This window comes from Leptodactylus fuscus, chromosome 5, assembly GCF_031893055.1.
Source record: "Leptodactylus fuscus isolate aLepFus1 chromosome 5, aLepFus1.hap2, whole genome shotgun sequence".
Lineage (NCBI taxonomy): Eukaryota > Metazoa > Chordata > Amphibia > Anura > Leptodactylidae > Leptodactylus > Leptodactylus fuscus.
In genome coordinates, this window is record NC_134269.1 from 32,565,396 (window position 1) to 32,637,484 (window position 72,089).

The following is a 72,089-nucleotide window of genomic DNA, read 5'->3' on the forward strand; positions in this document are numbered from 1 at the left end:
AATTAGAGGCTCCCTCCACCATGAATTGGTCCAAACTGGGTTTTTTAGAGGCTCCCTCCACCATGAATTTGCCCAAACTGGGCTGTTTAGAGGCTCCCTCCACCATGAATTGGTCCAAACTGGGCTGGTTAGAGGCTCCCTCCACCATGAATTTCCCAAAACTTGGCTGTTTAGAGGCTCCCTCCACCATTAATTGGTCCAAACTGGGCTGGTTAGAGGCTCCCTCCACCATTAATTGGTCCAAACTGGGCTGGTTAGAGGCTCCCTCCACCATTAATTGGTCCAAACTGGGCTGGTTAGAGGCTCCCTCCACCATGAATTTCCCAAAACTTGGCTGTTTAGAGGCTCCCTCCACCATTAATTGGTCCAAACTGGGCTGGTTAGAGGCTCCCTCCACCATGAATTTGCCCAAACTGGGCTGTTTAGAGGCTCCCTCCACCATGAATTGGTCCAAACTGGGTTTTTTAGAGGCTCCCTCCACCATTAATTGGTCCAAACTGGGCTGGTTAGAGGCTCCCTCCACAATTAATTGGTCCAAACTGGGCTAATTAGAGGCTCCCTCCACCATGAATTGGTCCAAACTGGGCTGGTTAGAGGCTCCCTCCACCATGAATTGGTCCAAACTGGGGTGGTTAGAGGCTCCCTCCACCATTAATTGGTCCAAACTGGGCTGGTTAGAGGCTCCCTCCACCATGAATTGGTCCAAACTGGGGTGGTTAGAGGCTCCCTCCACCATTAATTGGTCCAAACTGGGCTGGTTAGAGGCTCCCTCCACCATTAATTGGTCCAAACTGGGCTGGTTAGAGGCTCCCTCCACCATGAATTTGCCCAAACTGGGGTGGTTAGAGGCTCCCTCCACCATTAATTGGTCCAAACTGGGCTGGTTAGAGGCTCCCTCCACAATTAATTGGTCCAAACTGGGCTAATTAGAGGCTCCCTCCACCATGAATTGGTCCAAACTGGGTTTTTTAGAGGCTCCCTCCACCATGAATTTGCCCAAACTGGGCTGTTTAGAGGCTCCCTCCACCATGAATTGGTCCAAACTGGGCTGGTTAGAGGCTCCCTCCACCATGAATTTCCCAAAACTTGGCTGTTTAGAGGCTCCCTCCACCATGAATTTGCCCAAACTGGGCTGTTTAGAGGCTCCCTCCACCATTAATTGGTCCAAACTGGGCTGGTTAGAGGCTCCCTCCACCATGAATTTGCCCAAACTGGGGTGGTTAGAGGCTCCCTCCACCATTAATTGGTCCAAACTGGGCTGGTTAGAGGCTCCCTCCACCATGAATTTCCCAAAACTTGGCTGTTTAGAGGCTCCCTCCACCATTAATTGGTCCAAACTGGGCTGGTTAGAGGCTCCCTCCACCATGAATTTGCCCAAACTGGGCTGTTTAGAGGCTCCCTCCACCATTAATTGGTCCAAACTGGGCTGGTTAGAGGCTCCCTCCACCATGAATTTGCCCAAACTGGGCTGTTTAGAGGCTCCCTCCACCATGAATTGGTCCAAACTGGGGTGGTTAGAGGCTCCCTCCACCATGAATTGGTCCAAACTGGGGTGGTTAGAGGCTCCCTCCACCATTAATTGGTCCAAACTGGGCTGGTTAGAGGCTCCCTCCACAATTAATTGGTCCAAACTGGGCTAATTAGAGGCTCCCTCCACCATGAATTGGTCCAAACTGGGTTTTTTAGAGGCTCCCTCCACCATTAATTGGTCCAAACTGGGCTGGTTAGAGGCTCCCTCCACAATTAATTGGTCCAAACTGGGCTAATTAGAGGCTCCCTCCACCATGAATTGGTCCAAACTGGGTTTTTTAGAGGCTCCCTCCACCATGAATTTGCCCAAACTGGGCTGTTTAGAGGCTCCCTCCACCATTAATTGGTCCAAACTTGGCTGTTTAGAGGCTCCCTCCACCATGAATTTGCCCAAACTGGGCTGTTTAGAGGCTCCCTCCACCATTAATTGGTCCAAACTGGGCTGGTTAGAGGCTCCCTCCACCATGAATTTGCCCAAACTGGGGTGGTTAGAGGCTCCCTCCACCATTAATTGGTCCAAACTGGGCTGGTTAGAGGCTCCCTCCACCATTAATTGGTCCAAACTGGGCTGGTTAGAGGCTCCCTCCACCATGAATTTGCCCAAACTGGGCTGTTTAGAGGCTCCCTCCACCATGAATTGGTCCAAACTGGGCTGGTTAGAGGCTCCCTCCACCATGAATTTCCCAAAACTTGGCTGTTTAGAGGCTCCCTCCACCATTAATTGGTCCAAACTGGGCTGGTTAGAGGCTCCCTCCACCATGAATTGGTCCAAACTGGGGTTTTTAGAGGCTCCCTCCACCATGAATTGGTCCAAACTGGGGTTTTTAGAGTCTCCCTCCACCATGAATTGGTCCAAACTGGGGTTTTTAGAGTCTCCCTCCACCATGAATTGGTCCAAACTGGGGTTTTTAGAGGCTCCCTCCACCATGAATTTGCCCAAACTCTGCTGGTTAGAGGCTCAATCCACCCTGATTTTCAAAACAAATGTTGGTGCCAACCTCAACTTACTACAAGGGCCAAATTCACTGCTGGTGACAAGCTCTCCTCACTGCAAGTGCCAAATACACATGTTTCAAGGTGTTTTCCTACTGTCAGAGAGGTGGTATTGAGTGTGTAAAGTGTGTAGTTATTAGGCTGTGATGTTGGGGTAATAGAGGGTCTTTGGTGTGTTAGATGCCCCCAGACATGCTTCCCCTGCTGTCCCAGTGTCATTCCAGAGGTGTTGGCATCATTTCCTGGGGTGTCATAGTGGACTTGGTGACCCTCCAGACACGGATTTGGGTTTCCCCCTTAACGAGTATCTGTTCCCCATAGACTATAATGGGGTTCGAAACCCGTTCGAACACACGAACATTGAGCGGCTGTTCGAATCGAATTTCGAACCTCGAACATTTTAGTGTTCGCTCATCTCTATTCTCTAACTGTGTGGTCAGTGTGCTAGTGTAAGGGAGGGGCAAGACAAGACAGTGAGCCCTAAACTGTGCAGGTGCAAGACGGCCATGAATAATGGACGCATTTCATGTCCGCTTGGGTGCCTCAGTAGTCTGAATGTAGCCTTACTCATGGTTCACAGTTCTATACATCGTGACCTAGGTTGACAGATTACTGGGGGGAAAAGAGGGCTGGACAGGACCAGATCAAGGTCCAATACTGTGATCAATACCCAATTCTCAAGCAAAGGCTCTAGGGACAGTCAAAGAAGTGGAAACCATTAAAACCCTGTGTCTAGGAAACATTTCACCACTAGGAGCGCTATGGAGCGTCCATAAAAAGTGGAAAATTGGTAAAGAAGGGGAAGAAGCTGGAGGTCGTGTTTGTTTCATGCACTTCTTAACTATCCCATTGAAAATTCTGAGGTATAAGATTGTTTAATACACTTGGTATTAGGTTGAGAAGAACATTTTACAGGCCTGCTTGATGTCTTTCCAGGATGCCTTGAAAATCTATCTTGAAGATGACCGGTACTGGATTGGATTGAGGCGTGATAAAGACCCTGACAAGTGGACCTGGTTGGATGGATCACCAATGTCCTTCAGGTAGATATGACTCCTACTTCATTCTTCAGAGATAGATATGATATACCCGCATGTCCTGGGAGTGTTAAGCAGCTCCACAAAATTGTACAGTTGTTGAAGTGGGGAGCCGAATGTTACTACAGCTGCCCCTCCTTTCCCAAATGCTGTATATACCGCTATGGGAGCTGATATGGCGCCGCTCTGACCCGGTGGTCATTTTGTGTATTTTCATTAAAAAAAAGAAGCTGTGGGTATATGGGCACTTTATACCTTTTTTATAGAGCCCTATGGCAGTTTAGTCCCCCATTAATAAAGAAGTGCTCCATCCATAATATTTTTGCCTATGCATTGCAGCAAAAGCCATTATTAAGGGGAGTCTGTCAGCAGGAAAATTGGTATTAAATAGAGATGAGCAAATAGTATTCAAAACTATAGTTTCGAATACCTCCCTCCCATAGGAATGCATGGAAGCGGCCGAACACCCAGGGTTTAAGGGCCAGCCGCCGGCACCGGCCGCTAACATGCATTCCTATGGAGCGAGGTATTCGAATCTAGCATTCAAGTCAACTCTAGTATTAAACTAATGACAGAACTTTGTAGAATGGATTCTACACTTTTCCAAGATGTCTGTCTTATTTTGCATTGCAGCTCCATTTTCAGGAAAAATCAGTGTTTTATTCTTATGTAAATTATCTAAAAAGGGGCATTTCTTCTCCAGGGCTCTAGATAACCCCCAACTGCAGACAAAGTGTGTGGCAAGTTGTTCCACCTCCCATTCAGTTCAATGGGAGTTCTCATGGAAAAACCGCTATAGGAAAAAAAAATCTGAATCTGCGGTGGTATCCCAGTGGACGGAGGTGTTATAGCAGGACCTAATATGGGGGTAATAGTCCCTCTGAGAGCTGAGCCATTGGACTGGTAACGGCTGAGGCTGACACAACTTTCTTCAGTTTTTGTAGTCTAGAAAAGCCACCAAAGGGGTAATGGAGGGGGTTCATGCCAGTAAAGAGGGTAAGGAGCTAGACAGGTCAGTGGGAGTTTAAAGGGTCAGTAAGGGGACAGGAGGTCGGACAGTGCTACATCTGTACACACTGCATTGAGTATGGGCCTATGGGACAAAAACAATATAACAGATGTAAGTAATAAGCTGTAACTTAATTCATCTTTGAAATATATTAGTTTTTCATTATTTTACTATACTTCTCCAGCAAGTGGAAACCAGAAGAGCCAAATAACCCGGACACCGAGCACTGTGCTGAATCCGGAGGTGGATCCTGGAATAACCTACCCTGCACTGCTAAGCTAAAGTACGCTTGTCAGAAAAATAATGCTGCTGTAATTTTATAGCATCCAAACCAAAGTTATTGCATTTCAAGGAAACTAAGGCTACTGCTCTCCGTCCATCATCTTATCCCAGACAAAAGGCTTCATTGTGTCATTGCAAAGTAAAATAAATTACACCAGTCTTTTGCAAAGTTGTCATTTTTTGTGCAAGGTGATTTTGCGCCACATATAAGCGTGGGCAGGGCCTAATGTGAGGGGTGGGGTGTGTGTCTCGTGAGAAATTAGATGCATCTCCAGTGAATCAAGACTAGCATATGAACCATCAGTGTAACATCTCTGCCTTTTCGGGTCTCTGCGCCATCCTCCGCTCACACGCAGCGGTGCAGGAGGCGAGTTCAGTTTGATTCTTTGCTTAGAGTTCTTTGTTGCACTGTGTGAACACTGCTCTATTACCTCTCCTCTATAATTGAATTTCCACCATCTCCTGCATTGTGTTTCCCCTTCTGATCAAATAGTTAATCTTAGCCTTGCCTTTGTGATTGAGAGCCTGTCTACCAGTAAAGTCTGGGGCAGGTCCTGGACTTCGTGTATATATAGGTCATTAGCCCACACAGGTTTGCTGGCTATTGTGACTCAGTCCTTAGACTTTGTCCTCGCTAGCTTCCTACTTCTCTTACTATTGGATTACTGACCTCTGACTTTTGGCTTCCCTTGTAACCACTCTTTTGGTTTACGACTTTGTAATGCTTTGTCTCTCTGGTTTTGACCCTTGGCTTGCTGACTTCACTTCTGTGGGTTTTTTTTCTTGTAGATTGTGAGCCCCACATAGAGCTCACAATGTATTTTTTTCCCCCCTATCAGTATGTCTTTTTTGGAATATGGGATGGAAATCCATGCAAACACAGGGAGAACATACAAACTCCTTGCAGGTGGTTTTTTGCCCTTGGCGGGATTTGAACACTAGGACTCCAGCGCTGCAAGGCTGCAGTGCTAACCACTGAGCCACCGTGTGGCCCCTTCTGTGTTGTTTTGTCCTGTTCTGTCTGACACTTATTTCAGAGAAGGGATCGCCACCCAGTTGCTCTTGTCATTAGGACAGTGTGGCAAGCAGATAGGGACAGGGGCTGGGTCAAGTTTAAGACTCATATCTCTGTCTTCCCTTCTTCCTGGTTTTAGCAGCAGCGCTAGGGAATTGCACAACCAGCAATTCCCTTACAATCAGTCTTGATAAATTCCCTCCAATGCCATACTACGAAGTCCTTCACTCCGTTGTCCAAGCCACTGCACCCTGGGCCTCCGTGTTGGTCTTTGGTTCCAACAGTTGATATCCGTCTCCATACATGTGACCACTGCAGCCTCCAGCCTTTCCCTGGCCACAATGGGAATATGTGGTAGCTGAATAAGTAATATTTGCAGAGGTTCTTATTCCTGGAATGACGGAGCTGAATTTTATTTGAAGTCTGGAAAAGACGGAACGGTTTTGCAGAGAATGAAAATTTATGGAAGAAGACCAACTACAGTTTACAAAGATGACCCTGCCGGCTTTGTGATAAAGTTAAAAGGCCCTTGGATATTGTTCCCATAAAGGATGTTGTTGTCATATCCCATGGACATCTTTGAGAGAAGTGCATAGTTTGTCCTGACTGGTCACAATTTCACCTCCCATAAAAATTTGGATAAAAAGTGATCAAATCAATAGACATTCCCCCAAAAGGTATAGCTAAAATGTACACCTGACCCCACAGAAAGACATCCTATACCATCCTCCAAGGAATATTCCAGATATGGTCAATGGTACAAAAAAGTTATCTATGTTGTGATTAACCGTATATCAGTCATTTATTTCCTGTCCTTATATAATGAGTTTATATTTGGCAGTGCGGTATTGTCCCATCAGTCCCCGTCACTACCTGCAGTCACCACTAGGGAATGTATGAATTACTAGAACTTCCCATGATCCCTCACAGTGGAGCGCAAATGGCTTAATAAGTCTCCACACACCTATATGGTGGTCTCTCCCTAAGGAGTGACAATATCCCCTTAACCTAGAACTACTATAGAACTTGTTGTAACAATCTCATTGCAGTGATCGCCCTCTAGTGGTGACTGCAGGAACATAATATATGCCGCTATCATCCACCTGCTGAAATGGTGCGCATATGTGGGCCAGCGCATATGTGGCCAGCCACCAAAAAAATGGCCGCCCGCATGTGAAGTCGACTCTGCTCGCAGCCCGCAGGTAGAGACGACTTGCGCATGCGTTTCACTCTCACCCAGCCAGAAGAAGATGGTGAAGACGATGTTCCTGACGAAGATGGAGCGGTGCTGGAGCGAGTTCTCTCGCAGCATTGGGGCCGCCCCCAATGTTGTCTGAGCACGGAGGACCGCCCCCAATGCTGCGAGAAAACTAATTTGCATACCGACAAGAACTGGGATGTAGACGAACGGGGGCGCGGAGAAGACGACGAAAGGTAGGAGACGAATAGCCTTTCTTAAGGCTATTCCTACGTGGTACTCAGAAAAAAATGACTTTCAGTGATAGGATCCCTTTAAGCTTTTTTTTGTGTTAATTTTCTCAGAATCTACAACCCACATACTGATGAGCTATACGCTTCTGACACCCATACTATACATATCACAGGGCCAAAGGCAGTTGGCTCCAGTCCCTGTGAAGTGGCTGACAATGGTACTGCAGTTTAGTTTCCATTGACTTCAGTAGGAGCTAAGCTGCAGTAATGGCACCCAGCCACCACACAAGACATGGAGACTACTGCTTACTGCCCTGTGTTGTGTATAGTCCCGGAGTCAGAAGCATCTCTGCACAGCTGATCAGTATGTCGCTAAGCCACAGAACCCAGAGCAAACTAGGTGCCCTCCAACCGAGTGCCAGTCGCCTGCCCACAATAAATAACTCCAAGAGACTCACCGTGTACTAGTCACTGCAAAGGGACTACAGCATGGCCACCTACCTGGAGAAGATAGATATGGGGAGGATAGTAACAGGAAATGACTGCGCTCCTTCTGCTTCAATAAGATCATTTTGGTCGGCTCTCCCTTGATTCTCCTCAAACCCCGGGAAGGCCCTGAGTTAGGTTATGGAGCTTGGATTCTTAAAAAAGCTTGTGAGCATGGGTCACATCCATCTGGGGGACAGGTCATCTGACCACGTGACAAGTAGATAGGAAAATGGAGCCAAAGGCTCTCCAATCTCAGAGATACGATGTGCTCAACCTCAATAATGCAATGGAACGCCTTGGATAGATTAAACCAGGCGTTTATTACAGTAAGATAATGCATTTCGGGGTAAATTGTATCCAACAGAGATATACCCCTTCATCTTTCTTTTTTGTGTTTATTATCGTGTAGATGTGATGAAGGGGTGTATCTCTGTTGGATACAATTTACCCCGAAACGCGTGATCTTACTGTAATAAAAGCCTGGTTTAATCTATCCAGGGCGTTCCATTGCATTATTGAGGTTGAGCACATTGTATGTCTGGGATTGGAGAGCCTTTGGTTCCATTTGCCTAGATACCTGGAGAAGATACCCCACCCCAAACACAGGTAGACCCTGAGCCTGTACAGACTGAGCGCCCACAACCTGGAGATGGAGACAGGGTGGCACAGGCAGACGTACAAGCCAAGAGAAAACAGACTTTGAAAGCACTCTGCCCAGGGAACCCTAGAAGACAAGGCCCACTTCCTGCTACACTGCACCAAATATTCAGCTGTGAGGGCCGTCTACTTCCAAAGACTCTCTGCCCACATCCCAGACTTCACCTTTGTAAACGAGAAGAGGAAAATCTACATCCTACTGAGAGAAGAGGAGGCCACTGTGGAGATCACTGCCCAATATGTGTCTACCTGCCACCAACTGAGGGGTAGATGAAACCCTATGGACTGTTATACCCCATTAATGCCCCTTCTAATCACCCATCCACCTTCGTAGGTCCCAACCCCGCCACCATACCCATCCATCTTCGTACGTCCCAACCCAACTCCCCCCCTCCATACCCCCACTCTCTTTGCTTTGGCAATACCAAATGTATATTCGGACGTGCCAGTAAAGCTTTATTGATTTGATTTGATTTGCCACCTGTTGGCCCCCCTACCTATCAGATATTTATGGCCAAAGAATAGGCCATAAATTCCAAATGCATGGACTACCCATTATAAAGAAGCCAATGCCAACATATCATTGCTAATATCTGGTATTGGGGTCAATTCCAACATCATTCAATAGGAGATAAATGTTAGTTTGGGTTCCAAAGCTGAAGCCATTCATTACTAATTTCTTCCCCAATTTTTCACCTCCACTGCTCCTTACCAACCATTCCTCATCATACATTTCAGAACAGATATGTTTATGGTCTCTTATTGAAGTATTAGACACCTACTTGTCCACTGGATAGATGGTAAAAACAGCTCGGAGAACCTTCTAGTGTCCCTACTATCTTTGTATAGTAATTTTGTAGACATCGTTTTCCCTGGAGTCCAAACTGGAGTCCCTTTCTATTAATTCTAGCAAAACTACTATCGCATCAGCAGAAATCTTAAGTTGCCTCTGCCCTTGGACAGGCACTCACTTCCCTTTTCTTTGTGGTTCCACCATGTTACTAAGAAATCGAAACTTCTTAGTGTCACTTGGTGTTGACCAGGACGTAGAAGAACATTGTTAAAAGGACACAAAACAGAACTGGACACCTGATAACTACGCAATGAACAATAAGAGAATGAAGAATCCTCAAGATCATCCATCAGGTAGGAACGGTAACTTATACTAACCTTCCCGGGCAGCACGGTGGCTCAGTGGTTAGCACTGCAGCCTTGCAGTGCTGGAGTCCTAGGTTCAAATCCTGCCAAGGACAACATCTGCAAGGAGTTTGTATGTTCTCCCCATACTGAAAAAAATTTTTTCTTCAATAAAATGGATCCGCACTCCTGAAGTCTCGTATTTTTCTTAAAACTTAACTTTTAATCATCCATAAAAAGGTATACAGTCCAAGACAAACATAGACAGTGAAAAGAGTGGAAAAAACTAAGTGTCCATAAAAAACGCCAACGCGTTTCGGGGAAGAGGAAACCCCTTATTCATGGCATGTATGCCATGAATAAGGGGTTTCCTCTTCCCCGAAACGCGTTGGCGTTTTTTATGGACACTTAGTTTTTTCCACTCTTTTCACTGTCTATGTTTGTCTTGGACTGTATACCTTTTTATGGATGATTAAAAGTTAAGTTTTAAGAAAAATACGAGACTTCAGGAGTGCGGATCCATTTTATTGAAGAAAAAAATTTTTTCAGTTTGGAGTTTATCCTTGAGACCCAGGATATGTGATCGTGCACCACTTTTGGACTCGGAAAATGTATTGGTGAGTTTTAGAGCTTTACATTTTTCTCTATATTATAGTATGTTCTCCCCATGTTTGCGTGGGTTTCCTCTCACACACCAAAGACATACTGATAGGGAATGTAGATTGTAAGCCCTATATGGGACAGTGACTGACAATATCTGTAAAGCGCTGCGGAATATGATGGCGCTATATAAGTAAGCATAAAAAATAATAATAATAACCTCCTAGTAGTAGGACTATAGTCTACTCAAGATTCTGTAAATTTATTTTAACCCTTATCACCAGTCAGACAGTAGAAAGGTTGGTTATACCACGTCACTGATTTTATGTTATGGTATCTAAATAATTGAGTCATTTTATATAACTCAGAGCTGAACTCTTAATTCTGCTAGTTCAGCCCCATTTTATCTATATTAGATGACTATGGCGTGCATGCTGTAAGGTCAGAAATCTCCAGAATGCAAGTAAAAAGCAAGGAATGAGATTTCACTGCAAAGCTTCAGAATTGTGAATACAGCTCTGGAGTATAATACAAACTGTAACACAGGATCGGTACAAGATGATCAAACTATTATATGTACGAAGTTACTTAGGTCGATAGATATGAAAGAAGTATTACTGTCTTAACAAGTTATCTCCTATCTATAGGATAGATCATAGCTTGAAGATCAGTGGGTTCTGATCACTTTGACCCCCACCAATTAGAAGATTGGAATGAAATATATCATATTCTCATCTGTTTGATTTTCTGTACATGATTTTGGGGGGCTTCCATCTTGTCTGAGAGTCTCCTCTACTCTGTTAAAAGGTGTTACTGCACCTTCATGACCATCAGCCACAATAGAGAGGTGGAGACTCATTGAGATCTATGGGTGAGCTTTGTATATATACTTTATACTGTGACATCCCCTATTGTCACTAGTGGATGCAATGATGGGTCAGTGGTTTTATCTGTAAAGGCGTTATTTTTTTATTGCAACCCTATCTGTGATGTAAATGAAGAAACTGCTGCAAAGAAAACCACCATAGAATTGACAGGCATCAGTCTATTTTTAGGTTTAGTGGCTAGAGTGGAAATTGCAGGAAATTTAAATTAAAAATGGGGGCTGTCAATATATTTTAGAGATATGCTTTACAGGTCCATAGGACACAGCAGTCTGGAGATGTTTATTGACATCTATGGAAGGGTTTTGTAGACGTGTTCTGTGACCTGTACGGAGGCCATTGTGCAGTGTGTGCATAGAGATGAGCCCTATGTATTTCAATGAAGGCGAGAGCAGAGTTATTGTCAGATGGATTCCACATTGAAACCAGGAGGAGATTATTTTGATTAAGTCCACTGCCAATATCTTTTAGTAAAAGTTGCTCAGATAAAGTTTCACGTGAACAATCTGTAAGTTTCATCGCTGTCTAAGAGGAAATCTCTTGTGGTCACTGTCTCAGAAACAAAACTGAGGATTCTCTCTCTTCCCGTTCACCACAGTAGTAAATAGAGGATGTTCACGTCTTCCTCAGACAAAATGAGATGTACACAAGATGAAAAGGAGACGGCTCTGATAATGGATTCTTTCTTTTCTCACACAATCCTAGCAGGACTGACATCCAATCTGACATTGTGAGGTTGATGTCATCCCTTTCCTCTACATGTTCATTGACACCATGACAATGCAACCCAATCTACTGCCACCTAGTTATAGAGCAGGAGGAACTGAGAAGACTGATATATAACTTTATGGAGAAATATTTAGTAGAACCTGTCACTTATTGCCTAAAATCTCTATTCCTTCTATGCTTAGGAGTCCAGTGGGCGGTGTCACTGATTAGGACCGCCAATGCATAGGGTAAGCCCAGAAAGAGCAAGAATTGTAGGCAATAAATTACAGGATCTTCTGAATCTTTTGCCACAAAATTATACATCAATCTGCTCGGCTCCTCCGGCTCTATAACATGGTGCTGGTACATTGGATTGCATTAACCCCTCTATTCAGCCTGTTGTCACTTCCACAGTGGGTTTACACTGTCTTTATCCTATTAACTAATAAATTAAGTGATTGACATATAAAAAGAAGTGAAACAGCCTTATGAAGCATGATGTCACTTCAGTCACAATTTTTTAAGTTTCTTTTACAAAAAAGGGGAATTAAACAGATTTCCTGCACTGATACCTAACAAATATGGACGAGGATTTCCATCCAAAACTGACCATTTACAGAATTAATCATGTGCTTGACCTATATACACGCATCCTGCACCCAGCCCTTGGGCCCTAGTCCAAGAATTTGTCTTTGGTCCCTCTTCTGTCCCTACTCCCTGTTGCACAACCAGGATCTCACCCTGTATAGGTCATATGTATAAGGGCTTATACTTAGACATATTAGGACCCTATTTACCTTCATGTTGGTAGACATTGTAATATGGCTACTACTATGGCCCTTCTATACTTCTGTTTCTTCTGATTTCATCTGGAGACATGGATGGAATTATTGATGAATCCATCAGTCAAAAAACTATTAGGGATGAGCGAACAGTGTTCTATCGAACTCATGTTCGATCGGATATTAGGCTGTTCGGCATGTTCGAATCGAATCGAACACCGCGTGGTAAAGTGCGCCATTACTCGATTCCCCTCCCACCTTCCCTGGCGCCTTTTTTGCTCCAATAACAGCGCAGGGTAGGTGGGACAGGAACTACGACACCGGTGACGTTGAGAAAAGTAGGCAAAACCCATTGGCTGCCGAAAACATGTGACCTCTAATTTAAAAGAACAGCGCCGCCCAGGTTCGCGTCATTCTGAGCTTGCAATTCACCGAGGACGGAGGTTTCCGTCCAGCTAGCTAGGGCTTAGATTCTGGGTAGGCAGGGACAGGCTAGGATAGGAAGGAGAAGACAACCAACAGCTCTTGTAAGAGCTAAATTCCAGGGAGAAGCTTGTCAGTGTAACGTGGCACTGACGGGCTCAATCGCCGCAACCCAGCTTTCCCAGGATCCTGAATGGAATACACTGTCAGTGTATTCCCGTATACCCGATATATACCCCCGATACCCGTTCCAACGGTGTGCCCCCCCACCTTCACCCCAGAAATACCCTGCAAGTCCCCTAGCAATAGAATTGGGGCTATATACACCCACTATTTTTGCTACTGCCATATAGTGCCATTGTCTCACTGGGAATTCAAAGAATATATTGGGGTTACGTGCACCCACAATTTTTACTACTGGTATACAGTGCCAGTTTCTGACTGGGAATTCAAAGAATATATTGGGGTTACAAATACCCTCATTTCTTGCTACTGCCATATAGTGCCAGTTTCTGACTGGTAATTCAAAGAATATATTGGGGTTATAAATACCCTCATTTCTTGCTACTGGTATATAGTGCCATTGTCTGACTGGGAATTCAAAGAATATATTGGGGTTACGTGCACCCACAATTTTTACTACTGGTATACAGTGCCATTGTCTGACTGGGAATTCAAAGAATATATTGGGGTTATAAATACCCTCATTTCTTGCTACTGCCATATAGTGCCAGTTTCTGACTGGGAATTCAAAGAATATATTGGGGTTATAAATACCCTCATTTCTTGCTACTGGTATATAGTGCCATTGTCTGACTGGGAATTCAAAGAATATATTGGGGTTACGTGCACCCACAATTTTTACTACTGGTATACAGTGCCAGTTTCTGACTGGGAATTCAAAGAATATATTGGGGTTACAAATACCCTCATTTCTTGCTACTGCCATATAGTGCCAGTTTCTGACTGGGAATTCAAAGAATATATTGGGGTTACGTGCACCCACAATTTTTACTACTGGTATACAGTGCCATTGTCTGACTGGGAATTCAAAGAATATATTGGGGTTATAAATACCCTCATTTCTTGCTACTGGTATATAGTGCCATTGTCTGACTGGGAATTCAAAGAATATATTGGGGTTACGTGCACCCACAATTTTTGCTACTGGTATATAGTGCCAATTTCTAACTGGGAATTCAAAATGCGCAAGGCTACCGGAAAGGGACGTGGACGAGGCCGTGGGCGAGGTCGGGGGAATGGTTCTGGGGAGCAAGGTAGCAGTGAAGCCACAGGGCGTCCCGTGCCTACTCCTGTGGGGCAGCAAGCATTGCGCCACTCCACAGTGCCAGGGTTGCTTGCCACATTAACTAAACTGCAGGGTACAAACCTTAGTAGGCCCGAGAACCAGGAACAGGTCTTGCAATGGCTGTCAGAGAACGCTTACAGCACATTGTCCAGCAGCCAGTCAGACTCTGCCTCCTCTCCTCCTATTACCCAACAGTCTTGTCCTCCTTCCTCCCAAAATTCCCAAGCTTCACAGAACAATAACCCAAACTGTCCCTGCTCCCCAGAGCTGTTCTCCGCTCCTTTCATTGTCCCTCAACCTGCCTCTCCACGTCACGATTCCACGAACCTAACAGAGGAGCATCTGTGTCCAGATGCTCAAACACTAGAGTCTCCTCCATCTCCGTTCGATTTGGTGGTGGATGACCAGCAACCCACCCTCATCGACGATGATGTGACGCAGTTGCCGTCAGGGCATCCAGTTGACCGGCGCATTGTGCGGGAGGAGGAGATGAGACAGGAGTTGGAAGAGGAAGTGGTGGATGATGAGGACACTGACCCGACCTGGACAGGGGGGATGTCAAGCGGGGAAAGTAGTGTGGATGTTGAGGCAAGTGCAGCACCAAAAAGGGTAGCTAGAGGCAGAGGCAGAGGTCAGCAGCTTAGGCGAAGCCAGGCCACACCCGGAATCTCCCAAGATGTTCCAGTTCGTACCCAGCCCCGAAAAACTCCCACCTCGAGGGCACGTTTCTCGAAGGTGTGGAGTTTTTTCAAGGAATGCGCCGAGGACAGATATAGTGTTGTCTGCACAATTTGCCTCTCGAAATTGATTAGGGGCTCTGAGAAGAGCAACCTGTCCACCACTTCAATGCGCCGTCATTTGGAATCCAAGCACTGGAATCAGTGGCAGGCAGCAACGGCAGGACAAAGGCCGCCTGCCGTTCACGCCACTGCCACTGCCTCTGCCACTGCCTCTGCCTCTGCCACTGCTGACTGTGCTGGCGATGCACTCCAGAGGACGAGCCAGGACACCACTTCATCTGCCTCCGCCACTTTGTTGACTTCTCCCTCATCCTCCCCTGTTCCTGTCTTATCTCCTTCTCCTGCACCATCAAAGGCACCATCAGGCGCTTCTTTACAACAACCCACCATCTCTCAGACATTGGAGCGGCGGCAGAAATACACTGCTAACCACCCACACGCGCAAGCCTTGAACGCCAACATCGCTAAACTGCTGGCCCAGGAGATGTTGGCGTTCCGGCTTGTTGAAACTCCCGCCTTCCTGGACCTGATGGCAACTGCGGCACCTCGCTATGCCGTCCCTAGCCGTCACTACTTCTCCCGGTGTGCCGTCCCCGCCTTGCACCAGCAAGTGTCACTCAACATCAGGCGGGCCCTTAGTTCCGCGCTTTGCACAAAGGTCCACTTGACCACCGACGCGTGGACAAGTGCATGCGGACAGGGACGCTACATTTCACTGACGGCACACTGGGTGAATGTAGTTGAGGCTGGGACTGCTTCCCAAACTGGCCCGGTGTACCTCGTCTCCCCGCCTAACATTCCTGGCAGGGACACGAGAAGAACACCCCCCTCCTCCTCCTCCTCTACCGCCTCCTCCTCCGCCACCGCCTCCTCCTCCGCTGTTAGATTGACCCCAGCTACGAGTTGGAAACGTTGCAGCACTGGCGTTGGTAGACGTCAGCAGGCTGTGCTGAAGCTGATCAGCTTGGGGGACAGACAGCACACTGCCTCCGAGGTGAGGGATGCCCTCCTCGATGAGACGGCAATATGGTTTGAGCCGCTGCACCTGGGCCCAGGCATGGTCGTTTGTGATAACGGCCGGAACCTGGTAGCAGCTCTGGAGCTTGCCGGACTCCAACATGTTCCATGCCTGGCCCACGTCTTCAACCTAGTGGTGCAACGTTTCCTAAAGAGCTACCCCAATGTTCCAGAGCTACTGGTGAAAGTGCGGCGCATGTGCGCCCACTTTCGCAAGTCGACAGTAGCCGCTGCTAGCTTAAAATCTCTCCAGCAACGCCTGCATGTGCCACAACACCGGCTTTTGTGCGACGTCCCCACACGCTGGAACTCAACGTTTCAGATGTTGAATAGAGTGGTTGAGCAGCAGAGACCTTTGATGGAATACCAGCTACAAAACCCTAGGGTGCCACAAAGTCAGCTGCCTCAGTTTCTCATCCATGAGTGGCCATGGATGAGAGACCTTTGTGACATCCTACGGGTGTTTGAGGAGTCCACAAGGAGGGTGAGCTCTGAGGATGCGATGGTGAGCCTTACAATCCCGCTCTTGTGTGTTCTGAGAGAATCCCTGATTGACATCAGGGATAACTCAGATCACACAGAGGAGTCAGGGATAGCATCCGATCCGTCACAGCTGGAGAGTAGGTCCACACATCTGTCCGCTTCATCGCGTTTAATGGAGGAGGAGGAGGAGGAGGAGGAGGAGGAGGAGGAGGAAGAAGAGTTGTCCGATGATGTGATGGTGATACAGGAGGCTTCCGGGCAACTTCGAATCGTCCCATTGTTGCAGCGCGGATGGGTAGACATGGAGGATGAGGAGGAAATGGAGATTGAACTTTCCGGTGGGGCCAGAGGAGTCATGCCAACTAACACTGTGGCAGACATGGCTGAGTTCATGTTGGGGTGCTTTACAACCGACAAGCGTATTGTCAAAATCATGGAGGACAACCAGTACTGGATCTTTGCTATCCTTGACCCCCGGTATAAAAACAACATCTCGTCTTTTATTCCGGTAGAGGGGAGGGCCAATCGCATCAATGCTTGCCACAGGCAATTGGTGCAGAATATGATGGAGATGTTTCCAGCATGTGACGTTGGCGGCAGGGAGGACAGTTCCTCCAGTAGGCGACCAAGTTCTCACCGGTCCACACAAACGAGGGGCACACTGTCTAAGGTCTGGGACACCTTGATGGCACCCCCTCGCCAAAGTGCCGCCACAGAGGGTCCTAGTGTCACCAGGCGTGAGAAGTATAGGCGCATGTTGCGGGAATACCTTTCCGACCACAGCCCTGTCCTCTCCGACCCCTCTGCGCCCTACACGTATTGGGTGTCGAAGTTGGACCTGTGGCTTGAACTTGCCCTATATGCCTTGGAGGTGCTGTCCTGTCCTGCCGCCAGCGTCCTATCTGAGAGGGTGTTCAGTGCAGCCGGTGGCATCATCACTGACAAGCGCACCCGTCTGTCAGCTGAGAGTGCCGACCGGCTCACTTTGATAAAAATGAACCACCACTGGATAGAGCCTTCATTTTTGTGCCCACCTGTGTAAAGCACCCCAACATGAAACTCCATGTCTGTACTCAACCTCTCCAATTCCTCCGCATCCTCATACTCATCCACCATAAGCGTTGCACAATTCTGCTAATACTAGGCTCCCTCCAACATGATTTCCCCCAACTCTGCTGGTTAGAGGCTCCCTCCACCCTGATTTCCACCAACTCTGCTGGTTAGAGGCTCCCTCCACCCTGCTTTCCCACAACTCTGCTGGTTAGAGGCTCCCTCCACCATGAATTTGCCCAAACTGGGCTGGTTAGAGGCTCCCTCCACCATGAATTGGTCCAAACTGGGGTTTTTAGAGGCTCCCTCCACCATGAATTTGCCAAAACTGGGCTGTTTAGAGGCTCCCTCCACCATGAATTGGTCCAAATTGGGGTTTTTAGAGGCTCCCTCCACCATGAATTTGCCCAAACTGGGCTGGTTAGAGGCTCCCTCCACCATGAATTGGTCCAAACTGGGCTGGTTAGAGGCTCCCTCCACCATGAATTGGTCCAAATTGGGGTTTTTAGAGGCTCCCTCCACCATGAATTGGTCCAAACTGGGCTGTTTAGAGGCTCCCTCTACCATGAATTGGTCCAAACTGGGGTTTTTAGAGGCTCCCTCCACCATGAATTGGTCCAAACTGGGCTGGTTAGAGGCTCCCTCCACCATGAATTGGTCCAAACTGGGTTTTTTAGAGGCTCCCTCCACCATGAATTGGTCCAAACTGGGGTTTTTAGAGGCTCCATCCACCATGAATTGGTCCAAACTGGGGTTTTTAGAGGCTCCCTCCACCATGAATTGGTCCAAACTGGGGTTTTTAGAGGCTCCCTCCACCATGAATTTGCCCAAACTGGGCTGTTTAGAGGCTCCCTCCACCATGAATTGGTCCAAACTGGGTTTTTTAGAGGCTCCCTCCACCATGAATTGGTCCAAACTGGGGTTTTTAGAGGCTCCCTCCACCATGAATTGGTCCAAACTGGGGTTTTTAGAGGCTCCCTCCACCATGAATTTGCCCAAACTGGGCTGTTTAGAGGCTCCCTCCACCATGAATTGGTCCAAATTGGGGTTTTTAGAGGCTCCCTCCACCATGAATTTGCCCAAACTGGGCTGGTTAGAGGCTCCCTCCACCATGAATTGGTCCAAACTGGGGTTTTTAGAGGCTCCCTCCACCATGAATTGGTCCAAACTGGGCTGGTTAGAGGCTCCCTCCACCATGAATTGGTCCAAACTGGGTTTTTTAGAGGCTCCCTCCACCATGAATTGGTCCAAACTGGGGTTTTTAGAGGCTCCCTCCACCATGAATTGGTCCAAACTGGGGTTTTTAGAGGCTCCCTCCACCATGAATTGGTCCAAACTGGGGTTTTTAGAGGCTCCCTCCACCATGAATTTGCCCAAACTGGGCTGTTTAGAGGCTCCCTCCACCATGAATTGGTCCAAACTGGGTTTTTTAGAGGCTCCCTCCACCATGAATTGGTCCAAACTGGGGTTTTTAGAGGCTCCCTCCACCATGAATTGGTCCAAACTGGGGTTTTTAGAGGCTCCCTCCACCATGAATTTGCCAAAACTGGGCTGTTTAGAGGCTCCCTCCACCATGAATTGGTCCAAATTGGGGTTTTTAGAGGCTCCCTCCACCATGAATTGGTCCAAACTGGGGTTTTTAGAGGCTCCCTCCACCATGAATTTGCCCAAACTGGGCTGTTTAGAGGCTCCCTCCAGCATGAATTGGTCCAAACTGGGGTTTTTAGAGGCTCCCTCCACCATGAATTGGTCCAAACTGGGTTTTTTAGAGGCTCCCTCCACCATGAATTGGTCCAAACTGGGGTTTTTAGAGGCTCCCTCCACCATGAATTGGTCCAAACTGGGCTGGTTAGAGGCTCCCTCCACCATGAATTTGCCCAAACTGGGCTGTTTAGAGGCTCCATCCACCATGAATTGGTCCAAACGGGGGTTTTTAGAGGCTCCCTCCACCATGAATTTGCCCAAACTGGGCTGGTTAGAGGCTCCCTCCACCATGAATTTGCCCAAACTGGGCTGTTTAGAGGCTCCCTCCACCATGAATTGGTCCAAACTGGGCTGTTTAGAGGCTCCCTCCACCATGAATTGGTCCAAACTGGGTTTTTTAGAGGCTCCCTCCACCATGAATTGGTCCAAACTGGGGTTTTTAGAGGCTCCCTCCACCATGAATTTGCCCAAACTCTGCTGGTTAGAGGCTCAATCCACCCTGATTTTCAAAACAAATGTTGGTGCCAACCTCAACTTACTACAAGGGCCAAATTCACTGCTGGTGACAAGCTCTCCTCACTGCAAGTGCCAAATACACATGTTTCAAGGTGTTTTCCTACTGTCAGAGAGGTGGTATTGAGTGTGTAAAGTGTGTAGTTGTTAGGCTGTGATGTTGGGGTAATAGAGGGTCTTTGGTGTGTTAGATGCCCCCAGACATGCTTCCCCTGCTGTCCCAGTGTCATTCCAGAGGTGTTGGCATCATTTCCTGGGGTGTCATAGTGGACTTGGTGACCCTCCAGACACGGATTTGGGTTTCCCCCTTAACGAGTATATGTTCCCCATAGACTATAATGGGGTTCGAAACCCGTTCGAACACACGAACAGTGAGCGGCTGTTCGATTCGAATTTCGAACCTCGAACATTTTAGTGTTCGCTCATCTCTAAAAACTATATTTGCTCCACCACTAAAATTATAATGGAGGTATATGGAGAGAAATAACCTTAAAAGGGTTTTCCAGTGAACAAAACCGTATTCACATATGTAGACAATTAAAATGTAAACATTTCTGTAAATATAAATAATTAGAAGTGAGGATTAATAGATGATCATTAGGGGACACAGAAGACTCAAGTACAATTGTCATCTTTTGACCCAGTTACAGAAGAGGAAGTCTCCCAGCTGTTCTCTTCTTCTCGTCCTATGACCTGCAGTAGTGACCCTTTCCCCTCACACCTTCTCCAGTCTGTGCCCTGGTTGTCATTACTCACCTTACTAAATTCTTTAACCTCTGTCTTTCTTTGGAAATGTTTCTCTCCTCTTTCAGACAAGCTGATATAATCCCACTACTGCAGAAATCCACTCTTGACCCGTCCTGTACTGCTACCAACCCATTTCTAACCTCCCCTTCTTCTCCAAAAGTTCTCCTTCTATTTTCACTCTAAACAGCCCCCATTGGACAAACCATCAGCAGATTTGGCTTCCGGTACCATCTTTATGCTCCCACTCCAATCTACAAGACTTCTCCCGAGTTGCCCCACTTCTCTCGAATGCTCTAATCAGACTTACTCACAACTTCTACATCTTCAAGCACATCCTAAAGACACATCTCTTCAGGCAGGCCTATCACATTTCCTAATCTAAACCCTCAGTTAGAATTCCTAAAACTTATGACTATATTACTCTGTAATGTCTCATCTTGTCTGTACTTTAAACCTACTGTTTGTAAAGTGCTGTGGAATATGTTGGTGTTATATAAGTATAATGTATTATTATAGTGATTTTTATAATATGCTCTTCCTCTATTTGTTTAGCACTATGATAAAGGTGTCTCTAACTTTCCTTAGAACACAACTCCTCAGACACTGTGTATGGAAATGCGGTTGAACCAAACAAGGAATATTTTTTTTTTACTATTGCACCTATAGCTTCCATTTGAACTTGCTGTATCTCAGGTTCGATTGCAGGCACATTGCCCTCTGTCTGAAACAGGAATGGTTGTAGAAAGTAGTTGTTACAAGAAGACTTTATTTTCTAGAATTCTGGAACAAAAAAAGCATTAACACCTGATGGATGTAAGAGACCCCAGAGAATAATAATAGCACTTTCTCTTGACATAACTGCAGCTGTGTTTGTCTTAGAGAGCTACAAATGGAATAGATAGGTTCCAAGGAACCCCTAGAATGTTCTACACTATGTTTTTAGCAACTTTAAGGTGTGGGTAGGGTTGAGCGAAAAGATCAGATCCCGATCAGCGATCGAGTAAATTTCACGATCGCGATCGGGTTCCGATCCTGCCTAAAAAAGATTGGGAACGGAATTCCGATCGCTCAACTTACCTGCACAGAATCGCTGCTGATGCCGCTCCCCGTTCTTTTTGCTCCTCTTCTCTCTCATTCACAGGCCTTCAGAGCGCCGTGCGCGCCTCCGCCTCCCAGGCTAGTGTTAGAGATGCTTTGAGAAGGCGGGGCTTTTGGCTTAGGAGAGTGTGGGCGGGTACTGGAAGGGGAGACGTGAGTGATGCACTCACGTTTCCCTGCCCTGTACCCGCCCACACTCTCCTAAGCTACAACAAGCCCTGCCTACTGCCAGCATCAGTAACACTACCCTAGGCAGGCGGGGGCACGCACGGCGCTCTGAAGGCATGTGAATTAGAGAGAAGAGGAGCGAGAAGAACGGGGTGTGGCAGCGGCAGCGATTCTGTGCAGGTAAGTAAAGGGGACTAAGTAGCCATGGGATTTTTTAATCACTACACAACGTGGAGTCCAAAAATTGAAGCGTTCAATTTTTGGACTCCATGCTGTGTAGTGAATAGGATTGTTTTTAAAATCCGACCTTCAAGCATTAAAAAATCCCATTGATTTGTATTAGGATCGGAATTGGGATCGAGATTGGGTTCAGATGAAAAATTATCAGAAATCGAATTTTAAAAATGATCCTGAAATCTCAAGATCGGCTAAACCCTAGGTGTGGGTCATTCCAACCTTGTTCGACCTGAAACAAATCTGGGACCCGAGCCACCAAACCTGAAATCAATCCTGAAAGGTTAGCCCATCTGTAATAGACATATATAGAATAGATATCTCACAACAGAGCACTAAGAAATCAGGTTCTCTTGAAAAGCTGGTTATCTCGTGAGACAGATATCTGGACATGTCCAGCCAAGAAGAAAGATAAAGACACATTTTGAATCTTTCACAGATTTTGTTTCTGGAACATAAAGGCCAAAGTGATATCATTAATAATGTTTCTCATTTCCAGACAGCTGTATCATGAATGATGAGTACGCGAATATGGATGAACTAAACAGAGAAGCAGAAATGATAAGACCTGAAGAGAAGGGTAAATCACCAACAACCAACAGAAAGGCCTATTAACTATTCTATTTTATATTATACTAGCTATAACCCGCAACTTCGTCTGTGGCCCCCTGACGCTTGCGTAAACCATGTGCAGCTCGGCCCATGGGCCCCAACGCCCCTCTACTTGCAGGCAGCGTGGGCCCCTCCCACAGCATCGTGGGCCCCCCCCCTACTTACCTTCTGCCCTCTGGTTGTAGTCCCCCCTCCCCCTAACCCCGAACACCTCCTCCAATTACAAAACAATTAAGTTCTGTCATTTTAAATCTTTCCCAGATTTTGTTTCTGGAACATAAAGGACAAAGTGATGTATCATTAATAATGTCTCTTATTTATAGACAGTTATAACGTGTATATGAATATGGAAGAACTAAACGGGGAAGCCACAATGATAAGATCTGTGGAGAAGGATAAATCACCAACAACCAACAGTAAGGCCTATTAACTATTCTCTTATATATAGAATTTTATAGATAAGATGAGTATAAATTATAAGTTACTAACTAAGAAGGAGATAAGTTAGCACTGATATGGGCGAACCTTGCGAGAATGGGTTCGTGAAGTTCAGATAAAATGCATTGTTATACTTTGGCGTTCTTCACATCCCATTGTATAATAATCAGAGGTCAGACTGGTGGCATCCCTTGGTATTCTCCAGCAATCCTGTCTCCTTCACAGACCATCTTCCATATAGTGTCATCGCTCATTGATGCTCCTCATGATGTTAGCATGCCCCATGTGACCGATGAGAGGTTCCAAAGTGACCTGGAGTCCAGAGGTCATGGAAGATGACACAGGAAGAAGATTAGAACACTAAAGGATGTCACGGTGAAGACTAGGGAAAGTGAGAAGTATTTTTTGTTATTTTTATACATCCTCCCTGCCCTCCGATTATAACACTCTGGGGCTCGATAAGTCCCCCAAGTATAATAATCAACTTTGGTGGTTTTGTCTGTCGTGAGCCCTAATATTTCAGGTTCGGGTGAATCTAAAACATATGGAAAATTCGTAATGAACCCAGTTTGGTATGATTTGGTTTGCCTATCTCTAGTTATCACAATGGGCTGGGCCAAAGGAAACACCCAACTCTGCCACATCTCTACATAAAACTAGAATAATCCTATGTGTACTCCTTAGACATTACTATTGTGCTGATATTCTTTATATTTCTTTTAGAAGAGTCATCTATCAATGTCAGAAAAATTCGCTTAATTCTAGGAATGTTGATCCTTCTCACAATCAAGTTCCTTATTTTGGTGGCCATCACGGGTCTTTTGTTAAAATACTGTAAGTTTTGGTTGTTCCATCATTATTATAGGTTGGGTATAAGAAAGCTGTAAGCTAGAATCTATTTCCACCTTAAATTTTATCTGAGGCCCCATGTTGCAAAGATGTAGCTTTATTTGTTGCAGATTTTGCTGCAGTTTTTGGAGCCAATGCCAAGAATGGCTACAAAAGGAAGGGGAAATATATAGGAAGAACATATACTTCTACCTTCTGCTCAACCCACTGTTGACTTGGGTTCAAAAACTGCGGTAAAATCTGCAACAAAAAAATCTGTTTTTCTGCTACGTGGGGCCTCAGCCTTAGTGAGCAAATCAGCTTGTTGAAATCATGGCCATGACTGGTCTGCAGCCCCGTTGTATCTGTAGCATGACTGATAATAACTAGAGGTGAGCGAGTAGTACTCGATCCAGTAGGTATTCGATCGAATACTACGGTATTCGAAATACTCGTACTCGATCAAGTACTACTCGCTAATCGAATGTAAAAGTTTGATGCAGAACCAGCATTGATTGGCCGAATGCTATACAGTTGGCCAATCAACGCTGGTTCTTCTCCTACCTTTAGAAGTCTTCTCCGTGCAGCTTCCCCGTGGCGTCTTCCGGCTCTTCATTCACTCTGCCCAGGCCCGATGCCTGGCAGAGTGAATTCAGAGCCGGAAGATGCCGCGGGGACGCTGCAAGGTGAAGACTGCACGGAGGATCCAGCCCGACCCTCACTCGTGGACTTGGTAAGTATAATTTGATTGAATGTTGCCTACCCCTGAAACAAGCATTTTCCCCCCATAGACTATAATAGGGTTTGATATTCGATTCAAGTAGTCGAATATTGAGGGGCTACTCGAAACGAATATCGAACCTCGAACATTTTACTGTTCGCTCATCTCTAATAACATCTAAAGAACAGGTGAAATATTACACGAGTATCTAAGAATACTATGGCATTGTTATTTTTGCTTGGAGGTAATCCCTTCTAAATTCTTAAAAATGCAGACTCTTAGAAAAGAGAAGATAAAGTGCAGATCAGGCGTCAGAGAACCCTTGGGATCAGTTGTCATTGTTGGTGAAGTTGGAAGGGTTGGAAAAGAAATATGGTGGTGCCTGTTAAAATAGAAATGATCAAGCTGAGATCTCTAAGATGGGAACCCCATATTAGCTGTGTCTTTCCCTCTGTCCAATAAAGGGCTCACTGTTCCCATATTTATAGCTCCAGCAAATGATTTAGAAGAGGGGGCACCAAGTTAAGTTTCATCTATTTTATGGTACAAACAACAAAGTGGATGCTAAGAATAAGCTGGAACTTCCTTACTTATTTACGCTTTTCTCTACAGATTTGGATATGAGTAAAGAGATGTCACATCTCAAGAATCATGGTAATTGTAACCATCAACCATAGCAACAGCAGTATATTTCTTAATATCGTGTATACAATATACAGGGAAGCCGATTAACATTTTGTAACTAAGGCAGAGAAATATATATGTAACACTCAGGAGGGCCAGGGCTGGTATCACGGGTAATATATCAGATGTGGCCGGATTTCAGGGGTCCCTGGGTCCCAAATGTGCACAAAATCTCCTTTTTGATGTCCCCGACTACCCACCCCCACGTGATATCTGACAATGACAACAGACAACCAGGTCTCGGGGGTAGTCGTTGCTCTTTTACTAGCAGGACAAAGTAATACAAATGTACATATGGAGTAATTCTTCACATACAATACAGCAATCTTTGTAGGTAGTGTCCAATTAAGCAGGTGATAGAACTTGGAGCAGGGATGCTTTGGATAGTTTAATTAGTAGTTGTTTGGGTAGTTAAACTTGTATATACTTGTAAAGATGGCCTGTATCCAGGGGGTTAGTCCTCAACAAACTGGGTACACGTATGTAGGAGAGCAACTAGAAGTGCCAGCAATGGGAGACCCTCGAATTCTGCCAGACTAGCTATGGGCTTCTTAAATATAGATTTGTCCCAAAGACTTACTTGAATAGAGAGATACGTGTAGAAGTCCCAGATGTATGGATAAAACAGGTCCGTCAACTTTAGTGCTTGTAGGCTTGGAGTTTCAGAGGAAAACGCTCTCTGAGGAGAATCTTGAGTACAGAGGAAAAGCCATCTCTGTTTGGAGTGCTCTGAGGCTTGGCTGCCATTTTCAGCTTCCCATGTGTTCGATGGCTCCACACAAAGACCAGACAAAAGGTCCCAACCCCCCTAGAGGGGCTGTAACTCCTCCTCCTCCAGGCCAGTCAAGGGAGCTTGATTGGTCCTGAAGGTCACCTGATCATAATAGACACACCTTCACATTGGCAACTCAAATTACAATGGCAAGTATAGGCAGGTGTAGTTCATAAAAACATGCACAAGATGGCGCATTAATAGACCCCCTGTGTGCTGGCTCTGGTAATATATAGAAGGAATGAAGGGGGAGGAAACTCTTTACCTTATATGCAAATGTCCATACCATCTCGGTCTGCAAGGACTATTAAAGGGAATGGGACGAGCAGTACCAGGACATTACATATACAATAGACATAAATGAAGGGCTAGTTCACACGGGGCGTGGTATGGCATATTTTGGTCCTGATTGTGACGTGGGAAGCCGCGTCAGAATAGGGACAAAATGCGCCTGCCACAACTGTCGCGGCTTCTGTCACGGTTTGCCGCTCCGGACTAGGCCCAAATGAATGGGCCTAGTCCGGAGGGTGCTGCCGCGAGGTGGACGCCGGGGCTGAATCTGCCTGAAGAAAGGGCAGCTCGCTTCTTTTTTCTTTGAACTTCCGGGATCATGCCGCTCACGGAAAATAGGAAGCTAGCGGTCTACATAGTTCGCTATTGTGAGGGGGCAGATTCTGATGTGGATTCAGCGCCAAAATCCGCTCCCTCCTGCCCCATGTGAACGAGCCCCAAAGGGGTTTTCTGGGAGTTTGTTGACCTATCCTTAGATGGTTTTTCTACTGATGACTTGTGCTCAGGATAGGTCATCAGTATCAGATTGGTGGTGGTCCAACATTCAGCCCCCGCACTGATCAGCTATTCCAGGCAGCTGCCGGTACCTGAACCTATACAGGGAATGGAAACAGATGCAGAAGGCTCTGTCTACTATATAGCAGCCATGCTCTTATCCGCTCTTTACACAACTGTCTCGAAGATTTCTCCCGTACATCCCCCATACTCTAGAACTCCTTACCAAGACACATAAGACTGACCCCCACAATCACAGGCTTCAAGAAGGCCCTGAAGACTCACCTATTCAGGAAGACCTACGACCTTCAGTAACACTATCACCGCACCGCCATCTGTACAGTCTCCCCCCATTGTTTTTTGTATTTATTGAGTAATTGAGATGCTTCTTTTTTTTATTGTGTCTTAAGAAAATGTACTCTTGAAGGATGACCTCATTGACCTGAAGAATAGAAGTAAGTTGGCGACTTTTTAGCAGCAGATTTATATGTTATACATATGTAGCCACTTCAAATAAGCAAAAGACTTGGAAATGTAGCTCTCAAGCTTAGAAACTACTATAGAATGGATGGGGCTCCTTCTGTCCCCAGGACAAAACTTACCTCCCATTTGACACAGCTGGACGTTGCTAAGGAGTTGTCGTAATAGAAAATAGGCTATAACACAGAAGTATTGCAGTTTATTGGACAAGGAATCAAGTGATCGCAGGATAAAGTCCCCTAGAAGGGTTGCAAAAAAAAGTTAAAATAAAAAAGTTATAATATTTTATAAGATTAACGATTTTTAAAAAATGTTTTTCAAATGTTTTTTTTTTAAATATAAAAAAATAATAGTTCAACTTTTCTCCTTTCCTCATTTATCATAAAAAAATCCCTATTAATACAATAAAATGAATACAAAATTTTGTCGCCAAGTAGTCACTTTAGCAACCCCTATACTATATGGTCACTAGTGATATTGTGGAAAACTGTGCCCAATAGAGATGAGCGAGTAGTATTCGATCGAGTAGGGATTCGAAATAACCTTAACTATTGTAAGTCTAAATGCTTAAAAAAACTAAAGGATCTCTGAATGTATATCCAGCAGGTGACCAGCAACAGATGATCCTTAAATATGCTGAAACTTTCCAAAAGGACTTAGGTAAGTCAAAAAAGATTCTTACCAATTTATCTTATACAATAACATTGAGCATCAAGGTCTCTCATCTCTTGCCTATATATATAATGTGTGTGCTGGTGTAATATTCAGGTGACAGGGTGATGACCACTAGTGGTAGCCATGGTTGTGCTCAATAGGATTGACTCCGATCTTTCAAGAGACCATAATAATTAAATTCTCTACTTTCCCTTCCCTGTTATCTGTGGAAATAAACAAATTTATTAGGAGACTTCCTTGTCGTGTCTACGTCTAATCTACAAAAATGATAAGAATCTGTTTAGACTAGGAGGACATTCAATCTATGGAGGACCTCACGGCGTCTCTTCGAGACACTCACCAGGTTTTCCTAAAGGCCTGGACCCCCTGGATTTTGTTCCAGGGATCCCAGTCATATAGAGATATCGTAGGCTAAGGTCCGATCTGGACCCAGGGTCTTGTTAGTGGTCCGTTTCCGGGGTTCCCCCCCTCTCTCCCGCCCCCTCCTTCCTCCTTCTTCTGTTTCCCCCTACTTTCCTCTCCCTCCTACTCTCTTTTTTCTTCCCTTGTTCCCTTTGTTCCCCTTCGTCGTCTCCCCTTTTCCCTTACCGTTGTTTGGCGGCGTTGACTCCTCTCTCGGTCTGTTAGTTCTTGAGAGGTCACGTCTCCGCTTTTTGTGCTATTTGTTTAGTTTTTGGGCCTTTGTTATTGTTTTCGGCCCTCCCTGTTTTGATACATTTTGATTGTTGTTGCAATGCGTTCTTTCTTTTGTAATTTTGTGTTTATAAATAAAGAATTTATAATAAAAAAAAAAAAAAAGAATTTGTTTACACTTTTTCTGTACCACCAAAAAACAATCATGGATGACTATTGGTGGCCTCCAAAAATTTCATCACAATGTCTCCCCATACATTTCTTGTTACCCATCATGACTAGCAGTTGGACACATGGATTGGATAATTTCATATGTAACATAACCCTACAACATAAGATTAGACTCCATGACACTAGAGAATCACTATTTTGCTAGTAAGGGAAAGTAGAAGATGACTTCCAGATTTCCTGTCTAAATCCAATGTCAAGTAACTTCCTCTATCTTAGTTTCCTGGAGCTTTATGAGTGTGATGGAGGAAGAATCCTAATATTTGGCCCCACCCAAAGTTCTAGGTTTTGAGTGGAATTAGGCTATGATTTAGTTGGGAATTACTTTATCCTGACATGGTTCCTAAACCTTCACCTCATTTTCCTGTTAATTGTTTACACGGAGTTATTTTTCTACAACTAAAGACAATTACTCTTTATTACAGAAAATGTGAAACAAAATTTCCTCCAGAATATCAATGCTATTAACAAGACCTTGGGTAAGTGATATATGAATGAGAGTGGAATTGCTGTGGAATTGCGCAAGGCCCTCAAGTGGGCCCAGACACTGACTCAGTAATAAGTCACAAAGGTCTACCAACAACCTTCATACCCACTCAAAAGTGACTTTAGAGACATTGGGGTAATTTGGGGTTACAGGAAGGGACAGTATAAAGACCTTTCTAATGATCTACACCGAGGCCTGTAACAGTGACAAGTATACATCCACCACTACAGCATCATAGATTGGGATTCAGTGAGTCTATAGAAATCTCTTCCACAGAAAGCTATAATGGTGGGTTCATTGTGCAAGTTCAAAAAGGGCCTGGGTGACTTTCTTTAATGGTAAAATATTAGACTTGACTAAAACCTTAAGACAAGTTCATCCAGGATTTTATGCTGATACCTTAGTGTGGAGTTGGGAAGGACTTTTTCCTCTGACATGGGGCAATAGGAATCAGCCTCATGAGATTTTTTGCCTTCCTCTGGATCAACACTTTAGGTCTATAAGTTGGACCTGTGTCTCCATCCAACCTCATCTACTATTAATGTTACTCTATGCTACATTCAATCACAACTATGATCTATTTCGCATGGTACTAAAGAAAAAAGAGCTCCCCACTCCAGGTTATCACTCTTAGGGCCCCTTCACACGGCGTAAGCGCTCGGCTTATTCTGAGCTGTACACGTGAGCGCTTCTGAACACTTCCCATTCACTTCAATGGGAGCGCTCGTAAAGCCGGCTGGGAACCTACCATCACCCACCTACCCCAGGAGTTATGGAAGCTTGGCAAGAGAGCAGCACCATGTATACCTGGATGGTCTCTGACTTCCTTGGAGCAGTAGAACACTGTGGTAAGGAGGAGGAGGAGGGCTTGTGATGAAGGACATTTGGGGCATTTTTTGTGGTTAAAAGGACAATAGTGCTGATGCAAGATACCGAACTATCAGCTGTGAGCAGGAGATCTCACCACCTACCAAAGGAACTACCACATGTTATCATGATAGCTGCTTATGTCCCCCACCTCTGCAAAAAATTTCTGCTTGTTATATCCACATGCTGTGACCCCCCTCCTCGTGTCCTACAACCAAGTCGGCTGTATTATTATTATAATTATTATTATTAACATCAATCTGCACAGAGAACTAAATGATCCTGCAGTATGTCTGTGTTTCTTTCTTTTTTAGTTGCTATGATTCCTAGGATTTCTCTATCTGCCATGAGCTTCTATGTGTTTCTCTCTTGTTATATACTACTGTACCATCTATGAAACTGTATTACTGAAATTTCCCCATTGTGGGACTATTAAAGGAATATCTTATCTTATCTTATCTCTCTTACGCGCGCTCCCATTAAAGTGAATGGGAAGTGTTTAGAAGCGCTCGCATGTACGGCTCGGAATGAGCCGAGCGTTTTCGCCATGTGAAGGGGCCCTTAAGTATTTAAGTTGTACACAAATAGTCAAACGGATAATATTTTGATCAATAGAGATGTAAGTGTCCCCCTTGTGCTTGAGCTCGGGGTTTCTAGAAGGTTGGTGGAGCTTAGTGTTGTTGTTGAGAGCCACCAGTCTTTAGCCTTGAGAAAACTTCCTGTGCACCTCAGAGAGTAGGTAACTAGTGTTGAAAGAGGGTTGTCTCATAGAGCTCCTTCAGCTCAATAGGAAAGTTCGCGGCAGTTGGGGATATCAGGCAATCCCATGTCAATATACCCCAACTTCGTAGAAACAAGACATTGTAACCTTGCTGATTATTGAATACCTCCACTCTTGAACAGAGCAGAAACATAGGTAGCTATGGCCAAGACATGTCTTGCATTTGCACAAAAGTGGTTGGAGAGGTTGGCTAGCTACCAAGGGTCATTCCAGATTACTACAGTGGGAAGTGTCAGAAGACCGAGGAAGGAGAGAAGACCATAGCCACTGCTGTTAGTGTGTGTAAAGTGCCATATGTTTTAATGATGCCAAAGTTTTTCCAAAAACAGTATTCAAAGGGTTGTCCAACATATTTTTCTAACAATTAACAGTGCTATTGAAGGGGCCAAGAACATAAAAAAACTTTTACTCACCTCCCTCCGTTCCTTCATTTCCAGTGGCAGCAGGTCTTTGATCTTCCATTTACAGGTCGCTCCGCTGATGTTAGCAGTGGCATTCCATTTGTGTTAGGGGATTGCTTCAGCCAATCACAGGCCTCAGTGGTGACCTCTTCACTGCTGTGACTTGTCCTTTGTGAAGAGGCCACCACTGAGGTCTCTGATTGGCTGCAGCAGTTCCCTGTTACAGATAACCAATTGGCCTGTAAACAGAAGACCAAACTTGCCAACACTGGAGCACAGGATCGGGCAGAGGTGAGTAAAGTTTTTGTATGTTCTAGGCCCTTCAGGAGAACTGTTAAATATAAAAAGAAATGTTGGACAACCCCATTAAATCCATTTAATAATAATAATAATAATAATAATAATTTTATTTATATAGCACCAATGTATTCCACTGAACTTTACAAAGCATTAGTTGTCTTCTGCTACGTGGGTTATTCTTCATCCTTGGTTCTTTTTTACTTCTCTCACAGAGACTATCTGCAGAACTTGCCCCTCGGGATGGGAGCCAATAGGTCTTTTCTGCTACTACTTCTCTACAGATACATTATCCTGGGACAATTCTAGAGATGAGTGCATCAGAAAAGGGTCAACTCTTGTGTCTCTCACAAATAAGGAACAGATGGTAAGTAGAGATGAGAGAACAGTAAAATGTTCGAGGTTCGATATTCGTTTTGAGTAGCCCCTCAATATTCGACTACTCGAATCGAATATCAAACCCTATTATAGTCTAATAGTCTATACCAAGCCCACGAGTGAGGGTCTGGCTGGCTCCTCTGAGCAGTCTTCTCCTTGCAGCGTCTCCGCGGCATCTTCCGGCTCTGAATTCACTCTGCCAGGCATCGGGGCTGGGCAGAGCCGACTGCACATGCCCGCACTACAAGCGGACATGCGCAGTTGGCTCTGCCCAGGCCCGATGCCTGGCAGAGTGAATGAAGAGCCGGAAGACGCCGCGGGGAAGCTGCACGGAGAAGACTTCTAAAGGTAGGAGAAGAACCAGTGTTGATTGGCCGACTGTATAGCATTCGGCCAATCAATGCTGGTTCTGCATCGAACTTTTACATTCGAACAGCGAGTGGTACTCGATCGAGTACGAGTACTTTTAATACCATAGTATTCGATCGAATACCTACTCGATTGAGTACTACTCGCTCATCTCTAATGGTAAGAGGTTGCGAGGATGGCATGATCAGGGGCATAACTGGAAAGTCCTAGGCCCCATATACAAAAATTTTGAATGCCCCTCCTCCTTCTAAAAGAAAGTCAGGGTGAGGGCACACAGAGCCATAGCTAAATATATAAGCCTTCAATATTATCTGATAAATAATCAGAGCATGTAGGGTTAATAGTCACCCACAAGCTATCCACCACATAAGTAGAAAATGTAAGGTGGGATGTGGGCAACATCGACCCCATCTCATATCCCTAAATTCACTTAAACCCCAAGATCCCTAAACAAAGTTTCTTTCATTCTGCAGTTACAAAATGAAAAACCATGATAGACACAATTCAGAGTGATTACCCCCAGTAATTTTTTGCAGTGCAAAAAATGTGCCGAATAGATCACAGTGACTCACGCTGATAGATATTTTAGACACATTTCTCTTCCTTATGCCACTTCTTGGTTAGACCATTATTTTTCAAGATTGTGCTGCAATTTGGCCCAATTTCAGCCACTCTCCTTCTTCTTTTGAAAACTGTCTAGTAGCTGACGACAAATTCCTCTTAATTTTCCCCACCATATTCATCCGCGGTATTGCTACTATGGAATGCCAAGGTATCACTGGCCATTACCATCCTACAACATCATAAAACCAGAGTGGTTGTTCAGAAATGACCCCAGTTCGAATGATGTGAAACCATTCCAACCCTTCATCTTGGAAGTATTTAACCACTAGGAACAGAAGTGAATCTCCTGGACCCAAATGCAAAATATGTAAAGGGGCTTCCAATTGCCATCCACTATCTATAATTCTGATGTCTTCTTATGTTGTAGAGAGGCCTTTGGGCCCCTGATGGGACATGGTAGCAATGGTTAAATCTGCACCCTTTATAGCACCTGACTAGGAGATCTCCTGATCTTTCTTAGAAACCTGCAAAATCCCATAGATGGAGAAGTAACAGGAGGCCATGTTTGCTTCACTAGTTTCTAAAGTATTAGTTTTTGTTAGGGTGTTCAAATAAACATTTACAGGTCTGTCTTATATTTGCAGGATGTAAAGTGGAGTAACTGATATATAAAGGTTATGCACCAGGGTAGTTCAAAACAAAAAATGAAAAAGTGCACTAAAATATAACTTTTATTAATAAAGCTAAAAGCCTAAATAACCAAACAATAAAAATGGTCAATTCAATAAGGGCTACTTGGGATCTGCAGTTCTCACACACAGCAAGTGGATTGGGTTAGCTTACACGCAGATCCCAAGTAGCCCTTATTGAATTGACCATTTTTATCGTGTGGTTATTTAGGCTTTTAGCTTTATTAATAAAAGTTATATTTTAGTGCACTTTTTCATTTTTTGTTTTATATTTGCAGGATGCCTTGAAATCCACCCTTGCTAAAGGCCACTACTGGATTGGATTGAGGCGGGCTAAAGAACCTGAGAAATGGATATGGCTGGATGGATCACCATTGTCCTACAGGTAGATCTGAACTCCAATTTCAATTTTGTGCATAGACATGGAGCTAAATTGTGACTGACCGTTGTTAACACAAGGTGTAGATTGGGGCTCCTTAACTGAGTACCCCTGTCAATCCAGACATGGCAAGTTATATGAAGCGATGGCCTTTGCTCCATACACCATGTGGTCTATAGGAATAGGAAGTGTGAAGTCACCATCAGTTGTACCACTGTCAATCTGATACTGTATATTGCCTCAGTTTTAGCCACTATTGCCCACAGTGTCTCAGCTATGAAGAGGCGCTTTGGCCATTTTGGCCTGCTTTGGCGCTACATTCTAATGGATCACAGAAGAACCACTACCGCTATTGAATTTAATAATGGCAAGGCTCTTCTGTGACCATACTATTACTGGTGGTGGTCCTGGCATGATTTATTTCTCCGCTGTCACAGTAATAATAATAATAATAATAATACATTTTATTTATATAGCGCCAACATATTCCGCAGCGCTGTACAATTTGTAGGGTTCAAATACAGACAGAAAGATACATTACAAAGAAAATCATTTCACACAATGGGACTGAGGGCCCTGCTCGCAAGAGCTTACAATCTATGAGGTAGAGGGGGTGACACAAGAGGTAGCAGGGGCGGCATTGCTTATACAGAGGTCAGACACTTTTGTAATAGAGGTGACTGTCATTACACAAACATAAGACTTTATGAGCCGTCACCAGTCGTGTCCTGTAACATGTGGATGGAGCTTGGACCTATAAAGTTATCCTGAGATGACATCATATCATGTGGGGAAATGTGGGAGCGGGGACAGAGGAGGTTTAAGGGTTTACGTTAGACATTGTGATAGGCTTGTCTGAAAAGATGCGTCTTTAGTTTGCGTTTGAAACTGTAGAAGTTGGGAGTTAATCTGATTGTCCGGGGTAGAGCATTCCAGAGAAGTGGTGCAGCTTGGGAGAAGTCTTGTATACGAGCGTGGGAGGTTCTGATAATAGAGGATGTAAGTGTTAGGCCATTGAGTGAGCGGAGAGCACGGCTTGGGCTGTAGACAGAGATGAGGGAGGAGATGTATGGAGGTGCAGCATTATGGAGAGCCTTGTGGATGAGAGTAATAACTTTATATTTTATTCTATAATGAATAGGCAGCCAATGTAGTGACTGGCACAGACCCGAGGCATCGCTGTAGCGTCTAGACTGATAGATGAGCCTGGCTGCTGCATTCAGAATAGATTGTAGAGGGGAGAGTTTAGTGAGGGGAAGACCGATTAGTAAGGAGTTACAGTAGTCAAGGCGAGAATGAATCAGAGAGACAATAAGTGTCTTTAGTGTATCTCTGGTAAGGAAAGGGCGTATTCTGGAGATGTTTTTGAGGTGGAGGTGACATGAACGTGCGAGTGATTCAACATGAGGGGTGAAGGAAAGGTCTGCGTCAAACATGACCCCAAGGCAGCGGGCCTGCTGCCTAGGAGTTATAGTAAGGCCTGATACTACAATGGATATATCAGGGACAGATTTATTAGATGGTGGAAACAGTAGTAGTTCAGTCTTGGAGAGATTTAGTTTCAGATAGAGCGAGGACATGATATTTGAGACAGTAGAGAGACAGTTGCTGGTGTTCTGTATGAGTGCAGGGGTGATGTCATGGGAAGATGTGTATAATTGGGTGTCATCAGCATAAAGATGGTACCTGAAGCCAAATCTGTCAATGGTTTGTCCAATGGGGGCTGTGTAGAGAGAAAAGAGCAGGGGGCCTAGGACCGAGCCCTGAGGAACCCCAACAGCAAGGGAAAGAGGGGAAGAAACAGAGCCTGCAAATGATACACTGAAAGTGCGGTCTGAGAGATAAGAGGAGAACCAGGAGAGCGCAGTGTCATTGAGGCCGACTAAGCGGAGCATAGTGAGGAGGAGTTGATGGTCAACAGTGTCAAAAGCTGCAGAGAGGTCCAGAAGAATAAGAAGAGAGAAGTCGCCATTGGATTTAGCCATTAGGAGATCATTGGAGACTTTTGTGAGAGCCGTTTCAGTAGAGTGCAGAGCGCGGAAGCCAGATTGTAAGGGGTCAAGCAGAGAGTTAGCAGAGAGATAGCGGATTAAATGAGAATAGACCAGGCGTTCCAAGAGTTTAGAGATGAAGGGGAGGTTAGAGACAGGTCGATAGTTAGCAGCACAGGACGGGTCCAGGGAGGGTTTTTTCAATAGCAGGGTTATAACAGCATGCTTGAAAGAGGATGGGAAGATTCCAGAAGAGAGAGAGAGGTTAAATATTTTAGTAAGGTAAGTAGTGACAGCAGGCGACAGAGATTGGAGAAGGTGTGAGGGGAAAGGGTCACTGCTGCAGGTTGTAAGGCGAGATGAAGAAAGTAGTTGGGAGACTTCCTCTTCTGTAACAGGTTCAAAAGATGAGAATGGACAGTCTGAAGTGCGGTTGCTGAGGGGATCATTGCTATGGTAGGTGGTGGGATCAATGCCACCTGGGGCTTGGGCAGTAATTTCCTGACGGATCTTATCAATTTTAGCATGGAAATACATGGCCAGGTCATCAGCAATAAGGTCTGTGAATGGCGTCTGCACCTTGGGTGTGAGTAAGAAGTGAAAAGTTTCAAAAAGCCTTTTAGGGTTGCTGGAGAGAGAAGAGATGAGGGCGGTGAAATAGTCTTGCTTGGCGAGGTAAAGGGCAGAACTATATGTTTTAAGCATAAATTTGAAGTGGAGGAAATCTGCAGGTGAGCGTGATTTTCTCCAGAGACGTTCGGCAGACCTAGAGCACCGCTGAAGAAATCGTGTCTGTGGCGTGTGCCAGGGCTGCTGCCTCCTACGTGGGACTTTACGAGTGGAGGGGGGAGCCACCTCATCCAATGCATTTTTAAGGGTTTCATTATAGTGACTGGTGGCCAGATTGGGACAGGAGATTGAGGAGATGGGGGACAGAGAGGACTGTAGAGTGTCTAAGAGGTGCTGGGTGTCGATAGCACGCAAGTTCCTATATGTGTGTTGGGTAGGTGTATCTTGTGAAGGGGAGAGGGCACTGATGGTGAGAGACAGAAGGTTATGATCAGAGAGGGGCAGAGCAGAGTTAGTAAATTTAGAAACTGTGAGGAGTCAATGGAAGACCAGATCAATCGTGTTTCCACCTACATGTGTGGCAGAAGAAGAACATTGTGAAAGACCAAGAGAAGTGGTTAATGAGAGAAACTGTGAGGCAGCTGGGGAGTGAGGGGTGTCAATAGGGATGTTAAAGTCACCCATGATGAGGGTAGGAATGTCACTGGATAAAAAGTGGGGAAGCCAAGAAGCAAAGTGATCCAAAAATTGGTAGAGTGAGCTAGGTGGACGGTAGATCACAGCTACCTGTAAGGAGAGTGGGCGAAAAAGTCTGATAGCATGGACTAGCATGGAGGAGAATGTGAGTGAGGGTACTGGTGGAATGGCATGAAAAATGCACTGTGGTGACAGAAGTAAGCCTACCCCACCACCCTGCCTGTTGTCAGGCCTAGAGGTATGTGAGAATTGTAGGCCACCATGACAGAGAGCAGCAGGGGAGGCCGTATCTGACTGCTGGATCCAAGTCTCAGTAAGGGCGAGCAGGCTGAGGGATTTACTAAGGAATAAGTCATTAATATATTCTAGTTTGTAACACACTGAGCGGGCATTCCAGAGAGAGCAGTTAAAAGAGACAGGGGAGAGATGAGGGGAAGGAACACGGTAAATATTGATGAGGTTTGTAGGCCTTCTATGTCTGCAGGAAGAAGAGTTAGTGAAGGAAGGAGGGCCGGGGTTAGGAGAGATGTCCCCAGCAGCTAGGAGGAGCAGAATGGACAGAGACAGAAGGTGGGTCAGTGATTTATGTGAGCACTTATATTTGGTATCACTGGTAAAAGAAGTAAAGGGGCGATTAAAGAGACTGAAAAGTGTGTGAGAGCTGTACATGGGAGAGGGAAGAAGAGAGGGACTGATATAGATGGAGTGTACTGGTGGTAGAGATGGAGGAGAGGTCTGCAGGAAGACAATGGCTAAGATAGTAAGAGACAGTGTAGCTATAGGATACCATGTGGTAAAACTTGTTGTTAGGTTGTAAGTTACCTGGTGTTCTGCCATGGTTAGCCTGTTCTGTGCCCTGTTTAAGTGCCATGTATAAGTGCACTTTGGTTAATCAGTACATGGATAATGTAAAACATTAGCAGCAGGCCATGGTTAAATACATAAGAAACGTCAGAGCAGACCTGGTGCGGCTACAGCCAGCAGCCGGACAGCCAGGAATTGGCCCTTTGGTCAAATGAATTTAGTCCTAGAGCTCCTGTTTTGGCGCTAAATTCATCTACTTATAGCGGGGCCATCGATGGCAATGGTGGTGGCCGCTCCATGATATGACACAGCACAGGGATAGATAGCGGGGCCCCGGTGACGGCTCACTATAGTTTTATGCAGTTTCTCATGCCGCCTCCAATAATTGTTCTTAGTGTAGACCGCCAGGAGGGACCAGAGAAGGAACTCCCTGATAATTTATTTGACTTGATGGGATGTAAAAAATGTTAACAAGTCTCTGTAGCAAAATATTACACCAGCAATGCTACAAATCCTCCAAAATGATGTTGATTTTTAACTCTTATTCTTCTCCAGCAATTGGAATAAAGGAGAGCCAAATAACCTGCCCAATGAGGACTGTTGTGAATCCACTTACGGAAACTGGAATGATCTACCTTGCTCAGCTACAATGAAATATATTTGTAAGAAAGGCTGCTGCTGCTGAGACCCAAGTAGTGGTATTGTACAGGATCTGAAGAAGAACTCATCCTACTTCAAAGAAGCCAGTAGTGGGAGGGAGTCAGTGTTTTTTTTTACTATTTTTTGGAAGGAAATATTGTCATAATTTACAATCACTTAAAGAACTACATAAATATTCACAAAACCAGCGCTATCGATGACATTTCTATTTAATGCAATACCAAATCCAGACTAGTGCTTGGTGGGTAGGTGGTAGACAGTACAGTAGCCCATAAAGAGAGTCTGTCAGATGGAAAATCAGTATCACACTGATGGCACTACCTTGTAGGGCGGCTTCTATCATTTCCAAAGATGCCTTTTTTATTCTGCATTGCGGCTCCATCTTCATAAGAATCAGTATTTTAGTCTTATTCAAATTGCTTCTTCTGCTGGATCTTCACTTTCTCTTCTAGATAACCGCCGAAATTAACTGAGCTTGATTTTGACAAAAAGTAGGTTTTTTTTAATGAAAGATCAATCCAGCACCTAACCATCTCTAACAGTTACTACAACCAGGCCAGAGGACACTCAGCAACCCCTCAGCCAGGGAAACTCTGCCTCCTCTATGAGGCCTTACCAGGGGTGAACCTGCCTTTTTTTTTTTTTAATGTAGATTGTGAGCCCCACATAGAGCTCACAATGTACTTTTTTTTTTCCCTATCAGTATGTCTTTTGGAATATGGGATGGAAATCCATGCAAACACGGGGAGAACATACAAACTCCTTGCAGATGGTTTTTTGCCCTTGGTGGGATTTAAACACCAGGACTCCAGCGCTGCAAGGCTGCAGTGCTAACCACTGAGCCACCGTGTGGCCCCTAAACCTGCCTTTTTTGACACCCGAGGCGGACGACAGAAAGCCACCCCCCCCCCCCGGGAGGAGGGGCGGAGCGGAAGGGGGGCGGAGTGAAGGGGGCGGAGCAAAGGTGGCGTGGCGGAGCGGTGTTAGCAGGCAGAGAGCAGGCACGGAGAGGACCTACTCTCTGCCTGAGCGTGAGGGGAGGCCGCTGGAGCAGCGCTGCTCCAGCGGCCTCCCCAATCCACTGCTTGGTGACGCTAAGGACAGATTGTCCTGGACTGCTTTAAGTAAGCAAAAATGCCGCCCCTCCCCGGGGCCCTGGCATAGCACCGCCTGAAGCGGTCGCTTCAGGTCGCCTCATGGGAGGTGCGGCACTGGGTCTTACCCAGAACAGTATATTGCTATACTATTGGGGGAGGTTTTGAGAAACTAGACAGGGACACACAGGATTAACCCCTTAATCTATAGCACCAGTCATTTTTAAAATCTAAGTTTAAGAAAGAGCATCGTACATAAAGATCTACTCTCACTCCTTCCTTTTAATAACTGTGTTCCCCAAACACAGCCACCCACCGCATGTTGTGAAATGTTGAGGAACTGGAAGATCTGCCATTTCATAAGCTTTAAGAGAACTTTTCACCATCTCCACCAACTTCACCACTTTGTATCGTTCAGTAGGCTCCACTGATTCTGGCACAGTTGGATTTTTTCTCTAGCCTCTACCATTCCTCAGTAGTCATTTAATGTTTTCTCCAACCTGATAATAGGGAGCCCAAGTAGCATATTGGATATTGAAACTAACAGCACTGATTGCTCAGGAATGGTGGGGGGCTAGAGAAAAAATTCCAACTGAGCCAGAGTCAGTGGAGTGGAGCATAAGAGGAGCAAAAACAATGCAAAGAGATGGAAATGGTGAGGGTAGTGAAAGATCCACTTTAAAAGAGGAGAATTTACTATATTTATAAAAGGGAAGTTGATGAATGCAGAAGTATGTTCTGTGTATGAGAAATAGATGAACTGATAAGATAGGTTACAAGTGGAGGTGGTGAAAGTGGTGAAAGGTCCTCTTTGAATTCATCTTCTGACCTGACAATTGTGTCTTTTATACTCTTTGCCCGTCTATAATAGAACAAAGGAGGATTCCTACACTCAGGTATATTATATCAACATCCATTGACAGAACTGACAAGTCTTTGTGAATAACCTAAATTGCATCCTATCCGACTTATTTTATATTTTTACCTAATAAATGACCTAATAAAGTCATTTTCTGTCCATTAACCCCTTCCCGCTGTTGGCTTTTTTGATTTTCGTTTTTGACTACCCATCTTCCAAACCTCATAACTTTTTAATTTTCCATTCACAGAGTTATATGAGGGATTAATGTTTGTGGGCCAAACTGTTATTCATAATGGCACCATTTATTTTTTATGTGCAATGTACTGTTCAGCTGGAAAAAAAATCAGAATGGGGTGGAACTGGAGATAAAGCGCATTTGTGCGACTTTCTTACAGGCTTTGTTTTTATGGCGTTCACTGTGCAGCCAAAATGACATGTCAACTGTATTCTATGTTTCGGTACAATATGCTCCATAGTGGCGCCCACACAGTATAATGTGCTCCAGATCGGCCCCACACAGTATAATATTCTCCACTGTGGTCCCCACACAGTATAAGGTGATCCATATTGGCCCCTATACTGTATAATGTGCTCCACAGTGACCCTACACATTATAATATGCTCTACAGTGGCCCCCACACAGTATAATATGCTCCACAGTGACCTCAAAGTATAACATGCTGCACAGTGGCACCCATAAAGTACAATATGTTTCTTAGTGGCCCACACACAGAACAATATGCTCCACAGTGGCCCCCACAAAAACAGTGGCCCCCACAAGAAATGCTCCATAGTGTCTCCCACATTGTATAATATACTCCACAGTTGCCGCACATAGTATATTATGTTTCACAGTGGCTACACACAGTATAATATGCTCCCCACAGTAGCCCCAATAATCCTCCTTAAGCCACTTTAGTTGAAACTCACAAAATTTGCTGAAGATTTGTTACATTGGTTAGTTGTAGTGCTATTAACACTGAGGTCATTTTAGACCCCGGTGTATAATAATCGGAGGCCCAGGGGAGGTGATGGAAAAATAACACTAATACTTACCTTGTATTACCTCTCCTAGGAATCCTTGCCCTGTCTAGTTATCTTCCACATCTTGTGACTGAGGTGACAAGCCCCAAGAGTCACTGATGAGGCCTGTGATTGAGCCTCAGTAGTCACGTGGCAATCACAGGCCCCAGCAGTAATGTCTAACTGACCTCAGTGAAAGACTGGAAGAGCTCCAAAGAAGGTGCTGGGAGCTGTTGGAGTCGAAGGAGAGGTGAGTATAAGTATTTGTTATATTTAATCACCTGCTTTTGGCAGGATACTATTGGAAAGGGTCCTGGCATGTACAGACATCACATAGTGCCGGCCTCAATAAGTTTAGCAGTCAGGGAACCAGGCTTTCCCTGATCGCTATCATGGTACTGCAGAGTTATGGCCATGTTCAACGATTGCTATATTACATTGTTATATCCCCCATTACCAAACCTCTACTGCCTATTAAAAAAAGCAGTGAAGGTCCAGTAGGGCCCACTAAAAGCACATGGCCCACCAACGGATTCACTGATACCCTAGTGGACCAGTCCGAGCCTGCCTACCATTTTCCAGTAATCATTTTATGTTTTCTTCAGCTAGGACCACCCACCTGACAATAGTATGCCAATTAGCATATTGGGTGCTGAAACTAACAGCGCTAATTGCTCAGGAAGGGTGGGGGCTAGAGAGAAAATTTCAACTGAACCAAAATCAGTGGATTGGAGCCTATTGAAAAATGCAAAGAGATGGAGATGGTGGAGGTAGTCAAAGGTTCCTCTTTAAAGGGGGAACTCTAGATATAAAAGGGAAGTTGGTTGAATGAAGAAATATGTTCTTTGTGTGTGAAATAGGTAAAGATAAGAGAGAGGTCACAACAAAGCTAATAATAAGTATTGAAAAAATGGCTATCCACTCAAAAGGCCAAAGAATCTTCCTCAACCATAAAAACCATTCAATCTCTCTGTCTGTGGGTTTCACATAAAGATCGGTTAAGAGTAGAGCTGAGCAAACTGATTCAGATCAAACCAGATTCAATTGGTATTTCGAAAGGTTTTGAGCTCTACCAGAACCCAAAACTTTTGAAGCTTGTCACCCACAAGACCCTATTATACAATGGGGTGAACCTCTAAAGATTTGTTTAAGTTTGGATTAAGATGGTTTGGCCCAAAGACCCAACAGCATCAATTGGAATACAGATAAAACCAAAGGCATCAACAGGCACAAATCGTCCTCCAGGTGCCCACCTAGTCTCACCTATGGTATCTATCTTCTCTTGTCTACGTTTGGATGCTAGCCTAAACACAGCCGCTCAACAGGTAGTACCCCAGAAGTAACTGTAACTGAAACTAACTCCTCAAATACAACGTTCTAAAATCCGTGAGGTGACAGGCATCTCCAACCTATTAAGAGTCAGACATGGAACACGGGGCAGCACAGTGGCTCAGTGGTTAGCACTGGTGAGTCCTGGGTTTGATTTCTGCCAAGGACACCATCTGCAAGGAGTTGGCATGTTCTCCTTGTGTATGCGTGGGTTTCTCCGGGTACTCTGGTTTCCTTCCACACTCCAAAGACATACTGATAGGGAATGAGGATTGAGAGCCCTGTATGGGACAATGCTGAAACGCGCTGTGAAATATGATGTCTTATTTTCAGCTCTTTGTCCAGCATTGATGCTTTCCAATTCACCGAGATACAAGCAAGTCCAGGCAAGCACCATCTACAGGAATGAAAAACATCTTGGCAAAAAATCGAGCAAAAATCCAAGACAAAATGGCATCTGAAACGTAATGTGAGCTTTTTAAAGGGGTTGGGACAAGCTACTGATTTCATTTCCAGCCTTCCATTTTTTTTAGCAGGCCCATGAATGCATTGTGGACTGTTTTTGCTAAAAAAAATAAAATAAACTCATGAAACTACAATACATTACATAATGTTTTGGCGCAACACAATAATTGTTGGGTGTAATAGACAACAGCCATTTTTAGATTTTATAAACCCTTTACATTACATGGTGGTTACACTGCTGCTGTGACGCCAGCCAAGTAGTTATAATGAAAGTACAAGCAGAAGTTGTGGTGTGCTAACCCAAGTCTCTCTTCAATTTACTAACACTAATGCAAAATACTGAACTACTTAAGAATAGTCCCAAATTATTTTCTAACTACATAAATAACAATAAACTCAAAACTGAGACTGTGGCCCCCTGCAAAAATACTTTGGGGGTAATGGTGGAGGAGGATGGGGAAAAGGCTAATCTATTAAATGCCACCCTCTCTAATGTGTTTACATAGGTGATATGACTAGAGATGATGTACATTATTTATTAAATGTTATCTGCTCAACCTAGGAGGAAGTACAGAGACATCGTAAAGACACTAAAATAGACACGTCACAGGGTCGTGATGGATTCACCCAAAATTTCTGAAGGAATATGTAAAATTCTATAGATACAGGGTCTGCTCCACAAGCACATGTTGCGCCCATATGCATAGAGGGGTCAAAAAGTGAGACAGCAGGGGGCCACACGGTGGTTCAGTGGTTAGCACTGCAACCTTGCAGCGCTGGAGTCCTGGTGTTCAAATCCTGCCAAGGACATAAAACCATCTGCAAGGAGTTTGTATGTTCTCCCCGTGTTTGCATGGATTTCCATCCCATATTCCAAAAAAGACATACTGATAGGGGGAAAAAAAATGTACATTGTGAGCTCTATGTGGGGCTCACAATCTACATTAAAAAAAAAAAAGTGAGACAGCAAACTATAGGCTGGTAGGCCTAACCTTGGTGGTGCTTACAATATTTGAAAGCTTTTGAAAGAGAGATATATCCTGTAGAATCTAATTGGGTCCACAACTAACTCAATGTTAGGAATTATGGGTATTAGATATTTGGAGATGACAAATTGATCCAGGGTTTTTATACTGATTGCCAAGATGGAGTTTGGAAAGTAATTTTTCTCCTGACATGGGACATGACCAGGGGGCCCTAGAAGACGAGGCCCATTTCCTGCTACACGGCACCAAATACTCAGCTGTGAGGGCCGTCTACTACCAAAGACTCTCTGCCGACATCCCAGACTTCATATCTGCAGACAAGAAGAGGAAACTCTACATCCTACTGGGAGAAGAAGAGGCCACTGTGGAGTTCACTGCCCAATACGTGTCCAGCTGTCACCAAACAAGAGGAAGATGAGACTCCACGGACTATTATACCCCAAACCACCACCCCCACGCCCCCATACAGCTGTCACCAACTAAGAGGAAGATGAGACTCCACGGACTGTTATGCCCCAAATCAACCACCCTCCATACTCTCCCCCTCGACTCTACTCCCCCCCCCACTTTACTAGCTTTGGCAATGCCAAATATCCATTCGGACGTGCTAATAAAGTCTATTTGATTTGATTTGATTTGATTTGACAACTGGCATAAGCCTCATGGAGGATTTTTTTTCCTCACCCTTTGGATCAACACTGTAGTTTTCTAGGTTGGACTTGATGGACCTATCTCTTCTTCCAACCTCATCTACTATGTTATTATTTCTCACTATGGTTGAGTGATCGGGATCGGAAAAGATCGGATTCCGATCGGCGATCAAGTAAATTTCACGATCGGAATTCTGACCCAATCTTTTCCAGCGGGATCAAGATCAGAGGTTATCTCAAGATCGGCTCAACCCTAAAAGTGACTTTTCCCATAGAGAAGCATTGACTAGGGTTGAGGATTGGAAAAGATCAGATTCCGATCCGCGATTGAGAAAATTTCACGATTGAGATCGGCTGGAAAATGATTGGAAATCGGATTTTAAAATCGATCTTGAAATCTCAAGATCAGCTCAACCCTATTTCTCACCTATCATGTAGAACTACGATTGAACTTAAAATCAGTCCCCCCCTAATATCTATTTTTTTTTTTTTTTTTTTTAAATGTAGATTGTGAGCCCCACATAGAGCTCACAATCTACATTTTTCCCTATCAGTATGTCTTTTTTTGGAATATGGGATGGAAATCCATGCAAACACGGGGAGAACATACAAACTCCTTGCAGATGGTTTTTTGCCCATGGTGGGATTTGAACACCAGGACTCCAGCGCTGCAGGGCTGCAGTGCTAACCACTGAGCCACCGTGTGGCCCCCCTAATATCTATTTTGACCCTTTCCCACTGCATTTTTCTTTTATCATTCTTTATTCTCCAATGTCGAAAAGTCAAATCTTATATATAGTTCCAGTCAGTAAGCGTTATCTGGGCTTAATTTTTTGGTGACAAATTGCACCTCATAATGGTACCATTTAATATTTCATACTTTATAATGGAAAACCGGAGGAAAAAAATTCAGAATGAGCTGTAATTTGAAAAAAAAATTACTATGAACCATTTTCTTATGGGTTTTATTACAATGTTCACTGTGCAGTCAAAATGGGTGACCTCAGGGTACAATAATAGGACTTCTGGTTTAGACCAAATGAGTTTGGTCCGAAACGAAACTTGCAGGTGAACCTCACACATGTTTACGAAATATCTGACCCATCTCTAAATCTCTAATTCCATATCCACGCATGTTTTTGTTGGATTTACCGGCCAAACCTTCCTGACTATCCTGTACTGTAATCAGTTTGGGACAGTATGTCACTATGAGGCAGGGACTCCTAACTTCATAGATAACTACCGAAGACCCCAAACACTATTATTTGTGAGTAGTAGAAGCAACATAATCCCCTGGAGAGCAATTTCCAGGTGGGTGTGAGTCTAGATCTGCTCTGATGGGTTTATAGAGGAAGGGAAAGTAACGTTTCGAAACAACATTATAAAACTGAACCTCTGAACAAAATCACCAACTATTAGGGCCGGGAAGGTGAAGCTTGGTTGTAGGCTGAGGAACTTTTATAAAGATAGTCTGCGAGCAATAATTGTATATCAAGAGGCGAGTATGCAGGACATATATTGCAACGCAATAGGAAAAACTAAACAAGGTACGCAAATATTTTTTTCTATTTTCTCTTTTTATGGAGTTTTGGTGAAATAACAATTATATAGGAATTTATTTTTATGGCATGGGTAAGAATGACTTTTCTTATTTTTATATTTGTAAATTGGGGCAAATAGTGCTTTAAGGCTGAGGCCCTGCGTTGCGGATATGCTGCAGCTTTTTGTTGCAGATTTTGGTAAGGTTTTTGAGCCAAACCCAAGAGAGGCTTCAAAAGGAATGAAAAATATAAATAGAACCCATATACTTCTTCCTTCCCTTCAACCCACTCTTGGATTTGAGTCAAAAACCACTTAGCCTTATTGTACAGGGTGGACCATAAGTATGGATACACCCAGCTGGGCCATATGGATACACCCAGATAAAATGGAAGTGGTTGCTGATATCACCTTACCGTTTTGGGCATATTAATACATGGTAGATGGGGAAAATATTTGAGGCCGGGTAATGCCCATGGTGGACATCTGGTTTTCTTGTGCAATTCTCCATGTGTTTGATGTGTTACATGATCCCCTTCCCATTGAAAAAAGTAAAGTTGAATCCAAAATGGTGGCTTTGCAGACGGCCATCATGGGCGTCAAATGTTTTCGCCCTCCCATGTACTAATATGCCACATACGGTAAGGTGTTATCAGCAACCACTTCCATTTCATCTGGATGTATCCATACTTATGGCCCACCCTGTATATTTTCCAGTGTGTTTTGTGGTGTTAGGTCAATCACTGTTATATTATTTTTCACTTGTTTAGAGATGGAATATTAGGAAATATAATTTAGAATATTAGGAAAAATATAAATATATTATTACATAATATTAGGAAATTGCTTTGGTCCCTAATGAAATAGAAGGGGTGATTATGGTATATTCACATATGGCAGATTTGTTGCAGAAATTGTTTTGACTACTCGTATCATCTGAATGGTACCTGGAAAAATCCATGTACATGTGTCACATATAGATAAATGGAACTGGTTAACCCCTTAAGGATACAGCCTAGGAGCAACTTATGGACATGGCCCCATTTTTCAAATCTGATGTGTTTCTTTAGGTTGTGATAACTTAAGGACGCTTTATTTTACCCAAATGATTTTGAGAATTTTTTTTTAAGTAACACATTGTTCTTCATGGTAGTGGTAAACTTTGCCCATGAAGAACCGACCGGGCATCCTCCTTCTACTGACTGCAGGCACTGATGACTTACATCATCGTGCCTGCGTTGGGGCAGAGGTCACACTCTGCAGTCAGTGTAAGCTGCAGTTCCTGCACTGGACTCCCTGTCAGTGAACGATCTGGGTGACGCCAGGTGTGCCAGCAGAAAAGGCTCTGCGTGCCCTCTCTGGCATGTGTGCCATAGGTTCGCCATCATGGGTCTAGGGTGTACCCTGATGTGTGCTTACACAGTTCAAACATTTCCAATGTATGGCTTTCCAATGGGCTCTCTAGTTTTCTTCAAAAATCAGGAGAAAATTTTCAAAAACTTATAAAAGTGTTAATAACTAGAGATGAGCGAACAGTCAAATATTCGATATTTAATTCGAGTAGCCCCTCAATATTCGACTATTCGAACAAATATCGAATCCCATTATAGTCTTTGGGGAAAAAAAGTTTGTTTCAGGGGATCCCACCATACGACTCAGGAGGGTCACCAAGTCCACTATGACACCCCAGGAAATGATGCCAACACCTCTGCAATGCAACTGGGACAGCAGGGGAAGCATGTCTGGGGGCATCTAACACACCAAAGACCCTCTATTACCCCAACATCACAGCCTAACAACTACACACTTTCCACACTCAAAAAAACACTATGAAAGTGGGAAAATACCTGGAAACCTTCTTTGCTCCCCAATTGTATAGACTGAAACCCAAATTTTACGCTAATGAAACCTTAACAAGCACCCCTTTAAATCACGTTGCCCATGACAACCACACATGGAATAGGCAATGGGAAATTCAACAGTAGTCACCCTTAACTCTTAATTGTGTGTGTGTGTGTGTGTGTGTGTGTGTGTGTGTGTGTGTGTGTGTGTGTGTGTGTGTGTGGAGTTCATCACAAGGCTGACAGACCTGAATCCACATGCTGCAGCACAAGCAACCACCAGTCAGACTAAGATGGTCTCTTCTTCAAGTAAGACACAAGATTCTTTGGAACCAGAACAGGAAAACCCAGTGATGGCCATTGCAGCAGTGCCTGGGCCATCTGTCAGAGCAGCTCATTCAGAGATTGAACACAAGAAAAATAAGGACATTTACTGTGATCGAGTCTTCATGCACATTAGTGGGCATGGACAACCTAACGCGCAAGATCCTCATGCTGAGCTGGCCTCATTACTGAACACGATCAACCAGGATAATCAGGGCTGGAAACAGCCATTAGATCTTACCGAAAGGAATCACCCTCGGTTTGGAAAGAAGCCATCTAAATGTTGCACCTTTAATTGAGTAGAGCATTGCACCAGCAGAATATTAGGCCCTTTGGGTGAGTTGAGCCTCTAACCAGCTTAGTTTTTGGCCCTTGGGGTGAGTAGAGCCTTGCACCAGCAGAGTATTAGGCCCTTAAATCGAGTTGAGCCTTGTAGCAGTAGAGTTTTAGGCCCTTTGGGTGACCCCTAAAAAAAAATTAGATTTCAGGCCCTTGGGGGGAGGCCTAAAACTTTAATTTTCAGGCCCTTGGGGGGGAGCACTAAAACATTAATGGGGGTTTTTAAGTATTACATTACGGTGAAGGTGGTGTTGGAGGAGCAGGAGTAAATTGTGTTCTGGCAGCACTACACCCTGCACCTCGCTTGATGTTGTGGCACTGCTGGCTGCAGCTCTCAAGTATATAATTGGAGTCGAGGTACTGTGGACTGGATGCCCAGCTGGATTTCCACGTCCACGTCCTCGCCCTCGCCCCCTTGTGCTACTGACGAGGGGCACTACTGGCAGCCCCTCTCCAGTAGCTGGACTGTGGACCTGATGCCCATCTGGATTTCCACGTCCAGAAGCTAGCCCTCAGCAGATCTTTGTCCCTATCTCTCCAAGCCACAAATGAGACGAACATGGCAGCCACTATTCTTATGAATCCGAGGTTTTTCCTATTTTTTTCACTGCCTACGTTGTTGTAGTTCCTGTCCCACCACCCCTGCGAAGTTATTGGTGCAGAAAAAGTGCCAGGGAAGGTGGGAGGGGATACAAATTTTTACTGCGTTTACCGCGTAGTATTCGATTGGAATCTAATATCTCGAACAGCCTGATATTCGATTGAATACTCTCCGCTCATCTCTATTAATAGCAAGTTCATTTTGAAGCAAATAAAATAAATCTGATATTGCTACAGTCATTTCAACGCTTAGTAAATGTAAAAAAAATATATTGACAGAAGTTCAGCTTTCTCACCCAGTCCACTTTCAGTCCCCTGTTCTCCTGATCATTGTGGATAGAGAATAAGTGTCTTTAATGAGACAACCCCTTTAAGTTACCCTTTGCATTTGATGACAGGGGTTGTATAACATGTGAACAATGAACTTGTAGCATCTTATTAGGTATCTTCTGAGAGGTTGCAGGTCTCCCTTCTGAGAGACCTACTTCTGCCTTTTTGCGGAGGTTGTATATTACTTTGCTTTGCTCTGTTGCTTCGGGGCAGGAAACTTTATCCTTTTTGGATGGCTGATCAAGCAAGACAGCGGTAGACATAGATAGCAGATGACATCTACAGTTATGGGATCCTTGTAATGTTAGCCATGAAATTCATTTGCTTAGGCATTTACTCACAATCTAATAGTAGAAAGCTATTGTTAAGGTGATAGGGCCCCCTCACCTACTGGCCAAAGAGGTGTCCACATTTGGATGGTCACTCTCTGATGAAGTGAATGGGAGTATTATCCTATCATACCGTGTTTCCCCGAAAGTATGACGCCCCCTAAAAGTAAGGCATGCGGGGGTTTCTGTTGAATTGCCTAATATAAGGCATCCCCCGAAAATAAGGCATGCCGGGCAGTGGTGTGCGGGGTTTTGGGGGGCGGGGCTTAGCGGAGGTTTCGGGGGGCGGGGCTTAGCAAGCTCCACTTCACTGACACAGCAGCCATGCTCTGTGCTCCGTGTGCACAGCAAAGCCGGCTGCTGCCTCTGCTGTTGTAGGATGAGCTCTCCCAGCTCATCCCAGAGGCAGTGACAGCAGCTGCCATACAGAAGAGGCAGCAGCCGGCTTTCCTGTGCACAAGGAGCACAGAGCATGGCTGCTGTGTCAGTGAAGTGGAGCTTGCAAAGCTCCGCTAAGCCCCGCCCCCAAAACATCGCTAAGCCCCACCCCCCCGAAGCCTAGCTAAGCTCCGCCCCACGAAGCCTAGCTAAGCTCCGCTCACCACTTCCAGGACGAACAGCAGCACCAGCGCTGCTAGGAAGAAGGGAAAGGTAAGTATGATACCTTCCCCCCTCCCCTACACTACACTACCTACAACCGGTAGTTATGCTGACGCTCCACTAAGGAAGTGCCGGCATGACTGCCGGTTGTAATAAGGCACCCCCCAAAAATAAGACAGGTCCTATATTTAGAGTGACAATTTAATATAAGACACTGTCTTATTTTCGGGGAAACACGGTATGAAGCAGGGCCATGTGTGGCCACCTATTGGTCATCTTCTTCATGGATTGAGCAGCCCACAATTTATATGCTCAATGTCAAGCTTCAGCTGGAATGATGTAAAGCACATTACTAGAGATAGGTAAACCTCTCAGAATTGGTTTAGTTTTGAGTTTGGGTCCAAGATTTGTTTCAGGTCAAACAATTTTGGTACAAACTACACCTTAAATTGGCTTAAATCTTAGTGTGTGAGGCCCGGTTCACGTCTGCGTTTGGTATTCTGTTTGAGAAGTCCACTTGGGGACCCCCCAAATGGAATACTGAATGCATGGGGTCTGTGTGCTTTCATAAGCTCACTGCTTGTCAATGCATTCGGTATTCTGTTCGAGGGGTCCCCAAGCAGACTCCCTGAATGGAATACCAAACACTGGCAGGGCTCCTAGGAACCCATCTATCCAATTTCTAGCTCTCTAAGGCAAACACAGCTGAAGTTATGTCATAAGTGAAAGTGACTAATGTTTATTATACTCTGGGGGTCTCATCAGACAATAGAGTATAATAGGCGGAGACTGAGGGGAGGCATAAAAAAGTCCATACTCACCTTTCCTTACCTCTTTTGGCCCTCCAGTCACAGGTCTCAATGATGACCTGGGGCGCATGATATAACCAGACGAGCGATGGACACTGCAAAGAGGCCCAAAACAGGTAAGGGAAGGTGCGAATAAATGTTTTTATTTTTGTCACCTCCCCTGGTCCTCCACCTAGTATACAATGGAGTCTGAAGAGACCCCAGGTTATAATGTGCTGGCCATTTTAGTTTGTCAGAGATGAATCTCCCTTTGTTCGGTTTTGTAAAAAAATGGACAATTTGGAACGTTCGTGTGGTACGAGTCAGTTCACCCACTTCTAGACAGAGCATTGATCTCAACTAAATTAAATACCATTTCACGTTTCACAATTTGACTACAAATCATGACCCAACATGTAATGTTTGCATGGCTACATGGGTACATATACTATCGCTACGCTAGGCATGTTATATGTTAAGCTTTTTTATTGTTACAACAGAATTAAAATTTTTGATTACTATTATGTTACAAAATTACTATTTTTGACTTCATATCAACTTTATCTTTGTCTACAGTTTATAATCCCAATAAAGATGACGATGACAATGATGATGATTATGAGAACACCAATCCTTGTGAATCGCCACCAATTGTGCCCTCTAGGATGACTCGGAAAATGAAGGATGCCCGTAAAAATGACCTGGCTTTAAAATGTAAAACTGAACATCTGTAATGAAGAATATTGTCTAAGACGAAAGTTTTATACTTATATACTTATATATTTTTGAAATATACTATATTTAATATAATATGAGAATGACTACCGTATATACTCGAGTATAAGCCGACTCAAATATAAGCCGAGGCCCCTAATTTTACCACAAAAAACTGGGAAAACTTATTGACTCGAGTATAAGCTGAGGGGGGGAAATGCAGCAGCTACTGGGAAATTTCAAAAATTAAAATGGTCGGAGTTTTTGGGTGCAGCTGGGGAAGGGGAGGGGGTGTTTTGGTTGTCTGTCTGCCCCTTCCCTGAGCTTGAGGACTGGGTTTTTTTCCCCCCAACTTAGAATTCAGCCTGGCTGAATATAGGGGATCTGCAGTGCTCCTATTAACCCCTTCCCGATGGAACAGGAGCACTGCAGATCCCCTATATTCAGTAGGCCGGGCACTGTCAGACACAGGGATACCTAATGTGTTTGTGTTTCATAGTCATTTTCTACTTTTATATGTATTCTAGGGAAAGGTGTGATTTATAGCTTTTATTTTTTTTATTTTTTTTTAAAGCTTCTATTTTTACCCCACTATTTTATGGGCGATTCTCTACATTGATATTGTGGCTGGTCATAGACCCCCTCCTATAAAAAAAAAAATAAAAAAATAAAAAAAAAAATATTTTTTTTTTTGCTGACTCAAGTATAAGCCGAGGGGGGCTTTTTCAACAAAAAAAACTGTGCTGAAAAATTCGGCTTATACTCGAGTATATACTGTACATTGCCAATGTTACCCTTTTGTGTAGTTGTCCATTAATATGGGCAGTCTCCATTGATCTCCTCTTGGTCACCAATATTTTATCAGTCTTGACTACCAAGTAAAACCCAAACAATCACATGCCAAGAGTTACACAAAAAGCACTAACAAGCCTAGTTGTGGGTTTTGTGATCTTGCCTTGTTTCTATGGTTATCAGCATCCTTAGGAATTTCTCCTACCCTAGATATGTACTTAAAGGGGTTTTCCAGCCAAATTTTTATTTTTATTTTTTTTAAAAAGGTCTGTTATTGCTAGTAATGGGTTAATAAGTGCACCCAAATACTTTTAGCAGTGTTTTCTGTGATTTCTGGGTTTCTTTGGGAGCTCCTGGCATCCTCTGCATTTGTTTACTTGGTGTAGCTTCCTGCTGCCTACAGCTACCATGATGCCTTGCATAAGCTGACCCACACTATCTCCCTCTCACTCCCTTCCCCTCCCTCACACCCCCTCTCTTTCTCCCCCTAGCTGTCCTGCCCATGACTAGCCCTTTCTAACTAACTAACTTAAAGTCTCCCCATCCTACGTACCTGTCTTCCTATCCAGATCTTCTGGACAGATGACTCCCTTCTGTGGGGACGGCTACTCCACTTCTCTGACATCTGCTGGCGTGTGCTCAATAGTTCCGGCGTTGCAGTGCAATGCCGGTACTCTGGCTCTATTGCGCATGCACCGGCAGACGTCAAAGAAGATGATTGTGAGAGTCATTAGATCTTCTCTGAGTACTGAACATTCCATCAAACCTGAACATGAGAGAGGGTCCTCTCAATGATAAGGTCCAATATAAACAGAATAATGGGGAACTGAAAATCTATGATAAAAAATTGTGGTTTAAACCAGGGGAGGTTTTCTTCTGAAACCTCATTGACTACTATATAACAAACTCCCCAAGTCTTCATTACCCCCAGCATCTAGCATGTTAATGTATGAACATTCCAAAATTAGAATCTGTCTAAAAACAGGAACAAGTTATACAAATATATTGTTTTGTTCAAAAATTCTTCTCTTTAGCAATTTAATAGTAGCTTCAACTACAGTTATGGCAACAGTTCGTTGCTCTCATCCATCATGGGACCAGATAACAATAATTGTACAGTGCAGATTTAGCTTGATGTCCAGTATGCAGGACTCTTACTTACATTGCATAGGAGGAATATGCAAATCTGTCTCCCAAGATGTAAATAAGGAGACAGTGCCTCTGTTATGCTGCCCTCTATAGGAAGCACCCTGAACATCATGCTCGACTTTCCAAGAAGCCTTTACTGCATAATGTGGGATTTTTACAAAGTTTGTTTCTCAGCTATGGACGGCCATTTCGCTCTTGTTGGACCTCGTCAGCGCAGCGTAGAGAGAACTGACTTGGTAGAGAGGCTGGGAGACCAGATTATGGAGATAATGTCACTCCATAAGGAGAGACCTCCTATTAGGTGTGTGGAGACTTATACAGCCATAGTCGCTCCACTGTAATGTAATGTACATTACGTAGCCAACAAACATGATAGAAGAAAGACGAAAACTGGCATTATGTCAATATAATGTATGTATCAGAGCCTTCAACTGACATGTCTAATTTATATTACTGGTCTGTGCATAAGGGTATGTTCACATGGGCCATTGTAAGTATTATAAGTATTGTAAGCGGTCATTTTATTGTGGCTGAAGGGTCGGCTTTGCCTTAGGCCCGAGGCCTAGAAGTTTGAAGCCAACCCTTGGAAGAAGACGCGTCAAGACCCCATTCCTGAAGAAGATGGAGGCGGCGCTGGAGAGTTCTCGCGTGGCATTGGGGACGCCTCCAGTGCTGTTTGAGCAATGAGGACCTCCCCCAGTGCATACCGGCGGAAAACTGGATTTTAACTGAACGGCGGGATGGAGAAGACATCTAAAGGTAGGAGAGGAATAGCCTTTCTTAAGACTATTCCAACGTGTTAATGAGAAAAAAAAGTTTTTAATGGTAGAATCCCTTTAACATCTGATTGTTCTGTATTTCTATGCATTATGTATACCCTTATAGGATGTTAAACAGAATACAACATTCCTGTGATTGATTATATATAATGAGATCTAGTTGTGGTACTGTGAATATAGAATTTCTCAGAGTATGTTCACATTGCATTCCGTGTGTGAACATTCTGCGTGGCTAGCCGAGACGGGATGTCCATGCGGCGAGAAGGGTCAAAAGAAGTGAGCGGCTCCCATTGAAGTCAACTTCACAATATGATACTAGAAGAAAACCACAGGACTGAAATACAATACAAAATGGATGATATGTATCTATTCAGCATGTGAAAAAAGGAAATTGTGGTCAGTGTTGCAGTCCATCAGGGCCTTGATCATGATGTAACAAAATCACAAAAGGAAAACAAACATAAAATACATATCCCAAAGAATAAAAATATATTGGGGGGGATTTATAAAACCCTACAATCCAGAATTCTGGAGTACACAAAAAGTCATAAAGCAGATATTTGCAACTTTTTTAGTTCATTTGCACAAAATTTTTGCAACTTTTTGATTTCTGCACCATTCACTCCAGTTTTCAAAAGTTGGTAGGACAATTGGCATTGTTAGCGTGTCTAGCTGTCTGTACTCCAGATCTACCAACTGTCACACACTCACTCCAGTAAGCGGATGGCATAAAAGCTGAAGTAACATTTCAGGACAGACATGTTAGACTTTTGCACCTAATGCATCTAATTTATCTAATTCATTTTACGGCATTTGCAAAAGTTGACGTAAGATACGCCAATGCAGACTCCATAAACAATAAATTCTCCTATTGATAAATTTCACCCATTTTATTAAGTCAATAATACATTTTGAGTATTCTGATAGAGAGACATATAAATAAGGTTAAATATCCTTAAAGTGGATTTCTGGGCAAAAAATAATTTTTCAAGAAAGTTTGTTCTATTAATAATTAATTCTCTAGTTCTGTTAGTGCTATTAATGGGTTAATAAGTGCACCCAAATACCTTTAGCAGTGTTCTGAGAGATTTCTGTGTTTCTCTGGGAGCTCCTGGCTTCTTCTGCATTTGTTTACATGGGAAGCTTCCTTTTCTGTTTTCCTACAACTACCATGATGCCTTGCATTCACTCAGAGATGGCCTCTTCTCTCACTCCTTCTCACTCCCTCTTACACCCTCTCCCTTTCTCACTCCTTCCCCCTCCCTCTCCCACACCCCTTCCCTGTTTCCCTAGCCAGCCCTCCTACTACTAGCCCTTCCTAAATAACTCAAGATTCTATATTCTAAAGATCAATTTATCCCGACAACCCCTTTAACCTAGATAAATCATTACATCAAAAATTAACACATATTAACTGAACCATAGGTATGGATATGCCTTCTACACAACCTCCTCCTGTTTCGACAACTACCCAAAAAGGTAAGTGAAACACTGTGTAAACCAATAAGTTACTTTAGAATGGTCTTGTTTGGTTTTGCATCTTCATTTCAGTTTTTTTTTGTATTCAGGGGTGTAGTCGGGGGCTTCCAGTATTCCAGGGCATTTGTTCCAGGGAGTCCAAGCAAACTACTCTGTCTTGACCAGGACATTTAGATACAGAATTTGGATGGAAAACATATTGTTTGCTCCAAAGAAAAGCCTAGCTACAAATTTGTTTTTTCAAAATGTCATCCGATGTAAGGCCCCCAGAATAAAGCCACTATGACATGTCAGGGGATCCTGGCGAAATGTTGATGTCGATATATGTATATCAGATATAATGTAGTTTACTCAGTTATCTCATATCATTTACCTTCATTTTCTGCATCTGTAGAAATTATTCCAAAGGAATCTCCAAGTTTTCAGCCAACACCTATAGGTGAGAACATGAAACATAGAATATTATGTTATCGGAGCGTTATCAGAGATCCTTCCTCCCAACCGCGGTCAGGCTGTATAATCAATATCAGGCTAAGCGAAGATCACTCTGCACAGAGAACTAAATGATCCTGGAGTCTGTCTTTTCTTCTTAGTTGCTATGACTCCTAGTATCTTTTCTATTTGCTACCAGCTTGTATGTGTTCTTTCTTGTAATATATTACTGTATTATCCATGCTGCCTGTATAGATAATATATGGCAGTGACTGAGTTGAGTAGTCAGTGGAGACATACACAGGCATTACTATTGCGCTGATATTCTTTTTACGTCTTTCAGAGGAGTCATCTAGCAAGGCCACAACACTTCGGTTCATTCTAGGAGTGCTGATCCTTCTTATTATCATGTTCCTTATTTTGGGTGCGGCCACAGGTCTTTTGTTAAAATTCTGTAAGTTTTGCTTTCTCTATTATTATAGGGTGGGTATAAGACAGCTATAAGCTAGAATCTAATTGCATCTTAAATTTGGTCTGTGCTGTGTATTATCTTCATTCACGTGTAGGCTGCACACCATTATAGTCAATAGGGTGTATGGTAAGAGACTTGGTCCAATAAGGGGTTCCCTCTCCTTGCACTTTTATTGAGCTTCAACCAATAGGTTGTATGGGTCAGAAGAGGAAGCACTATGTAAAAACTATTTATTTAAGGGGTTAAGTCCTATCTATTTTATGGCCAAAGACAAACTAAATAGTGAATGTTAAGAATAAGCTGAAACTTGTCACTTATTTAGTCTTTTTTTTCTGCAGATTTGGATATGAGTAAAGAGATGTCACATCTGAAGAATCATGGTACCTATCGGCAAGAGCAACAGCATTGTATTTCTTAAAATTGTGTTTTTAATGTATCTATAGGTAGATTACAATTTAATAACTAGGGCAAAACAATATATAAGCATTGTATAAAATGTAAAGGAGCTTCCAGGAGTTTGATATTGATGACCCATCCATAGGAATCTCTGATATTAGATTGTTGGGGTGTCCGAATCAGCTGTTTGAAGAGGAGATTTCACTGTATATTTAGCGCCATACTGTACATTGTATAGTGACTGCAATAGGTATTACAGCTCAGCCATTAGAATGGGACTGAGCTGCAGCATAGCATCTGACCCAGGAGTTTCAACACTGGCCTAAGAAGAGGTGTAACATATTTGCCTGTTTGGGCCTCTGGGCCATCATCCGGTCACACGCTTCAGCGCAGGAGGTGTGTTCAGTTGCGATCCTTTGCACCTATTGTTGTAGCACATTGAAGAATTGTTGCTGTGTGTCAGTCCAGTCAGTACTTTTGTTCCTTTGGCTACTAGGGAGTTAACTTAGTGCTTTTGATTGACATTTCTCCTGGCCAATCAAGTGTAGGGCAGATTCCTTTAAATATCTTTCCAGTCCACTCCCTAATGCTTGCTATTGCCTTGTCCATGCTGGCTCTATACTGTTTGCTGTTTGTATTTATATTTTTGACCCTTGGATTTTATTGTGACTACTCTTTTGGATTCTGACTCTGTACCTCGCTGCTCAACTGGTTCCGACCCCTTGGCTAGCTGACCTCCTGTTTGTTTTTTGTCTTGTCTGTGTTTTGCATTTATCCCTTTTATCATAGGAAGGGACTGTCGCCCAGTTGTCCCCTACCACCTAGAGTAGGTACGGCAAATAGGCAGGGACTGGGGATGGGTTCAGTCATAGGACTCACTGTCTTGTGGTTCCTTCCTTCCCAAGTTTTACTAGCAGCTACTGGGGAATTACTCACCTAGAAATGCCCTAACAAGAGGGCACCTTCTTTCTGTTTGGAGAGGGTTAGGTGTTAAAGGCAAATTAACTGATAAAAATGCTTATTTCTACATTGTTCTGAATTAAGGTCACAGACAATTCAAACTGTAGATCACCACAAATGTTTATGTAAAGTGGAGTAGGAAGGAGTGAGCAGGAAATTAGTGAGACAGAGGAGAAAAACACAGACACAGAGGCTGTTACCATATCAATACAAGTCAGTGCTGCGCTAAAATATTCTATAAGATTCAGCTGATGCTTTAAGAGATATCGTGCAGATTCTCCTCTACTTTCTGTGTGTTAAAAGTAAAGGGGAAAACTGGAAAAGGCATCCAGGTCCAGGTTGGGGATCAAGGTTTAAAGGAATACCATTGTGAGAATCAAAAATTAGAAAGGTGCCATGCTGGAGACCATGAATGATGAGGCTTTCCTGAACTTGGAAATGTGTAGGTCATCAAAGGGTCACCCCCCTTATGGTTTTGTGTTGGGGTTGGAGTGTACAGTACAGATTTTGGAGGACCACCCCTATAAAACAGACAAAATTCTGTGCCAATTTAGTCAGTTCACTCATAGGTTTTACTGTATGTGTTCTTATATTTCTATGTGTTTACTGCCTGGAAGGGATATATAACTGTTTGTTGTTGAGATGTTTCTTGTTTATTCTGTCTTAAGAAACCATGCTCCTCAAGGATGGCCTCAGTAACTTGAAGAATAGAAGTAAGTTGTGGCCAGGTCTCTGATTGAGCAGATTTTGTATCTTCTGGATATGTAGACTCTTGATGTAAGCAAAATATTTAGAAATGTAATGGTTTTGGAATTTGCTATGGATGGAACCAATTATAAATTATCCATTTTGCAACTGCAACATTTAAGAAGCTAAGCAGGGGGAAGGGGCTTCTTCTTTCCCCTGATCAACTACTTCCCTCTCATCCCATGTAATTCAATTATAGGGTGTCAATGAGTTGTCATGGCTGAAGCGCCTAGTAAAGGCCTCAGACCTGCTAATGCAGGGTACAATAGGATCATGCCAAAAGCACAATGATACATAAGAATACCCAACAGAAAAAGTTATGGATCTTGGAATATAGTGACACAAAGTAATATTGAAAAAAATAGAATTTTTAGAATTAGCAAAGCAAAACTACATAAATTTGGTATCTGACCCACAGTCTAAAGTTATTGTTTTTTTCACACAGGGAACACTAAACAGTGTTATCCCAGTAATAGTGGTGGAGATGCATTTCTTCTTCCAATCCATCAGAATTAGTTTCTTCATGTATTATAATGTACATTAAATGGTTCCATTAGATAAACAACTTGTCCCACAAAAAACAAGCCCCTCTTGGAATTAAAAAAAACCCCTAAAAAACAAGCTCCTGCATTGCTATACCGATAGCCGGGAATAAAAAAAAAGACCAGAAATACAATACTGGATGCTATATATAGGTACTTTGAAGCTAAACATTATACTGAAGAATCTTTGACTTTATCTCTAGCCGACGACCAGCAACGGACGGCTCTTGAAAATGCCAGATTGTTCAAAGAGGATTTAGGTGGGTCAAAAAGATTCTCAGCAGCTTACCTTATAAGACATTTTCAGCATTAAGGTCTTAGATATTTAATATGTTTATCCTGTCTACTATTGAGGTAACAGACTGAAGAATACAAATGGTAGCCATGATGGTGCTCAATGGGATTGTCTCACAGCTTTCAACAGACCATGGAGTTCTTCTTCTTCCTTACCCTTCTGGTCTTGGAAATAAATCAATCCTATTTATACACTTCTTTGTAACACAGAAGTCTAGCTCTAGGGAAGATGTCTAGTCTAGACAAATAATTACACTTTTCTATTTCCATCTTCTGTTGTGACCAAAGACCATTCGAGAATACTTGAATACATATCAGTGGCCTCCATTAATTTTAGTGGGATTATTTGATGAATGTCGCCATATGTATATTGTGTTAATGTTGCATATAGAATCAACCTAGAGATCTACTATTTTGCTAATATGGGAAATTAAAACAAAACATGATTTTCAGCTTTTTAGAAGGAAGACATTGCCAAAGAGCTTCCTGGACCTCTATTAGAGAGCGTTCACACTTGCGGCCAGTGTTCGCCCTGTGTCACTCCACCAGGTTTCCTTCCTCAGCCCCAAGAAACTGGACAGGGGATGGCTTTCTTCATTTGAATGGGTTTTTAAAGGTAATTGCCAGTGTTGGCTTGCAGCCTCTCCGCGGGGAAACCGTTTTTCTTGGCCGGGCACAAAGTCCTGCATGTCCGACTTTGTATCCGGCCCAAAAAACTGGCTCCTCCGTGGAGAGGCTGCAGGTGGACACCGGCGGTTACCTTTAAAAACCCATTCAAATGAATAGGTTTTAAAGCTGACCACCAGGAAGCCATCCCCTGTCCAGTTTCACCGGGACTGAGGACGGAAATCCTGCAGAATGACACAGGGTGGACAGGGGTGCAAATGTGAACACCCCCTGATTGTGATAGAGGAGGAAACATACTATTTTGTTACCCACAGTTATATCCAAAGTTGTAGGTTCTGAGAGGAGTTAGCCTATTATTTAGTTGTTGTTCCTGTTCTGGATTTACTTTATCATGGCATGGTTCCTAAACCTTAACTTCATATCTGAAAATGTTTACACCATGATATTTCTCTGAATCTAAACAGAATTATTCTTTATTACAGAAAATGTAAAACAAAATTTCCTCCAGAATATCAACACTATTAACAAGACCTTGGGTAAGTATATAAACATAAGAGACAACTGAAGATAAAATCTTTGTATATCAGATTGGTGATATTCCATTATCAGGGGCCAACTAACCCTGGAGTTACACCAGGTCCTCTAGTGACCTCAGGAACTGGCATAGTAATAAGCTACAAAGGTCTAGCAGAAGACAACCCCATCCAACTTTAGAGACAATGGTTTACATCTAAGTCCAATCTCTCATAGTACTAGTTACATAACCTATATTAGACTATATTGATCATATGTCCTCTACAATACCAACCAACGTTATGATGAATCAACCAAATTTGGCATATGCAACGAAAACGTAGGCAAAAACAAGACAGTCCAGAAAAGTCCTCCCAAAGTCCTAAGCAACCAAGTTCTATCTTACCGATCAACATTGGTTAGATGGTTGGAAAAAAATAACTGCGCCACCTGTGAGCTCCTCTACTCCAGCCCTTGACACATGTATGGTCTAGTTTGGACAACTGAGGAGGAGGTACAAAAGATATCACATCATTATTAAAGAAGCCAGAGACTAGAGCATGGACAAGAGTTGGACTCGACGTAGAGAAAGTATATATATACCAGGGGGCGGCTGCACCCATTTATTTATGGTGCTGACAGTGCCCTCTTTGTCCTCCATCTTAGCAGTGCCCATGGGACATACCTCTCTTCTATCAAAGTTCTTTTAAAAGCAGTATTAAATTTTTTTGTCATCTTCAGTATTGTGGGTTATTCTTTGTCCTTGGTTGACCTTTACCTCTCTCACATAGAGACTATCTGCAGAACTTGCCCCTCGGGATGGGAGCCAATAGGTCTTTTCTGCTACTACTTCTCTACGGATCTATTATCCTGGGACAATTCTAGAGATGAGTGCATCAGAAAAGGGTCAACTCTTGTGTCTCTCAAAAATAAGGAAGAGACGGTAAGAACTTGAGCCTGTAGTTTCCCAGTATACCTGGCATCAGGGCTTACATGTTTACAATAACCATGACCAGAGGCGTAACTGTAGAAGTTCTAGGCCAGGGGTCCTCAAACTGCGGCATGAGGGCCACATGCAGCCCGCCAAGCACTTCTGTCTGGCCCCGCCAACAACGCTGGCAGGCGTGCATTTATAATGAAGCTTCTGGGGAGCTCGGGCCAGGCCATGGAGCGCACTTCACTTTACCTATTGGAGGGCACCGCTCCCGATGTCTGTGCGACATGCTCTGCCTCCGGCCCACTGTTTAAAAAGTTTGAGGACCCCTGTTCTAGGCAGTATACCAATATGATGAACCCCTGATCCTCCCTCCATATGAAAGTTAGGGCGAGGGCACAGTCAACGAATCATATGGTACAAGGCCTTTTCTTGTGCTAAACATGCAACTCAAGTCCTGATGCGCCACATGTCCCATGTAGTAAAAATCCCTGTATATTTTTTTGGCCGTAAATCGCTGTTGTTTTGTAATGCAGTCATTGGCCAAGTGGTTTTCTTTTCAGGTGAATAAATCTGTAAATATGAGGCCAATAACCACAATACAAAGCCATCAAAATGTATGGTGAAGCTGGAGATGAGAGGGACATGATCACAAGATGTCTCCAGGCTCTCACCTCCTTTGTGGGGCTTCTCTAGTCTTTACACTACCACCATTGAGGACCTATGCACTTGTCGTCATGTGACCATCATGTTATAGACGGTCCTTCACTTATTCTAATCGCAGAACTCACTGATGGTACAAAACTAGAAGTGCGTTCGCAGATGTGCAGAATTTTCAGCAATGGAAGACTGCCGCCTGAGCCAAGTTGTCTAACTCACCTCATGCATACTGTGACCCCTGCCATACAGACACATTCACACAGTTGGTGAACACCTTTAACCTGCACCAAGCAGACAGAAGATATGCAAAATCTATCAGTGATTCATGTCTCTTCCCTATTCCACTTTAGAGTTGGTGTATATTAGACTAATATTTTCCACCATTTTGGTGCAGTGACTCCATATACAAGGCATGCACACCAGTCTTTGGTTGCAAAATGAGGCAAAGTTCTTCCTCATTTCACTAGTTTCTAATGTATTAGATTTTGTTAGGATGTTCATATATTTACAGGTTTGTCTTATAATTTTTCAGGATGCCTTGAAATCCTACCTTGACAAACACCGCTACTGGATTGGATTGAGGCGGGCTAAAGAACCTGAGAAATGGATATGGTTGGATGGATCACCATTGTCCTACAGGTAGATCTGAACTCCACTCAGCTCCACCTATGATAATCCTCAGGGACAATCGTGTTACTGTATGATAAAGCAGTGTCACAACGACAATAAAAGACCCCTTAGGCCTCGTGCACATGACTATATTATGGCTTTCTTCCTAGGGACTGCTATGGTTAGTTATATTTAGCCATTGCTTTTGCTCCATATACCATGGTGGTCACCATCAGTTGCACCATTATCAATCTAATATGTCGCCTCTCAGCTTTATTCTTTTGTGAAGCACATATATATCTCATGAGTTTTCCCTCTAAAATGACATTGACGTATAACTTATTTATTCTTCTTAGCAATTGGAAAAGTGGAGAACCAAACAACCCGCACTATGAGAACTGTGCGGAATCCACTTTCGGAAGTTGGAATGATCTAACCTGCTCAGTTACATTAACATATGCTTGTAAGAAAGGCTGCTGCTGCTGAGAACCAAGTACTGGTATTGTACAGTATCTGAAGAAGAACTCATCCTACTTCAAGAAGACTCTACTACATCAGCCATGTCTCAACAGCTAGATCTTGAGAAGGCTTATGTCATTTGAAATGGGAACGGAGGCCAGTGGAGAGAGGAAGAGGACATTCTTGGCCAAGATGATATTGTCTTATTTTGAAATTACTTTAAAAAAGTTTCATATTCTTAAGATCAGCAGTGTTACTCAAAGGTCTATTTATTGCAGTACCAAACCTGCCCCATTTCTGGGAGGAAGAGTATAGCAAAGTAGTCCATAACCCACAATCCACCAAAGAATGACTCATAGAAATATCATCCAGGTAAGCACAAGAAGGGATTTGAGGAAAAGGAGACGTTGGGACTTTAAGAATATAAAGCAAAAGTTTACAAGGGTGACAAGATGACCCTGATCTCCAGGTTAGAAGGAAGAGACATAAGAAACCTAAATTTGCTCAATATTACAAAATAGTTTGGCCATGTAATATACAAAGCTCTTAAAGAAGACCTTTTATGTCCTCAGAGATAAGAGATATTACCACTAGAGAGTCAACACTGGGCTGAATTCAACGTACTGTTGGCATTCCCAGTATGCGCCCCCAGTACTGGAGATATTGGTGCCATTAGTTTTGGCACTGATATCTTTCCACTGTCAGACAGGTGGGCCTTAGAGCTCAGGGTCACAGATGACACTAGGCTGTAAGGCCCGCCCTTCTGACAGTGTAGCGATATCATTGTTATACCGCATATGTATGAGGACATGAAAGGTCCTTGCTACTGCATAGAAGAATCCTAACTTGGTGTTTTAGAAGATCCTTGTTTCCAGGAATCTTACAGTGTTTAATATTCTTTTCTTAAATCCTTTCTGCAGCTGTAAGGCTGGGTTCACATCTATCTCAGATTCTCCGTTGCAGAGACTGCTAAGCGATGGACACCCGACTGACTCCATATGGACCTAACTTTAGATATATTTGATCTACTACATCCTAAGTTTTGCCAATACATCCAATTGAGCCAAGTGATATGGTTCCCTTACTGCAGCCTACGTTCCCTATGATCCCGTTGGTTTTACATAGACAGAGAGGATTTAGTTTTATTAAACATCTCCTACTGTTCCCTATCTAAGGGCAGAAGTTGAATTTGATAGTACACTTGTCCCCTCTGCAGGTTGTAAGAGCCTGCCTCATCTGCCTCCTGTTTGTCCTACTGTAGGTCCTATCAGCTCAAACAAACAGCATCTCATAGGACACTGTACACTGAAACTCTGCATGCAGCAGTGTGAGTAGATCATGGAAGTTCTCAGCAGTTACTTATTATTGGGGCTCATCTATGATATCTCCCCTCTCCTGCTCTCTTAGTTAAAACAGAAATTATATGTTCATCAGCACTGGAGACACATACAGGGAACAAGGGAGTGGAGCCTCATGGGAAGGAGAGATGTCTGACATCTTGCAGAAGGGATTTGATAGGTGATGTATTTCTGTAGCTCATAGGTAGTATACACAGCATAGACTGACAAATTGTCTACAGGAGAACAGGTATTAAACTGGTAGTAAGACTGGTGATCACATGACTAGTCAGCCCAGGTCAGGAAGAATGTATGGATGTGAATGAGCAGGAAATTACAAAGCTAGACTATCACTGGTGATGTAACATTATTAGTTCAATCCTTACAATGACACTGATGGCTTATGCTCTATTCCCCCCATATTTACTCAGTTACCCCCTTTTCTATCCTGGTGCATGTGTTCACACATTACTATCTTGGATTATACCTCTAATATTGATATATGCAAACTTGTTTTATCTCTTTATTGGGTAAAGTTCCTCAATTTCTTTATTTTTGATAAGATAATCCTTCAATAGTGGGGAAATTTCAGTATGTTACAGCAGCATAGTAATACAGATACAGGATAATACACAGTAATATAACACAGACATAGACACACATATGCTGAGAAGAGAAGATATACTAGGAGTCCATAGCAGCTAAGGAACAGAAGAAAGAAGGAAGACCTCATAGTCATAATCATTAGTTCTCTGTATGGAGTGATCTTCGCTTGGTCTGATGTAGATTATACAGCCTGGTCGTGGTTGGAAGGAAGGACCTGCGATAGCTCCTTCTCACACTTGGGGTGAAGCAGACGGTCACTTACAGTGCTGCCAAGTCCCATCAAGGTCCCATACATGGGGTGGGATTTGTTCTCCCGCATGGAGGTCACCACAGATAGTATCCTTCTGTCACCCACCACCTGTACTGGGTCCAGGGGGCTCCCCAGGACAGAGCTGACCCTCCTGATCAGCCTGTCAAGTCTATTTCTGTCCCTGGTTGATATACTGCTCCCCCAGCAGGCTACACCGAAAAAGATGGCTGAAGCAACCACAGAGTTGAAGAAGGCCCTAAGAAGTGGCCCCTGGACTCCCAAGGCCCTCAGACTCCTGAGCAGGTAGAGTCTGCTGTGGCCCTTTCTGTGCAGCGCCTCCAGGTGATCAGCCCAGTCTAGTTTATTATTGAGGAGTACACCCAGATACTTATAAGTACTGAATATCTCAATACATGTCCCGTGGATCTCCACCGGGGTCGGAGCACTTCTCCGTTTACTAAAGTCCACCACCATCTCCTTGGTCTTCCCAGCATTAATCCTGAGCTGGTTCCACTGGCACCATTCAACAAAATCACGGTTTAAATCTCTGTATTCCTTATCGTCGCCATCAGTGATAAGGCCTACTATAGCAGAGTCATCGGAGTACTTCTGTAAGTAACAGGTGGAGGAGTTGTGCCTAAAGTCAGCAGTGTACAGTGTGAAGAGAAATGGGGCAAGAACTGTACCTTGTGGTGCCCCCGTACTACAGATCACAGTGTCAGACACACAGTCCTGGGCTCTCACATACTGAGGGCGGGTTGTCAGGTAGTCTAGGATCCAGTAGGACAGGTGATGGTCCACTCCACCAAGGTTCAGCTTCTCCCTCAGTAGCCCTGGCTGAATGGTGTTGAACGCACTGGACAAATGAAAGAAAATTATTCTCACAGTGATGCCTATAAAGGTAACTGTTAGTGCAGTAAAAATACTCAATAAAGACATTTAATAAACAATTGATCTATATTCTGATTCATATCATTTATTTCTTGTTACTGATATAGCGACAGCCTATTCTGCAGTGCGGAGATGTCATCACTTACATCAGTCCCTGTCACTGCCTGTGGACACCTCTATGGAATATAGGAATGTATAGAACTACTGTTGAAGCCACATTAAGCAGTTTTCCCCCAGTGACCCCTCAGACATTAACCTGCCCCCCAGTGGCCCCTTAGAGATCAACCCCATGAAATAAACATGGGAGATTGTTCCTTTACTGTGTCACTACCTCCTGCTGCAAGTGACCAATAAATATGCAGGCTTTTGGATTTGAAAGGCATCCCCCCTTTTTCCCATCCCCTGAATCCTTAAACTCCACTTCCTTGTGAGGTTTGCCCTTCAAAAAGTCATCCAGGGGCCTCCTCATACATTCCATATCACGTCTCTGACAGCGATGTATTGACACTGTTGCGTGTCAGCGATGTGGAATGGGACACAAGAGGCCTCCTGGAGGGCTGAAAGGGAAGCAGAGGTGCCCATGGGCAGAAGCCGGGACCATTAAGTAACTACAGCAGGTAATGGCCTATTCTTTGAAAAAAACAAAACAAAAACAACAAGGGCTCTTGCAGACCCTGTTGCTGTCATAAACCTGACCTTTAAGTAGTCTGACTCCTATAATCCCTGGCCAGTACCCCTCAAAAAACAGCCAAATACGTAGAGCCACAATGCCTCATGGTGTTCTGTTATGGGAGTACTATGACTACTGCCATGGGGGAACTAGACAAGGAAATAAGAGGGCATAGTTAGGGACAATTCACACTTCAGATTCTACTTTTATATTGGGGCCTTTGACTAAATGGGACTGACCAATGGAGAGTCTCGTGTCACTGACTCTGCAAATTACTCAGCCACAGTATTGGCAAAAACATCGAGCAGAAGACTTATTTGATCAGTGTCCTTCTTTAATGTCTACTTCACATGTAAAACAATGGGAGGAACAATCAAAGTGCTGATTTTAAGGAGGAATCTGCCCCAAAATTAGCATCAAATTGTGCCTTGTGAACATCACATAAGAGTAATGGGAAAACTGGATTTTCCATCTTAAAGGTGTTATTCAAAGATGTAAAGGTATCATCTATCCACAGAATAGATGAGAAGTATCAGATTGGGGAGGGTCCGACTGCTGGGACCCCTACAAATAACAGGAAAAGGGGTCAGGTGTTCTCCAGAATGAATGAATGAATGAATGAAGGATCATATATATGCACTACCTGTCCATTCATCTCTATGTTGCTGGTGAGGTAGATGAATTGAAGTATTAGGCAATCGTATTGTGTCTGCACACTAATGGCTGAAAAGCAGTACGTATCTGGCTTGAGAAGTTTTGTTACCTAAAGGATCCTAGCAGGAAGCATCCAGTGTTATGAGGCTGTATCTTCTGATATGCAAAAAAATACACTTGCATCTTTCTTAAAGCTGAGGATTATAAAAGTTGAAAAAGTGGGTGATTCAGCTATCTTCACTATAGATAAGCAACTTATGGCAGACATGGAAGCAAATCCTGGACTGCAGATGCGTGAAATGAGGATCCCAATGGCACAACTTTGAGATACGTGACAGTGTATGAGGGCACTAAGGTTATGACAACGGTATAAATATTGCTCCAGTTATTAGGAACCCTAATTCACTATTCAACCTAGTTCACTTTGAATTCACCTCCATCTGACCTGACAATTCTGTCCTTTATACTCTTTGCCCGTCTATAAGGGAACAAAGGAGGATTCCTAAGCTCAGGTATATTAGCAGCATCCATTGAAGGAACCCACAAATGTTTGCAAATAATCCATGCAATGTGCTCACCGCTGTCACAGTATGGTGATACAAATGGCCTCCTGTCTGACTTCTTTTCTACTTTCACCTGTCTCAGGTCTGTTGAAGTTCATCAAACTGCAATGATAACCCCTCTGCAACAATGTATCACTCATATAGTCCAATTGGGTGTCAACACTCGCAATTCTCATTGGATCTTCTTACGGACTTTCTTGATGATTGTCCATGAATGAGAAAGATAAGATAAGATAATCCTTTAATAATCCAACAATGGGGAAATTTCAGTGATACAGTATCATGTATGGTACAGTAGTGTCATGGTACACCAGGTAGAATAGAGTAGAGTAGATGTCTAGACAATCACACACTGACGAGGGGGCCTGCGTGCTACCGGATAGTGGTGGTAGGAGTACCCCAGGGGCGCTTCCAGTTGCAGAGGGGTCCTCTCTTACCCTGAGCTGGTGTGATGCTGTTTGGAAGGGCCATAATGGTAACAGCAGGAATGACTCAGGAGGCGGCAGTGCAGAAACAGGATCATTTGTACTGTGGCAACTGGAAACCTGTGCAGCCTCCTGATAGGGGTAGTAGTCTCCCAAGCATTTGGTATGCCCAGGCTTGGCAATGAGGGACGCCCAGACCTGATGTACTTCACTCCAACAACTCTCTCAGAATCTTAGCCTTAGGCAGTAGATGGTTCTGAGAGCTGTTAATAAGGAAATCCTTTCTGGGCACAGTAACCTTATGGGGTGGGCAGACAGGACTCCTTCTCTCCTCCTGGCACTGTGTCTGATAGGGGAAGCTGCAAAACAATAAAATACATAAAACACATGACACAACCGGTCTCATCGGTGACGTGGGGTACATAGGTTCTGAGGACTGAAGCACAGAGTGCGACCAAATGGGCTGCGGAAGGGCACACCAGACCACCAGGGAATATATATATATATATATATATATATATATATATATATATATATATATATATTTTTATGTTACACCTGTCCCAGGCCCCCTATGGAATTTGTCCAGGTCCTGAGGGTGTCTAGATTGAGAAGTGACTGGAGTGTGAGTGTGGTGGCGGCTGCTGCACCTAAAGCTTAATGGCCGCCCTGACCCCACTACCTATAAGGTTACTTACATAGGACTGCTGCCTTTACATATAAAGCAGGTATCCCTGTGCAACAGAAATATCTTCTTACATGAAGTGAGAGGCAGCAGTCCTGTGTAAGTCACAGTTTCAGTCTGACATGGTAACTTACATAGGACTGCTACCTCTCCCTCCATGTAAAGCAGTCCTGTGAATACTTACTTTAGGCTAAGGCCTCATGCAGCGAATCTCTGGCAAAAAACACTGCAGAAAAGACCACGGTGGAACCACATTGCGTCTTTTCCTGCAGTGTATTTCACAGACAGACAGCAGCGATTTCATAGGTATAAATAACATGCTGCGAGTTACAGAAATGGTTTTTGAAATCGCAGCATTTCCACTGCGGATCTTTTTCTGCAATGTGTGAATGGGATAAGCCAGAGTCCCCTCCACATTGCTGGTACTGGAAAATGCTGTGTTTTTAGCCACAGCTTTTCCGCCGCTGCCTAAAATCACTGCGTTCTTACAATGTGGGGCCTTAGGGCCCCTTCACACGGCGTAAACGTTCCGAATCAGCGGCGTTTAAAACAGATCCTGTTGCTTTCTATGGGAGATGGCATACATGCGCTCCCCATGCCGGTTCTGATGCCGGCCATGAATCCCTGACTGCTTATGGCAGCGGTGCAGGGATCTACAGCAAAAATAACCTATTCCTGTGCTCGGGGGCAGGGAATACAGACCTGGGGGCCACTTGGGGTCATTTATAGTAACATGTAGAGGGGTGCAGCATAGGGAGACTATTTTGGGCAGATTTATTGAGCTGGTAATAGGGGGCAGTTCCTGTAAACATGAGGCGTGGCCTAAACATACTGAATAAGGACACCCCCACATATAACTTTGCTTGGGGCCCCAGAGATGCCGACTCAGTAACCTGCACATTACCCCGACTGTATAAACCGATTGGAGATTGGCAGACTGGGGTTGTCCCTTATAGCCAATCAGATGGCAGCTTACAATACAGTTTTAAAAGCAGTGCACTGATTGGTTGCTGTGGTCAGCTATGGCATGTCTTGTCTCTAGGCATAAGCCCCGCCCCCTTGTTCTGTTCCAACTGCCATCTCTTCTGGCCGACACCGGTCTGGAGAAAGGGAAATACAAGAGCAACAGAGCCCGGCCTGAGCCAGCAAGAGATAGGCCCAAAGCCTGACAACATGGAGGTAAGGTCAGCTCTGACACTGGAGGGCTCCTTCATATGTGTAAGGGGAGTGGCTAAAAGATGGTGCGTCAGTGGGTGGAGCTAAGAGGGGGAGACAAGGGGTTAATGACAATAACTTTGTATCTTCTCACAATCACAGACAAGACTTGTGGGTACCGGCACCTGGGGTACATGTCCAGCAAACCCCAAATACTACGCCCCTATCTAAGAGTAACATCCACCTAATGCTACTACTGAGGCCACAGGACAGTCATAGGGACAGTGTCAGGATTATATGGAACGTGGGGGGCAGGGTTGTACTGATTGCTGTAGTAACAGGTGGGGGAAATGCAGCAGCTGCCGG

At 44.0% G+C, this 72,089-nt stretch overlaps 1 protein-coding gene and 1 pseudogene across 1 annotated transcript; both read left to right on the forward strand.

The window, feature by feature from the left end:
* The first annotated feature begins 9,546 nt into the window (after window positions 1–9,546).
* Window positions 9,547–43,599, forward strand: LOC142204477 (C-type lectin domain family 17, member A-like). Its single transcript, XM_075275789.1, has 10 exons — window positions 9,547–9,589; window positions 22,540–22,620; window positions 22,976–23,068; window positions 23,814–23,924; window positions 27,965–28,021; window positions 29,323–29,376; window positions 31,946–32,097; window positions 34,009–34,115; window positions 38,726–38,832; window positions 43,472–43,599. The coding sequence occupies exons 1-10, from the start codon at window positions 9,547–9,549 to the stop codon at window positions 43,597–43,599; spliced, it is 933 nt and encodes a 310-aa protein (XP_075131890.1).
* A 14,041-nt stretch (window positions 43,600–57,640) lies between these two features.
* Window positions 57,641–64,630, forward strand: LOC142204478 (C-type lectin 1-like; annotated as a pseudogene).
* Window positions 64,631–72,089: the final 7,459 nt, after the last annotated feature.

Excerpts from the sequence above, each read along its gene's own strand:
- LOC142204477 (XM_075275789.1), top strand. The coding sequence starts at position 9,547 with ATGAACAATAAGAGAATGAAGAATCCTCAAGATCATCCATCAG. Across the intron at positions 23,069-23,813 it reads TAAATCACCAACAACCAACA|AAGAGTCATCTATCAATGTC; the intron begins GTAAGGCCTATT and ends TATTTCTTTTAG. Across the intron at positions 23,925-27,964 it reads GGGTCTTTTGTTAAAATACT|CAGGTGACCAGCAACAGATG; the intron begins GTAAGTTTTGGT and ends ATGTATATCCAG.